Source organism: Notothenia rossii, assembly GCF_949606895.1.
Source record: "Notothenia rossii genome assembly, chromosome: 6".
NCBI classification, from domain to species: Eukaryota; Metazoa; Chordata; class Actinopteri; order Perciformes; family Nototheniidae; genus Notothenia; species Notothenia rossii.
The window spans coordinates 70,875,853-70,946,766 of NC_136909.1; the positions used below are offsets into that span (position 1 = coordinate 70,875,853).

General features: G+C 40.4%; 4 protein-coding genes across 7 annotated transcripts; 3 read left to right on the forward strand and 1 right to left on the reverse strand.

Moving 5' to 3' along the window:
• The first annotated feature begins 2,081 nt into the window (after positions 1-2,081).
• On the forward strand, positions 2,082-19,686 carry thbs2a (thrombospondin 2a). 2 transcript variants are annotated; one of them, XM_079689544.1, is made up of 23 exons: positions 2,082-2,320; positions 2,661-2,732; positions 3,004-3,557; positions 4,026-4,110; positions 6,252-6,451; positions 7,907-8,047; positions 8,133-8,226; positions 8,589-8,759; positions 9,735-9,911; positions 10,227-10,400; positions 11,363-11,490; positions 11,600-11,752; positions 12,887-13,105; positions 13,192-13,299; positions 13,385-13,544; positions 13,646-13,764; positions 13,845-14,079; positions 15,305-15,532; positions 15,635-15,906; positions 16,469-16,566; positions 16,738-16,877; positions 17,803-17,833; positions 18,167-19,686. In XM_079689544.1, the coding sequence occupies exons 2-23, from the start codon at positions 2,666-2,668 to the stop codon at positions 18,168-18,170; spliced, it is 3,558 nt and encodes a 1,185-aa protein (XP_079545670.1). In that variant the 5' UTR covers positions 2,082-2,320; positions 2,661-2,665; the 3' UTR covers positions 18,171-19,686. The 2 variants fall into 2 exon arrangements, with proteins under 2 accessions (XP_079545670.1, XP_079545671.1); XM_079689545.1 differs by lacking the exon at positions 17,803-17,833.
• Positions 19,687-31,462: 11,776 nt separating this feature from the next.
• agpat4 (1-acylglycerol-3-phosphate O-acyltransferase 4 (lysophosphatidic acid acyltransferase, delta)) lies at positions 31,463-39,545 on the forward strand. The gene is made up of 9 exons (XM_079687484.1): positions 31,463-31,724; positions 32,448-32,629; positions 32,831-33,000; positions 33,084-33,245; positions 33,337-33,490; positions 33,763-33,865; positions 33,952-34,027; positions 38,415-38,613; positions 39,067-39,545. The coding sequence occupies exons 2-9, from the start codon at positions 32,452-32,454 to the stop codon at positions 39,156-39,158; spliced, it is 1,134 nt and encodes a 377-aa protein (XP_079543610.1). The 5' UTR covers positions 31,463-31,724; positions 32,448-32,451; the 3' UTR covers positions 39,159-39,545.
• A 1,160-nt stretch (positions 39,546-40,705) lies between these two features.
• Positions 40,706-60,561, reverse strand: map3k4 (mitogen-activated protein kinase kinase kinase 4). Of its 3 annotated transcripts, none has more exons than XM_079687481.1 (27): positions 60,311-60,560; positions 54,875-55,065; positions 53,341-54,767; positions 51,703-51,963; positions 51,145-51,297; positions 50,855-51,012; positions 50,582-50,698; positions 50,370-50,469; positions 50,132-50,215; positions 49,763-50,032; positions 49,527-49,676; positions 49,032-49,193; positions 48,755-48,888; positions 47,891-47,969; positions 47,696-47,774; positions 46,897-46,990; positions 46,449-46,571; positions 45,025-45,125; positions 44,860-44,940; positions 44,504-44,695; positions 44,332-44,402; positions 44,131-44,247; positions 43,885-44,044; positions 43,321-43,443; positions 42,942-43,048; positions 42,070-42,249; positions 40,706-41,573 (listed from the first exon to the last, which is right to left on the reverse strand). In XM_079687481.1, exons 1-27 carry the CDS (start codon positions 60,340-60,342, stop codon positions 41,553-41,555), a joined length of 4,767 nt encoding a protein of 1,588 aa, XP_079543607.1. In that variant the 5' UTR covers positions 60,343-60,560; the 3' UTR covers positions 40,706-41,552. The 3 variants fall into 3 exon arrangements, with proteins under 3 accessions (XP_079543607.1, XP_079543608.1, XP_079543609.1); XM_079687482.1 differs by lacking the exon at positions 60,311-60,560 and adding an exon at positions 60,045-60,203; XM_079687483.1 differs by lacking the exon at positions 46,449-46,571 and having other exon boundaries at positions 60,311-60,561.
• A 1,632-nt stretch (positions 60,562-62,193) lies between these two features.
• Positions 62,194-70,304, forward strand: kcnk1b (potassium channel, subfamily K, member 1b). The gene is made up of 3 exons (XM_079687936.1): positions 62,194-63,585; positions 64,852-65,247; positions 67,368-70,304. Exons 1-3 carry the CDS (start codon positions 63,231-63,233, stop codon positions 67,622-67,624), a joined length of 1,008 nt encoding a protein of 335 aa, XP_079544062.1. The 5' UTR covers positions 62,194-63,230; the 3' UTR covers positions 67,625-70,304.
• Positions 70,305-70,914: the final 610 nt, after the last annotated feature.

Here is a 70,914-nt window from a genome sequence, read left to right on the forward strand (position 1 = left end):
CATTGCCATCACCACAAACAATCTTACTAGTGGTTTCTAACAGGTAAACTATAGTTAGTGAAAAGCCTATAGTAAATGAGTAATAACGGCAGTAACATCTGAGGAAAAATTATACTTCCCTCCAGATATTAGAATGCATACATTTACATCATGTTGCAATTGTCATGCAAAGAGAGCGGTCATTCCATTTGGGAGATATTACAATGATATTTTACAATGCCAGATAATCCGGCCAAATTTGTTTCATTGGAATTACTCAATGTTTGGCGTGATTAAATGAACAATTTGAAGTAAATCTTAACTTAAAAGACCATTTCTATGCAACTTCTTAATTTTGGTCATTCCCAGGACTATTGCATTTTACAGAGGACGCAAGAATTTCAATGTAATATGTGTCACTCTCTCCAGTTCTCATACTTTAAACATTTCAGGTGCCAGATTTCCTTTTTGGACTGTGCTCCTGAGTCACACTCTACCCATTCCTTGTTAAAAAAACACTTAAACCTCCTTGGTGAAGTCACAGCTTGGAGAAGAGAGTTGGAAACTATCATTGTTTATCAACCTTAACTGACATCCATCACCTTCATTGCATGACTCCTCCTGATCGCTGGTGTTTGTTGCACTTAAAGAGTTGTCCATAGTTTTGTGTGGATCTCTGCTGCCCACTAGGTAAGCATCCAAATGACCCAGAACTTTTTGGAAAATATTTTCTTAACCTTTTCGGTAAAGCCTCATATCTTAGATGTCATATGTAGGTGATGGCAGTTTGCCATAACCATAACCAGATATTGATGTATTGCAAGTTTGACTTACACAATGCAGTTTTAAAAAATGAAAATGATCAGTGGCATCATGATAATAATTAATTGAATAATGGTCATTTTATTTAAAGAATGTCCGGCTTATACTAATGCTTTAAAAACTAGAAAGACTAGCTCTATATTTAAAAAGCCAATGGAGACTTTTCCTTCCATAACTGACATTATAAGTTGATAATTAATGAGTTAAAAGGGAAAATATTCAACAGATTAAATCACGTCTTGAGAAACTACAACTGACAGCCGCACACTACCGCTTGTAATGAGCATAAGTCTGTGGAGCATTTTAACTTTTTCCACCCCTGACAGTTTAAATCTGATGTTCTCTGGCCACTGCAGAGGGCTTTTCTCATCAGCGTACATTGTCTTATTTTTGTATGTCTGACTTAATGTTCACTACTGTTTCTAATTTATGTCAGGTTATGAATTTATGTTGTTGAAATGAAATTGTCCAATTTGGTAAGAAACTGTCTGTTCTCCAGCCTGTTTTTTCCTTTAAATGGAATGCAGGTTTCCAATTGACGCAAAGCAGCCCTTAGACGTATCCTATTGGTACACAAAGGCCTACCCATGTACATCCAGAGCTATGATCCCTCCACAGGGCTCCAGGAATTAGATGTTGTATCAGCTTTTCTTTTCCCTGACACCACAGAAGAAAGCTTTGGCAAAAACCTATCAGTCTCCAAGCACTGGAAGCATCCAAAGTGGAAGCATCCAAGGTTTCTATCGTATTAGAGGTCATTTTCTTGATCTTGTTTTGTTTTATTACATTGCAGATTTAATTGGAATTTTCTATAACTATTTTTTTGTCAAAATGTCTTTAAGCACAACTCCAAAAATGTTATTTAAAGATTGAATTATTTCTATAACCTATGAGATTCAAGAAAGTGGGGTTAAAGTCTCTGTTTTATACCATATCATTATTCTGCTGTTATGAATTGTTTTGTTTTTTAAGATCACCCAGAGCAACATACTGAAAACATTTTTGTTGTTAGTTTTTTTAATCACTACAAATAACATTGTGTCTTTAGTGTGTAACAGTCCAAATCTCCCTTCCCCAATTAAAGTGAATTAGCTGTCGACATAGAGGGAAGGTGGGTGTGATAGGGAGGAGATGGTGGACATCACGCCGTGAGAAATTATGGGTTGTTCACCCCTCATACCAGCCTCTATGAGCGCGCGCGGATATGAAAATTACGCCATCGGAAGATAATTATGTAACTCGGTCTCTTAACAACCGGCTGCAAACGGTTCATACCCAGAGCAGTTTGACTGACAGGCTCTCTGCATGCCTCTATATAAGAGGAGGGAGGTGGATGCTCTAGTCACTGTTGTGCCTTTAGTCCTGCAGACTGTGGATGTTTAGAACCAACGTGGACTTAACCCTTTTTACGCACGAGGTTTACAGGAGTTACCACTTCTTATTCCTTTTGTCATCGGCTTTTTCATTTGACTTTTGTCGGATATCTGACGGACTGAAACATAACGTCTGTATTCGTCAGGTAAGTTAAATGGACGGCAATTTTGTCGTTTAACTTTATTAAGTGGATTGATGGTTTACAGTCAAGGGGCAGTTGAACAGCGCTAAGTAATTCATTAGGCTGCTTGTTGGGTGAAAACACTTTAAGGAAAGTTAAAGAGTTTCCAGATGCTGTAAACGGTAGATTGCAGTTAAATATCCGGGATTTTGTTTATACTTCTATTGTATCTATTTCACTATTTTTTTTAAATATTCACTGAGAGGCTCAAAGGCAAACCCAACATTTCAAATGGACCCAAGGTGTCGCCACAAAAACCATAAAAACGAATAACAATATCAAAATATTTCTGTTTCTTTTGAAGGAGATATGATACTCAGGAGGTGTCTCTTCTTGCTGCTCTTATCATTTAATTTCCTCCACGCTTTACCTCAAGGTAAGTGGAACAATTGTAACTGTGACTGCAATGCTGACTTTCAATAGGAAGTTATTATTATGATGTTGTTTAAGTTATGACCTAACTCAATGCTAGTATAACTAACTTAAGGTGCAACCCTACATTCCAGTGACGTTTTTAAGATTATTTGAATAGTTTTCAATGTTTATGCCTTATGCCATTTTCTCTTATTTTCAAGACAGTATTTTATCAATAAGTATTATCTTTCCATAAACAGTCCCTATGCATTTATTTTTGGTCTAACTTGTAGATGGTGAGCAGGAGGATGAGACCTTATTCGACTTGTTTGAAATCACCCACATTTCTCGCAAGACCCTGGGGGCCAAACAGTTTCGGGGCCAAGACTCAGAAGCCCCAGCTTTCCGCTTTATCCGCTTCGACCACCTGCCCCCAGTGAGCCCCCCCATACTAAAACAAATACTACGTCAGATTCAAAACAATGAGGGCTTTGTGTTTGTGGCTAGCATCCGCCAAGACCGCGCCTCAAGGGGCACCCTGATTGGTTTGGAGACCTCTGATGGCAGGCGGCAGTTTGAGATTGTGTCCAACGGACGTGCCAACACTCTGGACCTGGTGTACTGGGTGGACGGCTCCCAGAACGTGGTTTCGTTTGAGGATGTGGACCTTTCTGACTCACAGTGGAAGAATATCACACTTCATGTTCATGGGGAAAATGCAAACCTCTTTGTTGGCTGCAGCCTGGTAGACAGCTTCATCCTGGATGAGCCTTTCTACGAGCACCTGCAGGCTGAGGGAAGCCTCATGTATGTTGCCAAGGGATCCACCCGGGAGAACCACTTCAGGGTAAGACTTTGGCTTATTTGCTGCTAGGATTTCCTAGCATCTGGAAACTTAATTCTTACTTCAGTCTTTTTGTGACTTTTCTGGCTGGATTGCAGAAGTTTAACGGCCCGAGAATATTGTGTTACCTTTCATAAATTACAAGAAACTGTGGTCTTAACAAAGCCTGTAATAAAAGCTCATTTTAAACAACAGTTTCCAGAAGAAGAGACATGCATATTCCCTCTTTAAAGTGTGGCAGAGTGGCTCAATGTTGCCTTGGTCTTCTTGTCTGTAAAAGACTCCAGATTTAGACTCTAAATTACCCCTGTCTGTAAAATTGAGGGTGACAAGGTCAAGAGAGAAAGTGTTTCTCTTTTCCCAATGCATGCTTGAACAGTAGTAAGTGGATATTCAAAAGGGACATACTGTATGTAATTCCTAAAATATGCCAAAATATGCAATAGAGACACATATTTTCTTTCCAAACAGGGCCTCCTGCAGAATGTGCGTTTTATCTTTGACACCACAGTGGAAGACATCCTGCTGAGCAGAGACTGCGAGATCCTCAAACAAGGTAAGAGTGGATTTTTTGTGTTGTTTTCTTTAGTTTAAACCACTGTCATCCAAAAGTTCCTGCCAAACTCATGCAGTGAGAACCATTTCTATTTGTGAGGTTTTCATAAGCCAAATGATGAGTCAAAAATAATTATATTTCCTAAGTGTTTGAAGCCCAATACCTTGCAGATGTGATCGGGAAACTCTTTCACATGCAATCCTCCAGAGCATGGTATCTGTGTTTTGTTAAGCATAAACGAAAGCAACTTGCCAGACAAAACAGTTTAGCAAACTCAGAGCCTCTCTTTGTTCAAAAGTTTTTTTTCTTTTCTTTTTCTTTCTAAAGTGGATCAAGAAAGTTGCAGCTTTGATATGCGGCAGGATCTCCCACTATTACTTTGTGTTTACAGAAACAACAGTGTCGATGCAGTGGCTTGATGTCGATCAGTGTGTGCGGTGAAAAAAAGGAGATACAGATGCTCACATTTATTTCCATTGGTATTGGACTTGGGATAATGCCTGAGAAAGAAAAGAGAAAGTGAATGCTATACTGCAGAGCAGGGTGCTTCCATTTCCAGCTGCACACACACACAAACACACATACACACAATGAAGTCATGAATTGGCTGATTAGGTAGCTTTTCTCAGCTGAAGCTTTGCTCGCATGAGGAACAGTACCTCATGATCATCACACACAGAGAGACTGTAACAAAAAAGGATACAGATATCCCAGTTAATATGTACATAATCATCATTTTCAACAAAGCTAAAGGGTCCCAAGAGCTGGAAACAGTGTCTTTAGTTTGCTGTGACAAAGCAAATCAATATGTGGTCGGCATGTTTGTGCGTGACAGAGCTGTTGCATTTTAGATGCCACAAGCTGTGTTGAAAGAGTTTTTGTTTTTTAACAAAAGTCACCAAGGCTTGGAAGTTTTCTGCATACTGGCTGGTACCAGTCAAGGTTCTGCCCTGGCAGCAATTCTAATGCCAAAAGTCACATAACCCACACTCATAAAAACTGTCATGTTGGACATTAATGAGCAGTATTAAAACTACACAAGCTCTCGCCCCTTTTTTTGATATTCTTTCCTCGATCTACCTTGAGGAAAAAAATAAAATGTCTATCAGGGAGAGAAGAATGTTTAAATGCTTTCACAGACAAGCTTGCGCACGTTCACACACACACAGCGTGAAGCCCTCCTGAGATTTGAATGAATCTAGCAGACTGAAAGGGAAAGAAAACATAGCACTGGCTACAGTGGGACATCATTGAGCAATTTGGACGACTACTTGATTTAGAGTCCCCTGGTCTGCTATTAATCTTCGGCAATTTACATTGTAAGATCCAAACCAGTTGCAGATATGTGCTGTGCTTTGGCTGACTGACAGGCATTCCATGGAGCTTTGATATGTGTCTTGTGTGTTTGTTTTCAGCATCACACAGCAATAAAGCTCCTCGCTGAAGATAAGTGGTTTGAGATACAAATTAGGAAAATAAATTAAGAGAGTTTAAAAGACAGATACTCATAATTTCATATGGTTTAGTGTATTCCCGCCCTACAAAAGATTCCCTGTTTTCTCTTTGATTTGTATTTTCGCCTGTCAGATTTGCAGATTGTCTGCTTCAACTCGAGGGATTTCACACACTTTGGAGATGAGGGTATTTCTAGTGCCTGTGCTACGGATCAGCTGTAAGAAAAAGACCCTGAGCTTCACAGGCTGCTTGTAAACCCATCTGTGTGGTCACTTGGTCTGTTAAGTTCATATAGGAAGTGTCCACTTCTATAAAAGGTCCATAGGATTTATAACGGTGTGGTTTCTCCTCACTTCTCGAATACCAATATTTTCAATCCCCTCCCACAGCCAACCCTTGCTGTCATCTCTGGTGGACAGATTTACCGTCAGTGTTTCAGACAGATCCATTTGTCAAATCAAACCCACGCTGAGTGAACATCTGTTTTGGAGAACAAAACCAAACAATGTAATTACTGCATTGTTGTGATCTTTTTACCGGATACAAAAAAAACGGAAATCACTCCGTTCCCTAAACAAAGTCCTTGTGTTTCAATCATCAGACCCCTCAAGTGTGTTTCCCATCACCAATGTTTGTCCTTCATTTGTATCTTCGTTGTCTTGATGTCTCTATTTTGCCCCCTCCAGATGATGCTAATATTGTGAGCGAGAGCACAGAAATTGTAGATGTGAGTCCTTCCATCACCACAAACATTATCGGTCAGAAGACAGACGATGTGGGCGCAGATATGTGCGAGCGCTCCTGCGAGGAACTTAGCACCATGTTCCAGGAGCTCAATGGCCTGCGAGTTGTCGTCAGCAACCTTATTGATGGCTTGCAAAAAGTGGTAAGTAGTCAAAGTGACATAGTGTAAATTATTGTGTTTGTGTTAGACAAGCTACTGCCTGTATCCCTCTGCTTTACATGCCAATTTCAGTGCTGAATGGGAAAATCACTCAAATCTGTTTTTGTGTGAGGAAGGAAAATTTCACTAAATAATTGACATTTTAGGGAAACAAATTATACAATCCTCGCTGTGGTAGCCAGGAAGTAAGAAGTTTGAATTAGGTTACTAGGTTACCTCCATTGGTTTGAAAGCAAACAGAAAGTAGCTGCAGGACTGTTTATAGAGTGGCCTGTGGTGGCTGAACCCGTGTGACTCCTGCTATCTGTGGCAGCGTTAGTCAGAAAGATTTTATGACATGTTACATGTGGATATAGGAAGTGTTCCCCTGGCAGCGATGGGTTCCAGTCTAATGTCTGGCTGTGTTTAAACAGCCCATGTGTTTCCTCTGGGAGTCTCCCAGCAATAAGAGAGTCCAAGCATGAACCTTGGGAGAAAGAAAAATGTGGCTGGGATGAGAAGGGTCCCTGAGGCTCTTCCAGATCGAGTGGTGTCTTAGATTCTAGTGCTGCATGCTGCTGCCTCCTTTTTCCAACGGGAGGATGCTCACACACACCTTTGGCAATCGTTTATCGACTGACAGTTCCCAAGTGTTCAGGAGTCCAGCCAGAGATCCCCTGGTCTCCAACTAGGCTGGAGGTTACAATACGGACAACTAAGCAGCACATTTAATGTGCTGTTTTCCTTGAAACATAGAGAAATAAAGACATGTAGTTTGCCATTTTGAGTAATGCAAATCACATTTGAGTTAAAAATGTTCTCATTAATAAAATGTAGTAACTTTTTCGTGTAGATTACCTCTTTGGGTTATTACATTTTTTTTATTTCTGGTCTTTGAGCTTTGTTTCCCTATTGAGGCCATCTTAAAGAAAGATGTCTCATAATCATATGAAGTTGTCGACCTGAACTCTGATTATGAACTGGAGAGGAATATATGTTGGAGGAATAGGTTAATTAAAAGGGCTACATGCCGCTACATCAGAATCAGAATTAGAATCGGTTGTATTACCAAGTAGGTTGATACATACGAGGAATTAGCTTTGGTATATATAGTGCATACAAAAACACAGAAAGAAGAATATGTAGCAAAATAAAAATAGGACTGTTGGAAAGGGCATGGAAACATGGAAAATGATGTTCATGCTTTAACTGGTTTTCAACACAAGTGATGTGTTAAACTCTTTAAGTGAGAAACACTATTTCTACTGGGAAATTATGCACTATTACCCTTTCCACCTGGTGAAAAGTAACCTCACATGTGCTCTCATGATGGAATCAGCTTGTCAGCAGGTGTATGCCTCTTTATGGAATGCAGCATACATCTGTCATGAGTGTGCCCTTATCGTTTATGACTGATCTCCTCTCTGACTGCAAATATGTCTGTCTTTGTATGTTAAGACAGAGGAGAACACAGTCATGAAGGAGGCCCTTGGGAAGATGAAGAAGCCAAAAGAGAAAAACATGTGCTGGCAGGATGGCCGCCTCTTCGATGATAAGGAAGACTGGGTTGTAGACAGCTGCACCAAATGTACCTGCCAGGTAGTGCCAAGTCATGTGGAAATATGGACAGATTCACCGTGGATGTCAATGATCCTGATATATGTATTTCATTCATTCATGGCAGGAGTCCAAAATTGTGTGTCACCAAATCACATGCCCCCCAGTGGCCTGTGCCAGCCCGTCATTTATCGATGGAGAGTGCTGCCCAGTGTGTTTGCGTAAGTATTCAGATCCTCCCAGTATATAAACACAATTAAGTTTTATGCGTGAATGCTATTTGAAATTAATGGTTCAATATGGCGTAAAAACAATAGTCCACACATATAAAGTTTGACCACAATAGTGTTGCAGCCAGTTGGTTTATATGAGCGACCCACATATTTATGGGACAAAATACAAGTCACTCAGTGTGGCTGCTGTGGGATTTTCAGATGACGTCATGCGATAAACAGGCTCACATAAATAATAAAAACAATGCAGTCATGATCCTTTGATGGTCATTTTGTAGTTCTGTTTAAACATCGAGGAGAGGGGGAGTGTTTGAGAAAGAAAGTTGACTTTGTGCTTTTGCTTGTTCCAGCGATAGACAGTGAGGATGGCTGGTCTCCCTGGTCAGAGTGGACGGAGTGCACAGTCACCTGCGGGATAGGAACTCAGCAGAGGGGTCGGTCATGTGATGCAACCAGCAACCCCTGCAGCGGATCTTCTATTCAGACCCGCAAGTGTAGCCTGAGCAGATGTGACAGCCGTGGTAAGGACGTTGTTGAAACTCTTCTGCCACTCAGTTCTCATTTAAACACTTGAGATGTATTAGCAACCTAAGGTGCATTAGTGTTACTTGATCAAAGTATGCTACCTTTGCCCAAATTAATATTTAAGACAAATAACAGTATGTGATGTGGGAGGGGGAAATATGCTGGAACTGTGAAAACATACTGCACTATTTCACTTTTTTCCCTATTTTTCTTTTTGTATTTACTATTCACTATTTACTTGCACTATATTTTTCTGTTTATCTGTTTTATTGTGTTGCACTGTTGGAGGAGCCTGTGACCTAAGACTTTCATCGTCATAACTACACTGTAGCTATGTTCGTATGACCAATAAAAGCCTTGAACCTTGAACATATTATGATAGGATCCCTAAAAGTGCAAAATACCAATTGAACGCCTCTGTTTCTTTTTCAATCTGTCGAAAAAGGATCCAGTGAATCCCAGTTAAGCCCTGGAGCTCATGATATGGTTACTGGGTGTAGCCACTCAAATTAAATTCCAAATAAATCACTGAGTGTTCCACAGCGCTGTGACTCACCACTGCTTGCAAAAATTATTAATATGAATTAATTTGATCATTAAATGGACAGTACTACATGAAAGTGGAAGCCCAAACATACGGCTTTTCATAAATTGTAGGATTTGCATGTGTTATTACTTGCAGCTTACATTACACTGCATCTGTGTGAGTGACTGAAACAGTCTAACCACTGGAGGTAAGTTTACCCACAATGACATAAATACTGGCGCAGGCATCAAAGAACATCTTTGAAAGTGAGCCATCGTCGCCAGCATCACATATTGTTTACTTAAAGAAAATGTGGTGGCCATTTTCTTTGCTTTCTGCAAATTATACACGTCTGTAACTATTTGACTGAGTGGAAATCTAGAGGATAATATGTGACATGTGTTTTGTTGATCTCTGAATGAGATGTTTGATGTTTGATACCCAGTTCGTCAGGACGGAGGGTGGAGTTTGTGGTCCCCATGGTCGTCCTGCTCAGTGACCTGTGGAGAAGGACAGATCACCAGGATACGACACTGCAACGCTCCCATGCCACAACTGGGGGGTACAGAGTGTGAGGGGAATGGTAGAGAGACTCAGCGCTGCACTGCAGAGCCCTGTCCCAGTGAGTGTTTTAGCATGTTAACTCAAAAGCAGCATCTTCATTACAGCAGCATCCGTGTAAAAGAACCAGACTTTTCTTGACCCTTTTGGCTCCCCCGAGGCAACGTTCCCCCTGTGTTGTGGACTGGATTCCTGTCTGTCGTTCAGAAAATGTTGACTCAAATCAGCTCTGTATGTTTTCTCTTGTAGTATTAAGTTCCACGCTTCAGACTCTCTGGCTGCTTTTTTATAAAGAAAATGGCAAAAATATGTGTAGAATGAAATACTTGATGGCAAAAAAATGCACTCCTTATCATATATTTCCTTATCTTTTTAGTTGATGGTGGTTGGGGTCCTTGGTCTCCATGGGCAACCTGTTCTTCAACATGCGGAGGAGGGATCAAAAGTCGGGCGCGTGTGTGCAATAGTCCTCAACCTCAGTATGGTGGCAAGAAATGTATCGGGGAGGCTGAGGACAGTGACAGCTGTAACAAAAAACCCTGTCCTGTTGGTGAGCAGCGGTCATCTACATTAGCCACGCCATCTTTTCGCTCTAGGGATGTCAATTTCTGTCATTTATTATTTTACTGACTTACTATACCTGCATAACACCACCATGTTTGCTAATTGTGCTGCTAAGCTAAGTTAACATGCTAACACAGTAAACGTTCATGCTGTACAGGGTGATCATTATACATGCTAAACACCACCATATTAGTATGCTATGCAACTGTCATTATGCACTCTTTAGCTTTAAGCTAAAAGCAACACTGGCCTAAGTAGCATAGCTAACATGTCTGTAGACTGTTGAACTTGTCTTGATACTTTAAGATTATATTTCTGACAGATAACATGAAAAAAAAAATAAAACTATTTCTTGCAGAGTAGCTAAAGCCAGCACTGTTTTTGAAAGAAATGTTATTAAATGTATTTTTTAACTTAAAGGTGGGGCAGGTAATTCTGGAGAAACCAGTTAGAGTGCGCTAGAATTTGAAAATACACAGCCGGAAAAAATCTGCCACTCCCTTACAGAGCCCCTACTCCAACACACGAACACGCACATGACCCAATGAGGGCACGAGATAAGTTTGTGCACAGATGGAAGGCTGACAGGCAGGTAGGCCTTCCAGTTATTTTACCCGGGCCGGCTAAAATGATTGGTCGTGCTTTTTAGAGTACTACGGCTTCCACAGATGAATTTTTTTAATAGATGTTTTTGTCAAAGCACTTAAGATATTCATTGCTATCGGGATGTTAAGAGCATCTGATGGAATATAACAAAAAGTGTATCTCGAGCCGGTTTCTCAAACTCACCTACCCCACCTTTAAGTATCGATATTAAATAAATTATAAGTATCAATTTGAGTTAAAATCTCATTTTAAAGTTGAATCATTTGGAGGCACACTATTCAGATATATCCAACAATGTTTAATTCAATTTCCCTTGTTTGTGCCCATCTAAATGTTTTGCAGATGGCTGTCTGTCTAACCCTTGTTTTGGGGGAGTGGATTGCAACAGCTCTCCAGATGGATCCTGGGAGTGTGGCCCATGCCCTGCTGGTTTCCGTGGAAATGGTACCCACTGTGAAGATATCAATGAAGTAAAAACTCCTGTTTTCCTCATGTGCATGAACCAGACATGTATTTAATACTTCATTTATGTAATTATTTGTCTGAATTTCACTGATTCTTTTCATTCCCCTCTTACAGTGCGACATGGTCTCTGATGTTTGTTACAAAGCGAGTGGAATGCAGCGCTGCGTCAACACCAACCCAGGTTTTCACTGCCTGCCCTGTCCGAAGCGCTACAAGGGCACCCAGCCTTTTGGTATGGGTGTGGAGGCTGCAAAGAAGAACAAACAAGTGAGTGAATGTTATTCACATTCAGTGCCAATAACAAACTATTGATTGGTTGCTATTCAAACAGGGGTAGAATTTGAAGTGAGAACAAAATGAAGTAAAGAGAAGAAACATGTGGGCCTTTAGCTCCAGGCTAGGTTTTCAAAAGCAGCTGTGTGGATTTTTGTATGTCAGATCCAAATTCATGAATGATAGAAGAAGAACTTTGTGTGATTTACAAGCCTAGTTTTTTCTCTGAGGGTGTTTATACTTTGTTGGAAGGGAAGCCACTCCAGCTTGACCCAGTATCAGCGGGCAGAAGGAGCTGGAGGACATTTGGGAAACTTAAGAACAAACATATGTTACACATTTCTGTTACCTTAACTGCAAGATCAGAGGTAGATTGAAACTGTATTTGTTACTGTAGATGCTGAACAGATCAGTGCTTTTATTAAAGCAAAACAATGGGAAGCTTTTCTTGACTTTGGCTCCCCTCACTAGATCTTCAAAACAAGTTAGATTCCATCGCTGTCATAGCTGCTAAGTTTTGAGCGGCATTACGAGTAATACGACATGTCATAAAAGTCACACTAATTACTTGATTGGAACACCCTTTTCTTCTCCTTTGTGATCATTGTGTTCATAAACTCCTGAGCTACTCTGACTGACCCTTGCATAAATCTCTCTTGGACCATTATGTTCGTCTTTGGCCTTTGCAGCTGCTTGTCTTGGATATGATGCCCCAATGTTGTTAATCGATTTGGGAAAACAGGAATTGTCTCATTGCTTGGATTAAGGGGGTTCCATTTCACAGTTTTGATCAAAGGCCTGTCCTGCTGTCACTCTCTGCTCTATGAGCTCATGGAGTGGCATCCAGACTGCCTTCATGCTCATCCTCTGGTAATGAGTGGCAGCTGTGAATACCTTGTGCTGCAATAAAGCGGCAACAGTGGGTCATAGTGGATAATGCATTAAATGGGATTTCATAAAATCAACTGTGCCCAGAAAAGCCACGCACTGTGGCCAAAATCTCTCTTTTAGATTCAGATAAGCCCTTTCTTTGAAGTAGCTTCCAAAAAGAAACCTTAAGGAAGTAGTAGTAAGATAAGTACTCTTGACTTCAACATGTCATCGATAACCTGCCGTGTTTTTCTTCAGATGTGTGAGCCAGAGAACCCATGCAAGGACAAAACCCACAACTGTCACAAATATGCCGAATGCATCTACATCAGCCACTTCAGTGACCCTATGTACAAGTGTGAGTGCAGGACTGGTTACGCTGGAGACGGCTTCATTTGTGGAGAAGACTCAGATTTGGATGGCTGGCCCAATCAGAACCTTGTGTGTGGTGCCAACGCCACCTATCACTGCAAGAAGGTATGTTCTTGTACTCCATTACCTTACTTGGTGTAGCCATTGCTGAAGTTATTATAAATTATGGTATCTGTGTCTTATTATTTTAGGATAACTGCCCTAGCCTTCCCAACTCTGGACAAGAAGACTTTGACAAAGACGGTCAAGGAGATGCTTGTGACAAGGATGACGACAATGATGGAATTCTCGACGAAAGGGTACAAGAGTTTTTGGCACATTTTCTATTAACACATTCATGATAATAAAAGTATTCCCTAACAACTACTGTTATTTCCCCCACAGGACAACTGCCCCTTACTTTACAATCCTCGCCAGTTTGACTTTGACAAGGATGAAGTTGGCGACCGCTGCGACAATTGTCCTTATGAGCACAACCCTGCTCAAATAGACACCGACCACAACGGAGAAGGGGATGCCTGTGCAATAGACATTGATGGAGATGGTAAAATAGCCAAACTTTAATAGATCAAATCAGTCCATCTAAGGCAGCCTATTATTATATTTGTACCTTAAATTCTCAATAAAACTTCCCTTTTTCCTCAGAAATTCTGAATGAGGCCGACAACTGTCCCTATGTGTACAATACTGAACAGAAGGACACTGACATGGATGGAGTTGGTGACCAGTGTGACAACTGTCCATTGTTACACAACCCCGACCAGGTGACATACCATACTGCATGATAATGGCACGTTACAGTAAGTGTAGGAAGTGTTAACCTCTGTCTGTTTTCATCCAACAGACCGACGTGGACAATGACTTGGTTGGAGATCAGTGTGACAATAACCAGGACATCGATGAGGACGGCCATCAGAACAACCTGGACAACTGTCCCTATGTGGCCAACGCCAACCAGGTGGACCATGACAAGGACGGCAAAGGAGACGCATGTGACTATGATGATGATGATGACGGTATACCTGACGACAAGGACAACTGCAGACTGACACCCAACGAAGATCAGGTGGACTCTGATGGTGAGGATTTAACATTTAAAGTGTTAAAAGGGAGACATCTCCGCTGGCAATATCTCCATATGAAGCAACTCATATTGTCTTCCTTACGGGGACAATAAAGTATATCGTATCGTATCGTATAACTCAAAATATTCAAGATTGATTAATAGCACTTCAGGTCATCGGAAAATGTAGATTTTGTGGTTAACTGCCTCTTTAAAATGTTCCCCGACTTAAGTTACCTCCAGCCATATTATTTTGCTGCGTACTATTTTAAGACTAGGGAACTTCATCAACTTATTTGTTGCTTACTTAAACAATATTTATTTAAAGCTGACATCAAGATACATTTTGACATAAAGGGGTTAGCAGTTTATTGACCAAATAATCTCAACTCAAAGTCTCCTTAGTGGAAGTTGAAGCTTCAGCTGCACTCAGACTTTCACTCATTACTCTCTGACTCCATCACATTTAACTCAGCCTGCCGTCCCACAGATGTTTTCACAGTCAGCAATTAGCTCAACTGCAGCAGGTGTGAAATATGGTGGCTGTGGAAAAAGTCAACGGTCGGCTTGGCACAATTGATGTCATTCTGCATGACTTCAGTGAGCCGCCCAGCAGGGCACACGCCAGGCTGTGAAGTTTTTATTTCCCTCAGGCTTTGCTAGTGATTATTCCACAGTGCCCAATTTAAGCAGGGTTACCTGGAGTTTGTACAGCTGTCTGTAACCGAAAACAGACCGCGAAGGAGGAAGGCCCCGGACACTGACTCTTTCACAGCTCGTCAGATAGTGTTTATTTGATAGGATCGTTTTGGCCCATGTGCAATAACAAAGCTGATGACAGAAAGCAGCTAGCTACTTCCACACTGTGGCCTTCATTAGCCTCTGGTGTCCTTTCCACTGTTTGGTCCTGGCCTTTAATAGACTCATATGTCAGTGGAAGTTATTCCAAGTATCAGTGGAAGTTGTCACAGCATGAACAGATGGCTGATTTGCCTTATTAGACTTGGCCTAGGTATTAAAGTCAGATTCCTGGGAGGAATCGTTTTTTCCCCCATTCATTTTTATATTGACTTGGAGGAGCTGCTTAGTACTCAGAGAAGAGGGAATGTTGTTATGATACTCACATGCTGCCATAGAGATTTTCCCATCTCTGGAGAAATAGGAAAACATGTCATATAAATCTCACATGTCTACATTTAATTGGGTCAAACTAATTTATTTGATCTCTTTTTCTTGAGCAGGCGATGGGAGAGGAGATGCCTGCAAAGATGACTTTGACAACGACAGTATTCCAGATATTCTTGATGTGTGTCCGGAGAACAATGCCATCAGTATCACAGACTTCAGAAAGTTCCAGATGGTCCACTTGGATCCTAAGGGAACCACTCAGATCGATCCCAACTGGGTGGTCAGACATCAGGGCAAAGAGCTAGTCCAGACTGCCAACTCTGACCCAGGCATCGCAGTCGGTGAGCAGCTTGCATATTTTTACTCCATTAGTTTATGCTCTTTGAACCTCTGTTTGACTTCACAGCTGTAATATTTGGCACGTTTCTGTCACACCATCATAGGTTTTGATGAGTTCAGTGCTGTGGACTTCAGCGGAACGATGTACGTGAACACGGACAGAGATGATGACTATGCAGGTTTTGTGTTCGGCTACCAGTCGAGTGGGCGCTTCTATGTCGTGATGTGGAAGCAGATCACGCAGACTTACTGGGAGGACAAGCCCTCGAAGGCCTTCGGCATCTCCGGTGTTTCACTCAAAGTGGTCAACTCCACCACTGGCACAGGAGAAAACCTCAGGAATGCTTTGTGGCACACGGGCAACACTGCTGGACAGGTGGGCTTCAGGCTTGATGATCTTTAGTTTATTTTAAAGGTCCCCTATTATACTCTTTTTCAACAGTATATTATAGCTCTCAGATATATACAAAACATGTCTCTGAAGTATTTGGCTCGAAATACCAAACAGGTCATGCATTGTAGCATCCCATAAAACCCTGTGTTTCAGCCCTAAATGGAAATGAACAGCCAAACCCCACGCCCATTTACAAAGGGTTTTTTTTTTTTTAAAACACAAGGGTGCCCTAGGAGGAGATTCAGGTGATAATGTGGGGGGGGGGGGGGGTTCCTTGGTTGGTTATTGGCTAATGGTTACACAAGCAAAAGAATCGTTATGAAATCACAAAGTTGCCCAAATCTGATCAGCTCCTTTTCAGACAGGTTTTTATATAAATGGATCCGGACAAATAGAGAGAGAATCTTTTTTCATGAAACTTTCGAATCTCTTTACACAGAGGGAACACATATTTATGTATAAAATACATGAGAGGTGGATTTTGCATAATAGGTGACCTCAAAAGGGTGAAGCTGTATTAAATGCTGTTAACTATTTGACATAGGTGCGGACTCTGTGGCATGACCCCAAAAACATTGGCTGGAAGGATTACACTGCCTACAGGTGGCATCTCATCCACAGGCCAAAGACTGGTTTTATAAGGTAAGAAACAAAGTTGACCATAAAAGGAATATTATATTATGTAATAATATGTATTATTGTATTGTATTCTGTTAAAAATCTCTCTAATGCAGTTTGTTGTAAATACTGTCCACTAGTAATCATTGTAATCTCAACTCATTAAGAAGATAATGTCTGACCTGTATTCTGCAGGGTTGTGGTCTATGAAGGTAAACAGATCATGGCTGACTCAGGACCAGTTTATGACAAGACGTTTGCCGGAGGAAGGTTAGGCTTGTTTGTCTTCTCACAAGAACTGGTGTTCTTCTCCGACCTCAAGTATGATTGCAGAGGTTAGTACAAATGCTTTGATTACTTTAAAGTTCTAACTATAAACAGTTCTGTTTTGTTATAGAAATAATGACGTGTGTGTATATGTGCGTGCATGTGTAATGGCACATTTCAAAAACAGCAACTCGGAAAAACATTATATGACACTTTAACTTGTCTGCTTAGCCTCAGGAGCCAGGTTAAAGCATCACGGGATACATATTCCAAAAACTTCCCAAACATTTGACCATAGTTTATTTTGCTAAAAGTATTTTAAAAATCAAAGTAAAAGCTTGTCAAAGTAAAAGCAATATTTTTACCATATGTAGAAACCAATATAGCTTTTCTGCAACATAAATGATTCGCAATTGTATGAATTCATATCCCAAGAATGACTGATTTTGTTTCAACTGTTAGATCAAAATAGTTTGTAATGAATAGCATTGAAGGTTCACAATTCGATTAAATCTGGTTTGAACTGATTCATAATTATTAATACCTTGTAAAAAAATTAACAATTTTATGGGTTTGGGAAGTAAAACATTGCTGTCACTGGGGCAGGAGAAGTTATTCTTCCAACAAACACAGACATACAAACAGACATAGTATTTAGCTAGGTAACACTTCAAATATAAATACTGTCTTATTATGGATTTGACTAAAATAAATGTAGTGTTTAGTGCTGTAAGTTTATTTAACCATCATTTAAATTCTGTGGACAACACTTAGGTGTTTATTGTACAAATAGTTGTTGAAGGGTTTAGTCTGGGGATTTATGTGTGTGAGGTGTGTACTGTATGTATTTGTATGTAAGTGGACACGCAAATGTTCCAAATACGTCAACCTGTATACACCTCAAAGATCAGACACTGCGGGAGAAAACCCTCTCCATCTGTGAATGATTCTGGGTAAAGTATTTAAACCTTCAACATCTTTTTCAAACCTCAGATGAGTCGGAGTGGCCAACAGTGTTCACAAGGTAACAATGAGAGGGCTTACGTGTTGTGTGTTGGCTGAAATTGAATGGTCACGCTATGTTCCTGCCTGTCAGCTTGCCTATGTACAATGCCCCAGATGCATTGTGAAAGACCTTGCGTGTTGGTGCAAGGATCTTCTGTTGAGTGCTAAACACTGGAAAAATGAGCCCACAGCCTTTTCACAATCACGGCCACAGATATTAAAGTCACGCTTTTATTTTTGACGCACACAGTGCACATGTTGTTGCTGCTCCCTGGTACTTTGACTGTGTGAACCTCCTTGAGTGTCCCAGTTTTGATTAGTAATGGAAGCTGTTTTCTCAATCTTTCCACAGATAACTGAATCAAGTCTGATAGAAAAAAGCGTCAGGAGGCAAAAGACAAGAATTCCTCAAAGTAAACATCACGTCATCGCCAAATCCATTGCAGCCTGAATGAGACTTTCCATACTTCTCCATGCTTTGCCTTGAACCGGGGAAAGCATGGCTGTTGACTTGTACATTTCTGAAGCTGGGAAAGAAGAACTGGTGGGATTCGACACGTTTTTTTGTGGTTGAAAAAAAGCAGATTATCAAATTATACCTATGTCTACATTTAATAGGGTTTATTGTACAACCACTTACACGCTGTTAATGCTTTCCTTCAGTTTGTAATAACTTGTGACTCTGCCGTTTTCTATCTTTAATACATTTTTGTCTGTTTGGTGTTACGAGGCTCATTCATGGCTAATCAAACAGTTTATACAAACATAAACTGTAACCAAAGCATAACATTCCTATTTATCCATTCTTTTCATCCTGAATGTTTTTTCTTTTTACAGAAAATGATTTAAATAAGCCATTTTAGTAAATGCCAAAGATGTTTATAATAAGTCTGTATTATATTTCCTTTTTGTAAATTATTTATGCTCTGCTTGTTTTGTTTGTTGGCATTTTTTGCTAGAGTTTGTAAATAATTATTTATTTGTTTACACTGACAAAACGCATAATTGAATATCACAATCACAAGATAACACCAAATAGTATTGCAAGATTTGTAGTATTGTCATGCATTTCCTTCACTTGTTAGTTTTTCAAATGTTTCACATCAACTGTAGCATAAGGCTTTGGAGAGGATAAACATCAGCTGCATTTCAGTAATCACACACATACTGTGTTTATGTGTTTGATATTCGCTGCCAGAGGAAGTTCATTCTGGTTACACGTGTGTTTCAAAAAGCTACTGTTTGTTTTCTTGGCTGTACAGGAAGGGCTTCGTCGTCCTCAGTGATATATTTCTTTTGTACACGTGGAACATTTTTCAGCACTCCTACACGTCTATAGGAACTTAAAATAGTCCATCTTCAAAAAATGGCACGGTAGCTTTTCCTCTACGATATTGAAACACAATATGTCATACTAAAAAAAAGAAAGCACATCCCGGTTTCAGTGGAATGGTATTGAAATGAAATGCAGTTTAATTGCCTGATTCCTAAGTACTGCCTGAGAGACATGTCACATATAACAGCTGAGAGTCATGAAAGATATTCTATACAAATGCCTTTTTCATTTTTATGTTAGTCACAAATCTCACTTATGAATGTTTTGAAGCTTTACAAGTGTTGTTGGAAATGGAATCCAGATGAAGGTCTCTAAAAACAAAGTTTGACTGTGTAGTGTGTACAGCCGTGTTGTTGTAAGTCTGTGTAACAGCCGTGCCCTTCCACATTTGGGTTCCTTCTTGTTCATTTTGTTGAGAGTTTGCAATGCACAAAATGTTAATGTTTTTTTTGTATACTTGTGTTGTTAGATATACATTTTCTAATAACTTCAGTGTAAGAGTGTTCTGTTTTCATAAATAAATCTCTTGTACACCATTTGGATTGAAAATTATTCTATTATGATTACTCACATAATAAAGACATATTGCTGCTTACCCAACATTAAACATACAGTATAAAATAAAGCTGGTCACAGTTTAAAGGATACGGCTGGTTTTCATTTAAAAAAATGTATTGTCAACAAATCCATAAAAAAGACCAAATCCAACACTTTGTTTAGGACTTCCCTAAGTATTTTGTCAGCAGAGGTCTTTGAGATAATGTACCCAGGGTTTTCTGAATTGACAGTTGAAAGAGATAATTTGTCTGTTTGTTTTTTTGTTGCATCAGTCCATCTGTCTCAGTGCGGAAACTAGTGGACGGAATGATGGAAATGATGGAGAAGCCAGGAAAGAAAATTCGTTATTGAGGAAAACTGGGAGTCCAAAGCTTGCTCTCGTAGCTCTGTGGGAGAGATATTTAGATTGAGGCTCTAGGAATTGTCCATGTGGCACACACCAAAGTCGGGCTGGTCTGAAGCCCAGAGCACGTTCCAGGGTGGTTCACACACTGTGCCAGAGGATGTCAATGTAGGACACACTAAACCAGCCTTTTCTGCTGAGGTAAGGATTCGACAACAGTAAAGCACTTATAAAGGAGAAAGCACACTGGTTGCAATTGACTAATAGAGCATCAAGCAATCTTCACTTTCACTAGTGGTGGATATGAAAGCAAGAATGCAACGTGAGCGTGTTCTTGGAGGTAACCTTTGGATATTGAGCTTGGTGATAAGAACTGTATTTAATCATTTTAGCCTTTATCTCTCTTGTCACTCTTCTCTTTCCAAGCACATGCCTTGGGATAGCTTTTTCTCCCAGTATGATAAGGCAGGCCCAAACATGTGTCTTAGATATTACCATAAAACAACCTGTTCAGTAGAGATTAATAGGAAAGTTTGACCCTGCCAGCAACAGGACTTGTAGTATAACTTTGATTAGAATCAGAATCAGAAATCTTTTATATGTCCTGCAACGAGGAAATGTACATGATTACAACAGCAGATCATTTTAAAATGGCTAAGTATGCACCTGTTATTAATTAAACAGTAAGTAAAAAACTTCAACAAAATAGCAGATACTATGTACACCATGGTAAAAAAAAAAGATGAAGCAGTATATTTGTTTTTAAGAAAAGTGACAAAAAACTAATAGGAAATAATACAAATAATGAAATTGCAGCAGGGTATACTGCACTTGTATGTATATTGCACAAAGTGTTATATTTTCAGACAATTTTAGTGTACATCAGAGTACAGGTGGGAAGTAGTGGAGTACAAAATACTTTGTTACTTTACTTAAGTACATTTTTCTGGTAACAGTACTTTACTCCACTACTTGTTTTTCTGACGACTTTTTACTTTTACTTCTTACATTTTCAAAACAGGTTTGTTAGTTTAGTTTTAATCTGCGTTTCATTACATTTATTAGAGCACTTTTCCGATTGGTCAAAGTGCTTTACATGACATTATTACACATATCAGACATGTAAAAGTGAGTACAGCGAAATAAGGTGAAGTGTCTTGCCCAAGGACACAAAGTAATGGGTACTTTTTACTTTAGTGCATTTCGAAGCTCACACTTCTTTATTTTTACTTGAGTAAAGAAGTGCAGTCAGTACTTCTACTTTTACCAGAGTATTTTTAAACACGAGTATCTGTACTTCTACTTGAGTAAAGGATGTGTGTACTTTTGCCATATCTGCATCAGATGTATTCCAGGTTCTTAGAAGGGGTTAAGTATCAGGGACAGGGGGAGAGGACTTCAGAGTGTGTTTGGGCAGAGGCTGTGTCACTAGGGTGTCTCAGAAAATGTCAATTCTCCAGCCGTAACTGCCTGTAAATCTTCAGTGTCAGACATCAGTTTGAACCACTTCCATAAAGTTGGCTGATTTACAAAACGTTTTTAAAGACTCTCTGTGAATAGGCTTCTCTTTCAAAATAGTACTATAACCATGTGCCGAAACCACAGCTATGCATTAACAGAAACATGCTTTTCATCAAAAAGCAACAGTGGCTTTGACTCCCGGGACGATTTGTTCTGCTTCCCAAAATCAAAAGTAAAATCAACATTTAGTGTTCCCACTGGCTCCTTTAGGTTGCTGCTGAACAAAGTGCCTAAGATGCTGCCAAGGGCAAGTGTGCTAGCAAAGAAGTGGGTCTGTCACTTGAAATAAAGTAAGTCATTTGTTTCAAGGCATGAGTTCTGCCAGTCACTGGAAAACGACCCATGGTTCTTCTCTCTGCCAACCTCGGGGGTGCACACTCATTGCTCCCAGAATGCCGAGGTGCCAGAAGAGCTGATGTCCTGCAGCACAGGGGCTCCAAGCTGTCTGCATGGACCCAGCCCTTTGACATTACTCATGGCTTTGAGATGCTTTATTTCAGATGCTTTAAATGACTGACATCAGAGTGGTAGAGCAGTCAAAAAAAGGAGAGAATTTTCAAGTGGAAAAGAGAAAGTTTTCCCATGCAGCAGTAATTACACGTTTGCACATTTGCTCAAATACAGGCTCACTCTTGAGGGAAACAATACGAAACTCCAGTTTTCACAGAAAGTATGTTTCCAAAAAACGTCCAGGGTGTCAGAGCGAGGCTTGTTTCCACTTAGGTTTTGATGGCACCGGTGTGAAACTGGGAACAGATGCATCGGGTCTCATTAAATCAGGTTGTGAAGTCTTGGCCTTGCAGTAACCTTGCACAAAAACAAAGCCAGACAGTGCCGATAGGTGCAGGCTCTGATTTATCGGACTTGAAAAAATAAACTCGGATCAAATACAGCCTTCATATCTTTTGGAAAGTTGGGTCAATCAAGATAGTCCTTACTTTCCTTTGCTTTGAGATAAATCACATGTCTTGTGTTTCAAATGGTGTATCCAAGAATGCAAGAATCCATGAAATAGTTATATTTGGGAAGCTTTGTTGGCTGTGCATGGTGATTCTGGGGCTAAATCAACACAACAGGAGGTAATGTGTCACCAAAGAAGCTTTAATATTGGGCCTGGCCAACTATTTCTATTTCTTAATAGGCCCTTAAATCCTACTAAAGACATCCACTATCCAGGTCACAGAGAGGTAAAACTGAACAATTTGGAATGGAAAAATAATCTGACATCACTTGGTTTGCCATGCACAGCCTAACACGCCGTGTTTCAAATCCAAAAGTTTGTGACAGACTGAAAAAGTGCAGCTGCAGACCAGAGAGGCCATGCTCAGTGATGGCTGCAGGGGGCATGTAGAAGAGTGTCAGAGCTGTTGGCACATAAAGACCTTTCAAACTGTCCAAACATCATGTTACACTTCACCTGAAACATCAACGCCAAACCTGCATCTTGCTGAATCGTCACAAATAAATCAATATTGAATTTAACCGAACACACTAGTTAGCACTTATAATCAGTGTACGATATGATTGCATGTTTCAAGTTTCTTTTAATGTATTTGTCAACAATTGTATTTTTTTCTATTAATTATTGTAACTGGTGTTTACAGTTAATGAATGCTTTATGGCACAGTGTTATTTATTAGCACGATTAAAAACATGGACAAATTCTTACATTTATTACAAATCATTCACATGTGGTTTAACACAGCTTTTGAATGTTTTCATAAACTCATGAAGACATGAGAAGTTTTAAGGTTAATTGTTGACTGTTAAAATAATAGCACATTTGATTATCTCAATGTCGACTTATTAAAAATATTTTTTTCAGAGTTTTCAGCTTCATCTCACGGCATCAGTGGATAACATCTGCTCGCAGGAAGTATTTATAATACAAATTAATCATAATGTAAAATATCTAAAGTATAACTACTTTGTATTTTATATTCGTTGTTTTCAAGATTACATCTTTTTGTATACTGTCATGTTCAGTATCTCTTCATACACCAAGAACATGGTGAGTTTATAACACTTATTATAACCTTTTTTCAATAAGATATACAAACAAAAATCCAACAGTAAACACATTGACCCTTATCTTATAAAGAAAACCAATCGAAGTTTCCAAAGCTCATTTACATGACAAATGCACATTACCAATAAGTAAATCATTATATCCGGTTAAACCTACAAGTTGTATTCAACTAACTTAGTGAACCTGAGGGATCATCACGGAAGGAGATGAAGGTAGAACTGCATCTGCTCTTTAGAAGCATGACTACAATGCTACAAGCTCCCCTCCCTTTTTTCACCAGTGGAAACAAGCGATCACCATATCCTTTTACATCTCCGATGGCTTTTTCAGCCATGTTGCGCTCTGCTGTAATGGAACATACCCTCGTGAAAATACACATGGCAAGCTGTTTGAAGATATCAGCCATTCTCTCCATTCTTTCTTTATTTGTCACTTTCCCATTACAGAACTGCTGAAGAATCCAAGCTTTCCACTCTTTGTGCCAAATATTGTAGAGAAGCAAATTAAATATCTTACATTTTACCTTATTCTTTTTAACTAAAACCTAGATCTGTGGTTGTCTTGTTTGCTTTGATTTCATCTTACAATTGCAAAGAAAATTATTTATATTTGGCGTATATAAGCGTTGCAATCTTATTCTGAAGGAACGTTTTTTATTTAAATAAGGCTGAATTTCAATGATACCTTTTACAGTAAGGAAATTAGGCATTATTGATTTTGAGGGCGGGTCTGCTGCTTCTGCATACGTTCTATAACCATAATTTCAGCGCTGAAAGAAATGCAAAATAAAAACGTCTGGGACTTTAAAGGTAGGGTAGGTAATTCACTTCAGAAACACTTTTTGTTATATTCAATGGAATGCTCTTAACATCCCGATAGCAGTGAATAAATGAAATGCTTTGACAATAAATATATACAAATATTTCATGGCCTACCTGCCTGTCAGCCTTCCATCTCGTACACAAACTTATCTCGTGACCTCATTGGTCATGTGCACGTTCGTATGTGTTGGAGGAGGGGCTCTGTAAGGAAGTCTGAAGGAAGGGGCAGATTTTTTTCGGTTGTGTACTTTCAAATTCTAGCGCACTCGAGCTGGTTTCTCCATTCTTACCTACCTTTAATCAGTTTGGGCTTTAAGTGATAAGAACCAAGACAGCCATTAAACTGACCTTATCTTTTTCCATGTGTCCTCAACAGACTTGCATTTGCTATGCCAACCCTTCAGCTTACTGTGTGTTGATTAATTGAGTAAGAAAATGTAGGAAATTGTTGCATTTCTCAACATGGTCTTTGTCTGCTCCAATTCTTCGCACAGGCTCACCAACATTGGTCAATAAAAGATTGGACACATTTTTCCTGGTCTGATGAGTCTCGATTTCTGCTGCGACATTCATGGATCAGGATCAGAGTTTGTCGTAAACAACATGAATCCTGCCTTGTCTCAGCGGTTCAGGCTGGTGGTGGTGGTGTCATGGCGTGGGGGATATTTTCTTGGCATACTTAGTACCAATCGAGCATAGTTTAAAATCCAGCCTGCCTGAGTATAGTTTCTGACCATGTCCATCCTTACATGACAACAGTGTGACATGACACTGAGTTCACTGTACTCAAATGGCCTCCACAGTCACCAGATCTAAATCCTATAGAGCACCTTATGGATGTGGTGGAACGAGAGATTCGCATCATGGATCTGCATGCAACCAATCTGCAGCAACTTCGTGATGCTATCATGTCAATATGGACATTACAGATATATATATATTCCCACTTCTATCAGAGGGTTGTTGACTGCACATGTTCAGAAGCTGTTGGCATGTCTTAAACAATGTCAGAATGTGTGCGATGATAAAGCTGTTTGGAAAAAACATGAAGGTCTTGTTATGCTTGTCGGAGCAGTTGAAATGGCACTGTTGACTTCAGTCATTTGTCATAAAACTGACAGAAATCTACGGGGCACTTTATCTGGTATTATTATTAAGTATTAACCTTGTTCACTGCCGCATGTATCACATTCTACACAGACACGATGAGAATGAAATATTACAAGTATAATTCCTTTTGAATTACACTAAAATCACAAACTACCTCTCACATTGACTATGGTTCTGCACATATGACCTCATGTTGAATCACGTACTCATTCCTTAGCATTCAAATCCCCATTGTGACATCTGTCAGGAGGCCGGAGTAAAGGTTGAATAAGAGGACTTGTGATGGCCAAACCACGAAGCATCCTAATCTTCTTCACCGTGGCGATGGCATTACATCAAATACTTCACTCAGGCCAATGCTTTTTGGCACCTGGGTCAGGACTCATGCGAGGGCCCCAGAGTGCCGCAGAGCAGGTGTCTCCAGAAAGCCCCCTCGGTGTTTCCCTGACAGTCGGACGTGTCGGGGGGCCACAGGTATTCTGCCTGAGGAGCGAAGTCCTGGGGGAAACAGACAGTGTAAACATCAGGATCTCATTACTGGCTGCACATACACACTGTGTCATACATTTAAGGCCCAGGGCTATGTTGTCACTTTTTCTGATGAGAACTTTTTTCCTATATGTCCTACATGCATGCATTCAGAAAATCTGAGCACATTATCTCCTTTCATGACATTCCACCATGCAGTCATTCAAAAAGGACTTAATCAGATTTAGCGCCTTCTTTACTAAAGCCTGCTCAAAACTTAAATGAATGCAGCAGGTCAGAGTTCTTCCTGATTTATTCAGACCATTTGCACTAATGTAGTCGGTCACATTTTTCCAGCCAGAATAATAACAGATTTAGCTGACTGTGCTGTCTGCTCAAATCATTTGCCTCAGGCTTGTTGTGCAGCTGCATTTTGAGTTCCAAACATGGCTATAATCTCTCCCTCAATCTTTTGAAGCAGATTTTACTGCTGTTACTGAGTTGGACATTGTACGAAACTGAATAAATTCATTTTATTTTTATATTCGGGATTGTGGGAAACGGAATTTTGATCCCTCTTTCTGTACACACAAACTGAAAGATTGACAATAAAGTTGCCTTTGACTTTGTTTTATGAGGAACATAGGCTAAACATCTCACATTGAAACCCACATAGTTAGCCATTAGCTTAACGAGTTGTGTGGAGGGGTTGAATGAGTGTTCATTTGTTTTGGGGTAAAAAAGAATCACAGCAAGTCACAGCCTACTGACGCACTAATAGCTCATGAATCACACTTATGCAGTGATTTTACTTAATCCTCGGTGCATTCTTTATTCAGCATGCTCATCCAAATTGCCCCTGTGTTGCTCGGCCAAAAGTATACTTCTTCCTGGCTGAGAGCTGTTGGCTTTGGCCCCTGCTTCAACCTGATGACAAAAAACATTTCAGCTGCTGCCACTGTTTTTTTAAAAGAGAAACTGATAAATTTCCAGGAACAAGCATTTGTGAGTGACAATTGGTCTCGGACTTCTTAGGGGATAACATATTTTTGCTAGTCTAGCGCGGATGTTTTGGTGCCGAGTGTGCAAACTTTCCCACACCGAAGAAAGTTGCAGTCCAGCTTGATTACATCTGGACTTTAGTTTGATCTAGCAAGGAAGCTTTTTTAAATTATTTTTTATAGCCTCTCTGCTTGATTTACTGGTGGACGATAAATAAGAGTAGGGGGGATGTCATGCAACAAATGTCCGGAGCTGCACTCCAACTCACGCCATTACTCTTATATGGTATCAAATTGCCTGCTGTACCAGGGCAACTTGAACAGAAACACATAACTCACTTAATGAAAGCTGACATTTCTTGGAAAGGGGTAACTTCTTGTGGTGAGGTGCCCCCCACCCACATCTTTGAATCCAGTAACCTCATATCAACGGCACTTTTCCACTAAAGAGCCAGGGAAATGTAAATGAGACACTCTCCTCCCTGGCTACCCACATTGGTCGGAGGCTCACTGATGGTTAGTCATTTCTCTTCAACAACCAATTCCAAGATGTATGTTTGCACTGTGATTTACATTTTCCATTTAGCGCATGCTCGCATGTACTTGCCTCTTGCACAGTGGGCTATATCCTGCAGTGGTTCAGCTGATACAGTTATTTTAAGAAAGATATTAAATGGTTATTTCAGTTTATATTTATCATGCAATTATTCATTAATTCCTTAACCCATGTCTCATAACATAATGGTTAAAGTCCCCCACCTCCTATGAGACTCAAAGCTGATGTGGGATATTTTAAAAGATAAATAACGTCAGAAATGCAGAACGCATTTCAAACATCATCTCAAGCGTCATTTGTTATATCAGATTTACTGCTCTGTTTTCTCTGCAAACATGAGGGCTCTTAAAGCCAAAAGAAGATAACATACTGTGATTTAAGGCTCGAGCTAACTGCATAAACATAACCTTTGATACGCTGTAGCTGTGAGCTGAGTACAAGGTAGCAACATTTGGTTTATTTTGTTTGTTTATTTCATTTATTGTCAGACTTACTTTTGAACTTTCTTTTTTATATGACTGTCTTTCTTTTTTGGGATGCTGTTTATAAAAAAAAACATTATTTCATAATAAAACTAGTGCCAGGTTAAAGATCCTTTGACATGTTACATCTTCTAAAGCAGGGGTGGGGAACCTTTTTTGTCTCAAGGGCCATTTCAATTTTTACAATATCCTCAGAGGGCCATACAAATTATTGACCTCTCCTTAAAAAAACTAAAATCACAGCCCATTCATTTTGCCTTTCTTTCATACTGTGCAAAGAAAAAGCAACCTCTTAATCCAGATATCTTACCATGACTCACGTGCACGGTTGTGGCATGATCACCAAAACAGAAAGATATTGGACACAAGATGTGTGCAACTGCAAATGTATTGTATGGGGGGGGACCTAACCTCCTCTAGGGGGGTCCGGGGGGCATGCTCCCCCAGGAAGATTTTTTTTAAAAGTTGAAGTTAAAAGCATCAATCTGGTGCACTTTAAGAGCAACATTAGGAGATCTATGGATACATCTCTCAACATCCATATGAAACAGAACTGTAAGCAGATATTTATTTTTTCTTTATGGATATTTTACAAATCACTCCTTTCAAACTGTATTCTTGTTTATTAATAACAACTTTTTTTTACTGTCATATAGTATTTTATACTTGTTTACTTTATTCTCTTATTTTTTTTATAACTATAATGATAATATAAAGATATGCCTTTACCTCACTGGTTGTAGAAAAAGCTTCTTATATTTGTTAGCATAGCTAGCTAACCAGATGCTAATAACAACAAAGTTATTGACTGTATGATCAGTATGACAGATGAACAGATCGCCACTGGGCTTACAACTAAGACACAGCCACGCAAAAACAGCGGCATGTGTACGGCTCCTTATGGGCTGTCTATATGGCGCTGCTTATGGGTACTGCCATTTTTGGAAGTGCCGGAGTGGCGTTCTGGTGCTCTCCGTCAGAACTGCACCCCTATCAGACGAGACATATACCACGTGATGACACGTTAGGCTCGTGTTGTGTTCAAGGACCCTGATCTTGGCTAGGAAAAACAGGCACTCACTTGTTTAATTTTTTTGCGGTCTAGATTTCTCTAATTTTTTTCTTTTTTGCGTGTGTTTATAAGTTATCTCGAAGGCCGTACCAAATTGTCTCGCAGGCCGTATACAGCCCGGGGGCCTGAGGTTCCCCACCCCTGTTCTAAAGTCTACAAAAAGATAAGAAAAAAAGGGTGGGTTTATGTAGTTTTTTCTCTAAACTTGAACTACAATGTGCCGAAAGATTATAATGTTATATTTGTTATTACGTGAACAAAAATCTTCCTGCCTAAAAACGTGTTGTAAAGCAACTAAGTACATTTACTCAAGTACAATTTTTTGCTACTTTGTACTTCTGCTTCACTACAATTCAAAGGTAAATCGTGTACTTTTACCCCACTACATTTATTTAATACCGTTAGTTACTTTGCAGATTTGGATTAATGATGTAAAATATAAATAACACTCAAATAAGACTTTAGTTACACCTGGAGTAACATTCACTTGTGCTACTCGATACTGAACACATTATCTTATGTCTTAAGAGAAAGTAAGAGCTTTTAGTCCACATAACGACTAAAGAATGTAACCTGCTTGAATAAATTACATTTAAAGGGTTTCTTTGTATACTTATCACAACAAACTTGCTCATAGTAAACTTTATTGCACAAAAAGTTAATCCTTCAATTGTCTCCAACTTTAATTAAATCAAGTAATTAAGATTAACAACCCATGCTTCGTGTAATATCGTTATTAAGCTTAACTTAATAAAACACTTACTCTTGGCTAATCTAAATGGCTAATTATTTGTCAAGTGTGTGCATGAAAGTCAGTTGGACATACATCAGTGTTGACTTTTCCTACCTTGTAAAGGTGAAATGGAAAAATAGCAACCACATGTATTCACATTTATTGTAATTCTTCCAGCTGAAAGTGCTTCATCACTTTTGAGGCTGTAAAGTGACTTGCACATATACTTACTGAACATTATTCCCATGAGCCCCTTTATACTCTTGTCTTTTGGATTTGAACATATAGGGGTTCCTGAGCTACTTTACTGTATGTTTGGACCTCTGTCGAGAGGCATGTCCTCTCTTCAAGGTTATTTGGTCATAAAGGACATGAGGGCTAAAGCAGTATGGGACCTGTAAAAAGAGAGCTTCTCAGCGGCCCCTTAAGGTGGAACGGCCACGGGGCCCCACCTCCTTTCAGGGGTATCTGAGTTACATGGGGGGGGAAATCAAATACTGTTTGCTTTGCATTGGAGGTTGAATAGATAATTTAACACAACAACAACAAAACAGTAACATGTTAAACTGATCTGTTACAGTATGTGGCACAGGGAAATGTTTTCTGTTTTTCTCATCAAAGAGAGTGTTCAATGTATCTGTATTTCCCTCTGGAGTTGGCAAGAGGAAATTGTTTGACATTGTTTTGTGGTCAAATTAAACTATTAAACACTTACATTGAATGTCTGGGGCTCAACAAGATTAATGATGTGTCCACATATCTTACTATCAGTTGAGTAATGGTAGTTACTTCTGGAATAGGAAAAGGGGTGATATGTATACCTATATATATTTGTGTAACCTATATAAAACTGATTGGTGTCTGAGTGCTTGACTCAGTTAATTGACTGCCTTTAATTTGGAGATCACTGTTCCTTTATCAATGTTTCCTTGCACATGCAATGAGTTACCAGCAGGGGGTACTGTCCGCCAACACAGCACTGCTTAACAGTCTTGCACAGAGTCTCCGATATAATGGCGATATATAATTTATATATAAAAAAAAGGCTTTTAACCATGAGCATAAACTTTATACAGTCTATGGTTGAACTGACAAGCGACTTTAATGCTTTGGTGACAGTTACCTATGAATTACTTAATAATAGACTACTTTGTTGTTACTATTATGAAAAAAACACCACTGCGCCAGTGTCGCTCCCAGTGTGACAGCCTCACGCTTTTCATGCTAGCAAATAAAGGCATCGAAGAGAAAGAAAAACTCAAAAAAGGTCTCCCTTTGTCTCACATTGTGGTACACAGAGTAATATCATCAGCATCGATAACACATTTCGAGATGATGTGGCCTAGTTTTACGATAGTTTATGTTAAAAGGATTACCTGGGCCAAAATGCAAAACTTGGGCCACAAATTGCACTGACTATCCCTAGTTGAATGAACGCTGTAGTTAAAATGTAAACTTTGTTGTGTTATATCTTCACCATAGTAACAGATAGGATACGTTGACCAACTATTTTTTTCCCCACTATGTTTGGTTTTATCTCGCAGAGAATAGACGATCTTTGCAGCACCCGAAGGATTCTGCAGAGCTCTCTCTACACTGGGTCCAGCCAGGCAGGGGCGGACTGCGACTAAAAATCAGCCCGGGAAACTCGACCGGCCGACCGGCCCAACTCGGTACCACTAGTCTATTGTCAACGGGAGGGTGGGGGCTATTGAATTGTCCGACTGGGCCAGGCGTGGCTTCTTTCAGATGGGTGTGGTAATTTATGAGAGGTTTTATTTCTAAAGTTGTTGCTCAATGAACCTTGACTCAAAGGAGAATAAGTGTTGGTCCGAGAGGTATGGTTGAAGGTCTCTGAGGAAGGCAGCCCCGTGATCAAGGTAAATGTCAAGTGTCACAGAATAATTTAAGGTGTGTGTCTGTTTGTTATAGGCCTAGGTGAGTAATAACTTGACTTTTTCCAAACGCACGTCTGTTGAAATAACCCATGTGCTTGTTTGCATTTTACTGCTTGCTCAGATTTATTTCCATCTAATGACCCCCTTCTTGTAGAGTAAATTCAGCTTGAAGATTGTAAATGTTACTGGATTATTGCTAGTTACTCTGCATAGCCTGTGTTTAGTCAAAGTCAACTGTATTGAACCATCATAAACAATTGATGGCAAATAATGATAGTCCTTTGTGTGGAAATGGGAAATGTGACCTTCTTATGACCTTCAATATGATTGGCCTGACCCTAAAACACAGCATGATTATACGTTCATACTGCCTTGACTTTAAGGAAATGATAACAACACAACAATTATTAGAAATAGTCTATATTAAATTGCAACGTATCCCTGAAAAGGTCACTGTCAAAAATACTTTTTCTCCCCTGTCATTGGCTGTTCATGGACAGTCCAGCTCAAAGGCTCCATTGAGCAACTGCAACGAGGCAGTCCAGTGAAAGGAGTCCTTTATCTCAGTGGGTGTAGTGCTGCTGCTTTCACAGCCCACAGCAATATCGGCTGATCTCTGAATGATGAAATGTTTAATATGAGGTTGGGTGTGTCACATGAATAGGTCATTGCTTTTTTAATGCTTAAAGTTGTGCAACTTTACAGAAAAATGGGCCTCATTCAACTGCTGAAATCACAGTTCCTGATTCACCTCATCTTCTACTATGTGTTCCTGGCCAGCGGCCTCATTGTCAACCTGTTGCAGCTCTGTACTCTCCCTCTGTGGCTGGTCAGTAAGAAGCTGGCCCGCAAGATCAACATCAGACTGTGCTACTGCATCAGCAGCCGTGAGTATTGTTATGCTCTCTGACACATAAATGATGACTTTAGTCTGCTGACTGCTACAGCTTTTATTCTTTTCGGTGGTTAAATGGTTGCAACGATTTCAACTGCAATCTGCAGGATAATTTTCAAAAATGTAAAGAAACAGACAATCTTTGCTCACATACAGTAACCTAAACTTGTTTTATGTCATCGTTGATTGTCAGAGATGGTAGTGGCCCTGGAGTGGTGGTCTGGGACTGAATGCACGCTCTACACAGATCCAAAGAGTTATCCACTGTATGGAAATGAGAATGCAATTGCGGTTCTGAATCACTGTTCTGAAATCGACTTCCTGTGTGGCTGGACATTTTGTGAAAGATTTGGAGTACTTGGGGTAAGAGAAATATTTTGACCTCATCATTTTGTTTCATTATTTCAGTGGTATCCTTCAGTACCTTTACATTCTTCTTATTCCAGAGCTCAAAAGTGTTAGCCAAACAAGAGTTGAGGTATTTACCTATTATTGGCTGGATGTGGTACTTCCTGGAGATCGTTTTCTGCAAGAGGAAGTGGGAAGAGGACCGGAGGACAGTGGCTGAAAGTCTTCAGAACCTCCATGATTACCCGGAAAAATTTTGGGTAAGTTTTCGGACTGTGGAAATGTTTATGTCAATTTAACAGAGATATTTTGAATTAGGCCATTAATAACAATTTATCTTCCCGGGGCTAGTTCTTGCTTTTCTGTGAAGGAACACGCTTTACCCCAAAGAAGCACGAGGTCAGCATGCAGGTGGCCGAGAGCAAAGGTTTACCCAAACTGAAGTATCATCTTCTACCCAGGACCAAAGGATTCTGGGTAACTGTTCAGAACCTCAGAGGAACTGGTTAGTGTCCATCATTGAGGAAGTGTAAAGTTAGAGATGCGACAATAAGTTGATGGGCAGGAAAATAATTTTGATAATTGATTAATTGTTCATTTCATTTTTCAATACATTAAATCAATAAATGAATGCGATGATTGAACAATAATTTGTTACAGAATCAGTTTCCACTAATAAATACCAAATACTGTTGGTGAATGCTTTAAGAGGGAAAGCCTGAGGGATTTGCAATTCAGATGAGTCGTACAGTAAACAATGTGTATTGTCTCTTGTAGCTGCAGCTGTGTACGATTGCACACTGAACTTCAGAAACAAAGAAGCGCCAACCTTACTTGATCTTCTTAACGGAAAGAAATATCACGCAGACTTATATGTGAGGTACAAATAAATGTTTTTGCTACATATAATTTCCCATTTACTGGTGTTATTTATTGGACATATCTGACTTCCCTTCTTCCTTGCAGGAGGATCCCTCTGGAGTTGATCCCAGAAGATGAGGCAGAGTGTGCTGCGTGGCTCCACAAACTCTACCAGGAGAAGGTAAGAGTGTTTTAAACATTGCAGTTAAGCCTAAGAGCCTTGAGTTTTGACAATTTTAAGTCTTTTAAAAGTATGTGTTTTTTTTTATAAATGTTTACATGGACTGCCCCCCTCCCCTCCCTTAGGGGAATTCATCCACAAAAAACTCACTGGACGCTGCACTAGGTCAGAAACTAGAGGAGACTGTGAAGTCCATCGTAGACGGACCACTTTTGGACAAAATGTACTTTCCATTAAAGGCAGCTCATTGTGGAATAGCCTCCCAACTGAGATACGGGATTGTCCCACTCTCAATAGTTTCAAAGGTCAACTCAAAGAATGGTTGAGAAACAACCAGACGTGCAATCACCGCTAAATGAACTTTAACACAGAGGTATCTCCTCTTGCACTCAGTGGCGGTGCCAGAGTATTTTTCTTGGGTAATCTATGGTATGGCTAACCCATACAGTGGTGGGGCTCAAGTCAGTATTTGCGATGTAATTACATACACGCTATATCGCCCCCCTTGACAGTAAAACGCCACGCGTGAGGTTTAGATTATTTCCCTGTCTCAATCCAAATTGAACTGTATGAAATGAAAAGGCGCATTTGTCTTGTAGTAAATATAATCTATTACTACACAACATATTTAAAAAAAATGAATGCCATTTTTGTTTTTTGTTACTTTGTTCTGAAAGCTGAACCTGCTGCTCCTCACAGAGAGAAGAGGCTGTGTGAATTACTTTACATTGTGGATAAGAGTGGATAGCGCCCATTGTTCTGTGTGTCAAAATTAAAGACAGCCCACACACCTATCAATCATCAAACCGTGGGGTCTTATTTCATTACATGTTGATTTCTATCAACACGTAATGTTGTATCACGCCGTTATCGTGATTCTGATTGGCCAGAAGACATTATCAAAGATGTTTTATTGAGAAGACGATCACTACGTGACAAACGTTTTCAAAACCGTTTCTGGTCTTCGGTATTTCCAGACAAGTGGCTACTGAAATCAATCTGCTGTCTGTGCAATTTACTCCGCGCGAGTTGGCGGACTTTATTTTGCTTACTTTGACATCATTTTTCATGGTGGGGCTAAGGTGGGGCTAAGCCATTTCTTGGCATGGCTGTAGCCTACCCCAGCCACACCCTGGCGCCGCCACTGCTTGCACTTTATGCATCTCTTGTATCATCTCTTGCACTTAATATGTCGCTGCTGCTATAGTGTACTGCCATGTGGTAAATGCTTGTGTGCAGTGGCGTGCACAGACATGTATAGGGGCAGGTGCTCAAGAGAAAAAAAAAGGGCACCTTCTGAGTCGTCGTGGCGACGTGCGGGCGCCGAAATTGTGTGCTCCGAAATTGTGCGCTCCGAAATTGTGCGCTCCTAAATTGTGCGCGAAAATTTGCCGGATAATGGCGGATTTTGTTAGTTTCTTTTCGGTTTTTGGTTACTTTACTTCGGTTTTAGGGTTAGGGTTAGGTTAGGGTTATGTTATTTAATTCTTAGTTTTCCCTGATTTTACTTATTTATTATCAAAAAATTAATTATTTTAACATTTATTTTTATTATTCTCAATGACCTAGTCGGGTCCAATCGAAGCTAGGGGGGGAACGAAACCCCCCCCCCCCCCCCCGGGATTGACGCCCCTGGTGGAACCGCCGGCTAGTGTGAGATTTATTAAAGGCACATCTTGTATGTCGTAATTGCATATATATTTATTTCAATAACCATAAGCTGTCTGATGCAGATGTTTATAATATTCAACAGGTTGGTTTCTGGTAAATTATTGCAACAATTTAAATAAGCAACAACAGAACAAACAAAGATTGCAGTGCCACATTGTGCATGCATGCTTTAGTGTCTATGAAATAAATAACTGACTAAATAATTACTTGAGTGAGCATTGATTGATTGACTAAATACTTTGTTAACAAGTTACTTTTAAGACCTTTTTAATACCTCAGAAATAAATAAAATGAAATGAAAAAATGGCATTACTGCATCAAAAGTAATCAACAAACCACTATAAAAACTGGTCAAACATTGGCCAAATTTTCAAATAATATAAGAAAGCCATCTACAAGCTCACAATGCCACGCAATGCGAGATCTGCTATTTTCAAAAAAGCACAACGAGACTACAAGCTCACAATGCCACGCAATGCGAGATCTGCTATTTAAAAAAAGTGCACAACGAGACTAAATGGATTGATGCAAGAAAATAAGTGAAGTTATAGTTTAGTTTGGCATCTGATTTAGGGGATTAAACAATACACTCGTTGTATTTGTTACCTGGTGGTTACTTACTTGGTCGTCACTAGGGCACTTTTAATCGTGTTGCTGCGTGCTGCTGCACCACACACCCGCCGTGGCCTGTCTGACTGACTGTCTGCTCTGCGCGCTGCGCGTTCACGTTGAAAGCAGGGAAGGGATGGGCTGCAGCCAGTGCACGTACGGGAGTGCCGCGGGGCACGTGTGTGGGTGTCTGACAAAATTACAACGCGCATTTGGGGCATTGTTGTATATATTAGAAGCTTTTAATCCAGAATTGATCGATGTTACCATGAGCCACATACAGTACACTGTAAAAAAAAAAAAAAAAAACTAAAAAACGAACTTTCAAACGGGCACATTGCTGTCCAGAGGGCAAAACGGGCAGGTGCTCAAGCACTACCTAGAGCAGGGGTCACCAACCTTTTTCAATCAATCAATCAATCAATGTTTATTTATATAGCCCAATATCACAAATGTTACATTTGTCTCAGTGGACTTCACAGTTTGTACAGAATATCAGTATGACAATACGACACCCTCTGTCCTTAGACCCTCACATCGTACAAGGAAAAACTTCCAGAGAAAACCCCACAGTTTAAAGGGAAAAATGGGAGAAACCTCAGGGAGAGCAACAGAGGAGGGATCCCTCTCCCAGGACGGACAGACGTGCAATAGATGCCGTGTATAAATTGTCACCGAGGGCTACTTCAAGGGTACTGAGTAATACGAAGGGCTACTTGTTTGATACAAACTTCCTGAATAACATAATTGCGGTTCACCTTTAATGATAATATTATTATTAATAATAATCAGAATACATATTAATTTACTGTATGTGAAGGACTGTCTGATCACATGTTAATGTTAATTATTCCTCACAATAATTATTAACAATGATTTACCATTGCTATAGCAACCCCATTGTTTTGTTATGAAAATGCATCTATATTTATACACATTCTCGCGAGATCTATCAGGGGTCGTTGTAATGCTGCGTTCACACCGGACGCGACTTCGCTCTAATCGCTTGAGTTTCACCGCTGCTGCCAGCTGTGTTTACTCGCATCATTCAAACAAGACGCGCTGGCTCGGGAGCTACAACTACAACAAAATGAACATATTTTACCGTGATTAAATTGTAATACACGTTTCTAAATGATGCCGAAGTAACAACATACTGATACCGTTTAGTAAAAACCATGAATTAATGCTTGACAAGTCTGCAGACAAGACGGCAGGCGAAAAACCTTTTAAAATGCTTGTTTTCTGAATGGAGATTGGGTCGACCAGGCTAAGCTAACGTTGTATATGCTCATTCCACACTCATAACAACGGCCTACAGACATAAATAAACCAGCGACTGTATTCGCAATGACACAGACAGTCTGTGGTTTGTACTTGTTTAACTTTTGTCCAGTTTCTGAAAAGATATGAGGAGCTGTGACCTCTGTTTGCTAACTGCTAACAGCTAACTGCTGATGTTTTCTGGTTGAACGTCAGTGGCAGACTGAGATCCTCACCACTGCTGTGTGTGTGTGTGTGTGTGTGTGTGTGTGTGTGTGTGTGTGTGTGTGTGTGTGTGTGTGTGTGTGTGTGTGTGTGTGTGTGTGTGTGTGTGTGTGTGTGTGTGTGTGTGTGTGTGTGATGAGGCCCATGATCGTAGCTGCTCATGCTAGCTTGTCTCAGCTAAAGGTGGAACGGTGATTTGGTGCGTGGAGTTCAACTCTGAACTTATCTGGGGTCAGAGTTCAATTTCACGCACCAAATCTCCATTTCACTTACATATGTACATACAAAATGTGTGCTTTTAAAATGTTGTATTCAATATTGTCATTTTAAAAATTAAAAATGTATTCAATCATTTTTTTAGACGGAGCTCCATGGTGAGTTGTGCTATTTTTAGAACATGCACGCGGGCGACCAATTTCCCCCCTGCGGGCGACTTAGTGCCTGCGGGCACCGCGTTGGCTACCCCTGGTCTAGATCATTATGTAATCTGGCTAAAGTGTTAAATTTTCTGATAACATTTTGGCTACTCCTTATCTGTAGAGAAACTGATAGCTATGTGATAATGTTCTTTTATTTTGGACTTTGATATTGAGCTGTGTTTGCATCAACGTGTCAACAGGATAGCTTTCAGGAACACTACACAGAGAAAGGATGTTTCCCCGGGCCCACAGTGACCCATCAATGCCGACCCTGGGCTTTGATCAACTGGATTCTCTGGGCCTGCATGCTCCTCTACCCCCTCGGTCTGCTTCTGGTTCAACTGGTCAGCTCTGGATCCATACTGACCATTTTAGTCTCTATAACCGTCGCCTGTGCAGGTTGGTTTCATGCATTCAATGGAAAGTCATCCTGAAATGGGTATAAATGTCCTTTCCTCAATTTAACCAGCTCCTTCTTGTCCAAACGTTCCATAAAGCAGCAGATTTAACAACTCAAATGTAAGTCCCCTTTTTTGGAAACTATGATGTATCACTCTTGTGTGTCCCTCATAGCATTCAGGCATGTGCTCACACAGCAACGTGAATCAAAGTCCTTCTGAATAGGCCCACTGAGATGTTAATTGAGTCATGATACCTTAACAGAATGAGTTCACGAGGAAGGAACATGTTCGTGTCCACAGTACATTCACGTTTGTGGTTCAGGGTAAAATGACAAATTGTGTTTTCTTGAAAGAGACCAGCCCATCTTAAACATCAATACATTTATTAAAAAAACTGTCTTTTTCTCAAAGCTTTTTCAAAATGTGCACTCACTGCATCGTTTCTCCACAGCTTCCCTGGGAGTTCGCTGGATGATTGGCCAGACTGAGACTAAAAGAGGCTCAAGCTATGGGAATAAGGAAGTTCCTTCAAAGAACAACTAAAGACTCCTGGCGTGATCTGCGCTGCTTCTTTGCACAGCTCATCTGAGTGTTTGAACAACGCTTCGAAAGGACAAGTCCAACAAATGCAAACCTGCCCGAAGGCACAATGAGGTCAGGTCAGGACTCAAAGCTTTGCTGCTGAAGCTCAAGATCATGAAAACTGGACCCGGGGGGCGAACTTCTTTTGGTAAACTTGGTGATAGGAATATGAGGCGAGAACACAGTCAAAAGCAGGAAACTCAAACTGTAATTTTGATTAAACCAAGAATGGAATGGACTACTCTCTTTGATAGTAATTTAAAGCAGAAATCACATTTTAATGTTAGAACATTTTGACATTTCAATTTGTCTAAAAACACATTGCTTTATTAAAAGGGTTCTTACGCATGTGTCTATTGTCTCTGTTCATTTTAATTTTTCCTTAGTTTTTTTTATTGATTGATTTTCTTTTTTAGCAACCAGAGCCTATAATGTAGAGAAAGACTTAACATAACTGGGTCCTCTGAATGATCTATACAGCAGCCAGAAGAGTGATAGTTTATGTATTTTGAAAATTAGAATATTTGAAAGCTAGAAGCTTTAAAATAGATTCTGATTCATTTTAGCTGATTATACTCAGGCATCTGCAGGGTGAAATAATAATGACGCACGAGTTATCAACTGACTTACTGGTCACTCCCGTTTGGCTTGAGAAGGAAATCTATGTTTTTGCAATGTTGCTCAACAAAAACACTCCTCAGAGAGACAACTGAGCTACAATGAATCACTTCATGACAGAAAACAAGGGAGGCATTCACTTGGACAGTTAACCAGCCTCGGTCACTAAAGACTAAACAAACTTTAATCTTAAAATATATCAAAGATGTTTGCAAACCCTCAAATATCTGACAACAGCATTCGACTATTTGACATTGATCACTGCGTGAAACAGAAGATCGTCTGCACCTTTTCCTAAAGCTATGAAGCAATGATAGAAAAAGCAGTCATACCGGCATTGATACGTGCCAACATGTGCTGCTCATCCTCATCACCAGCATTAAACAACTTACACATATTCCATATTAGTTGTTGGACATTCATTCGAAAAAGAATGAAAATAGTGAACCCTGCTTTTTTTTCGGAACAGCTACAACTAGTGAACAGTAAATCAAATAATCAATCAGTGCATCGCTACCACAAACATGATAGTAAATAATACTTACTTTATTCAGATCCATAGATCTATGAATACCGGCATCCATTGCACAAGCAAATAACTCGTTGTAATTTTGTTCTATAAATGCTGTAAAAATAAAGTTTATTATTTTGGTCCAGCTAATCTCTGCACCCTCTTATTTAAGGAAATGTTTTCACACCCCATTTACCCAAAGGTTATTATTATAGAAGGATTTTAAAAGCTCTATAATTGATTAGTAAAATATATATTTACCAAATCTAAAGCACAATTGATAGGTTTTTAGATATGTCAACTCGAAATTAAACTACCTAGCCATTTGATAGCATTGTAATTATAAATAGCATTTTCAAGGTAGAAGAACACAAACACATTTCATTAAAAAAACAAAACGATTGGTTTATTAATATTGTTTGTACATAGCAAACACTGTAAGAGCAGCAGAGGACCAGAAGGTGTGTGTGTGTGTCGGTGTGTGTGTGTGGATGTGTTGTGTTCAGCAGCAGGGCGGGTTTTCCTCTTCGTTGGCTTCGCTCCGGTCACATGAACAGTGGCGAGCATTTGACTTGAACATTGCTCCAACTTGACATTTACTCCTCAGCAAAGGCAAAGAATAATACATTAAAAAATCCTTCCGAGTGCCAAATGACAAGAGATAAATTAATTAGAATATTTGGATGGTGTTCATTTCATCAAAGGTAAACCAGTGTCTCCTTCCTTTCAGCGAGGCTTACCACACATTCTTCCGCCTCTAGGAAAAACAAGATTCCTCCCTCCTCTTCTTAACTACCCCTTGGGTAAACAGTTTGAAAGTGCCATAGATTTGTCCCCCCCACCCATCCCCTCCCTATTTAAAAACAAAAAATGTATTCCTCAATGCCTTTTGAGAGGTCTCTTCACCAGTGAGAACAACAAATGTGGCAATAGTTACTTTACAATATTGTTTATACAAGAATTAAAGCCAATCCTATTCTTACAGTATGTACAATCCCAACCTTGCCCCTCCCCCCGAGACCATGTGTGGATAATGACACAGCGACGCTATCCTCCATAGGTCCAGTTGTCTTCTGAAATGATATTGTATTAGTTCCTCAGTTTAACTCCATGTGCCTTCAGCTGTCAGTTCCTCTTCTCCGCGTCCAGTTCTTTTTTTCTTTTCCAGACAGCGTGTACAGTAGTGCCGTCATTTGTAAACGTGGAAGCTGCAGAAGAGGGTCCATTCACTCTTCATCCGTACAAACCTAAAACAGACAAGAGATGCTGTAATGGGAGCTTTTTGGATGAACTGTTTTCCAAAACAATATCTTAAATGGAAGCGTTTTCACTTTAAAAGGGCTCCTATTATACCATTTTTAGATGCTTGCTATTGTAAACACACACCATATTTCTCCCGAAACACGCCGCACATTGTTTCTGATACAGCAACGTTTCTGATAGGGGACCATAGGGACGTGGGCGGGACCTTGCCGGGAGTTCAACGTAAAGCCAGCCCACATTTTAGTAATGTCGTCATGACCGCAGTAAATCTGGATCAGCTCCGTTGAACGCCCGATTTTTAGAGATGTGGGTACGTAGGAAAAGAGAAAGGTTTGTGTTTTCTGATCCTTTCTGTGTCTCCACACCGGGGACACATTTTATATATAAAAGACATCTAAAAGTGCACTTTGCATAATAGTTGACCTTTAAACATCAGTTCTGCTCTGTTCATTTAAGCCATTTTCTATAGCAGTGTCTCACCTTGACAAACGGGTGATCTAGCAGCATGCTAGCGGTCCATCGCCGTTTGGGTTCGCTCTCCAGACAGTGACCGAGGAAGTCTTTTCCCTCTGTGCTCAGCTTCTCCGGGATGGGGGGTTTGTGGCCCATGCCCACTTTGTACATGATCTGGAAGTTGTGCTCATACTCGTGCCAGGGCCTCTGCAGGTTGATATAAAAAGATTAGAACATAACATCATTTCCTTGTGGGTTTATTTTATTCTGTTTTTAGTAAAGGGAATTTCCTGAAGTAGTAAGAAAGGAGGACATTTACATTTAAGACCTATAGTAATAGATCCAAAATGTGTCTTTGACAAGCTTAACTAGCAGGTTTGGTAGCTTTTAGACGGCTATTTTTATCCAAAAATCCTCAACGGTTTTTCAACTTAGGGAGCGGCAGTTTTGCTAGAGGGCTAACAGCTCTGTGGATTGTGTCAGACAGCATCTCGCAATCAAAACATTTTAATTTAAAATGTTACATTTCACTTAACTCGACTGAAATACAATCCTTTCATGTGGACGCAACAGCTGATCAGCAATGCATCTTTTGTTTTCCATTATAATAATTATAACAGAGCAACAATAAACTCAATAAAAGTATTTCAGCCCTTCTTACTTAGCATACTTTATTTGCAGCATAGAAAACATCCTCAATAGGATCCAAGCTTTTTGAAATGTAGAGGATTTGTGCTTTTAAATTCAATAGCTTTATCAGCATGACCATAATTACATACAGTATTACTAAAGCTCTGTGTAATTGCAACATCCATACACAAATACATATTTGAAACCAATGCTAAATTCTTAACATAAGCAACAACATGTTTTTTGTTTTTTTCCCCATCACTCCTTACCTTTCCAGTCACCATCTCAATGAGAACGCAGCCCAAACTCCAGATGTCTGCTGCTCGACCGTGACCTTCGCCCTTTGCTCTGGTGATGACCTCAGGTGCCATGTATGCTAATTAAGACACAAAGAGTTATTAAACATTATGATTTATTTATCAGTGATAAAATAATATGCAGGGTTCAGATATATATTTCTATATAATTACATGATATCAATGGGGGAAAACATTGGGACATTTTATGTAAAAACGTATACCAAACAAATTAAACACAAAGGCGTATCAATGATATGATGTGGGTGGACATGGTAAAAGGGGAGAAAGTTAAAGATCAAGCCACAGTGACCCCTGGTGGTGGCAACCAGACACAAACATAATTTCTTACCTGCTGTTCCCAGAGTGCTGTTCACCTCCCCTGGCATGGTGTGAGTGTTGTTCCTCAACTTGACGGAACAGCCAAAGTCACCGAGCTTAATCAGGCCAGACGATGTCAAAAATATGTTGGCTCCTGGTATGATAAGAAAAGACAAAGTACATTTGGGTTAGAACATTCTCAGATCTATCAAAACTTTCTGCACTTCCAGAATCTGATTATGATCTGCTTTATTGTGAATTATTCACATATAATTAATTTGCTTTTGGTGTATTGGTGCATACTACTGTATAGAAACTGTAAGGAAATTAAATTAAATAAAACAGGAAAAATATACACATTTCATCAAATTATAGTAAATAGGAAAAATACTTTAAAAATATGTACAATATATCAGAATTAAAATAAATAAGATGGTCCAAGGAATGTGCAAAGTTTTACAGTATGAAGTTTAAAAAGAATATGCAATGTTCGGAGATGTAGTCCCAAAGACGTGCATTAATGTAGCGCATGTTAACGTTGTGCTGTGTGTGAAAAAGAAAAAAGAAAGAATGAAAAAGAGCATTTGACACTGACCCTTGATGTCCCGGTGGACGATGCCGTGTTCATGGAGCACGTTGATGGCTGTGATGGTCTGTTTGCTGTAGAGCCTGATTACGTGCTCCTGCAGCCCCAGTCTGGACACTTCCTCCAGCGTGCCCTCGTCACAGTACTCCATGAAGATGTACATCTCCTCCTGCAGGTGAGAGCATTACAACTTAGACCAAACTCCTTCAGTATACACCATGTGATGCTTCACAGAGATTAACATGTGCCTCTTACCCGGTGGAGCTCCACTCCGAAGTATCGCACCAGGTTTGGGTGTTTAATGCCTTCAAATATTTTCAGCTCATCTGCCGTCTCCTTGATTGTTTTGTGATCGTTTGGCTGGAAACGGATCTGGTTGAAAAAAAAAAAACAACTTTTAGAAATACCTGCAGATCTACTGATTATTTAAAAACCCTATTAATTAATGTTGCATACCTCCTTCATGGCCATCAGTTCACCGCTGTCCACGTTGATGCAGGTGTACACCTTCCCATACTGGCCCTCACCTGTTGCACACACAAACATTACATCATTGTCTGTGTGAGTGAAGACATAACACGCATCACAGGAAAAACTGATAAAAGGAAAAATCAGTAGTCAGCCGTACCTATTTTGTTGCCCCTCTGCCACTTGAACGTCACCTTCCTGAGTCCAACGTGCATGACATTATCGTAGGACTTCGGTGTGTGACATACTTGGCCGATAATGTTGCGCTGCTTCATCACACTGTAGCGCTTGTCCTCAAACTTTCGGATTGAGCGACGGACGGCCTCCATGGGGCTTTGCCGTGCGGCAGTGTCTGAGATTGGATACGGGGAACAAGATTTATTATTTTCATGTTGGAAAACATTCCCCATTAGGGTTAGTTTATTTATGTATTTCAGATACAAGGGCAATTCAAAGGGCTTCATATAGGCATTAACACATAATAGTGGCTAATGCATCTTCACTCTAGAGTCTCACCTTTGGACTGGCTGATAAAGGTGCGGAGCTCCCAGCTTCGCCGAGCAGCGCTGTTAGGGTCTGCCTTAGGATAGGTGGGTTCTGGGTAAATGACAGGAGAAAATTCAGCCGAAAGTAGGATTACTATGCACAATGTGGATCAATGCATAGCACTGATGCACCCACCTTCTCTGTCCTCTGTGGGGCTGGAGTGGCGGCTCAGAGATTTGAAATGCAACTCCGCTGCCACCGACGACAAACGGTCGTTCTCGTGGTAACTGGATCCCCTGCAGGAACATGAAAGAAACTGATGCAATACAGTGCTTCCATCAAAACCCCAGTCTGGGACCTTCACTGTTTAATGGCCAAATTAAGGATCAACGCAGAGTGCAATCCCTTCTGCCAAGATTGCACTTTATTTTTCATCATCTCAAAATGCCAAGCACTTAGAGAGTCGTTTACGTTTAATTAACTGTGGAAAATTAAAGAAATACAAGCGGCTGCTTTCTAAAAGCATCTTAATGATATGAGCCACTTTGACTTGAAAAGGGTGAGGGATCATCTTCCACTTGAGATGCTTTTGAGTAAAATATTCCTGGACTGAAAATTACATAAATACTGTAAATTGTATAAACAATCTCACCAATGAAATATTAAATAATTCCACGCAGGTTAGTCAGTATCAGGGAAACTAAATACAGATCAAATCTTCTGAACTTTCAAGAGATTAAGCCGAGTATGTTGTTGGAAGCCCATTAGCAGTCAGCATGCATCGGTCATTGCACAGCCTGAAAGGTTAGATCTCTAGAGAGCATGTTCTGATTTCATACACACACAGAAATAAGCCAGAAATATAATTGCAGCGAATCACCAGCATCAAAGCAGGACTGATGTTAATAGCACTAAAAAGCAGAGTGTCATAGCCCGCTCGTTTCATTGGAAGTACCGCGTTCTTTTTTCCCATTTTCACACCATGCACAACAATCGCATCCTCCTCATTTAACTCATAACAAAACTTGTGTAATGCTATTTGTCTGATTCTGTGACATTTAACAGAGCTTTTAAAAGCTACATTAGCACTTGGAAATACTGCTTATAATGTCCATTCTCAGGATTTTCTGATGAATTTTCTTTTGTAAAATCAATGCCGTGCCTTTTATTATGGATATTATCATAGCATATCATCTTCTCGAACTTAATTTAAGCTGTAGTAAGTCTATTAGTGATTTAAATGATTAGCACGGCCATGCTGGAAAGGCGCATCAGTGCATAAAATAACTAAAATAACATTTCAGGGATCGTAAAGGGAAATACTGCATTAAAAAACTAAAGGGGAATGGTTTGTTGTCCAAATATACTATTCGTTGAAACTTAAACTAACACTAAAACTACAAAAGATCAATGCAATTTCAAATGCATCTCTCTTTAGGATCAATATCATACACACAGTGTTTCATTATTGCTATATTTTGAAATACACTGTTGAATTTGAAGCAATCTCCTTCTTCAATTTTCAGAAGGCCTTTGTTTTTGTGTCTGGCTGTTTTTGGACAGCGGTTTCTAGCAGGTGACTTGGGGGGGGGGGGGGGGGGGGGGGGTAGCAAGGCTACCTGACGTCACCGGGGCTGCTGCTGGGTGCTTTGGTCTGGCTCTGTTCCCCCGGGCCCTGAGGGACGGGGCGGGGGCCGTTGGGGAACAGCTGGTTCCGGAGGTCGCAGGGGAGACTTCGAGAGCTGTGTGGTGAAAAAACAAACTGAGGATCTCTGCCTTGGGAGGAAAGGTGGGTTGAGTGGGATGTGGGACATGTTTGTGTGTGACTGGGTGGCTGGTTGGACTACATACGCACACACTCGCTCAGAAAGTACACAAATAAAAAATAAAAACCACCACTGACTTACAGAAAACACAAAAGCTCACATCAAACACAAGCTCATCAACTACAGCGCAAAAACATGAGTATGCATACAAAGCAAATGGGATGAAGCACAATGAGCCATGCAGGAAAGAGCACAGTTAGCAGACAGATTATTGTATAAGTATGTAACTGCAGGCACCTACCTGAAACCTTCAGCATTAGGGATAAACAGATTGGGGTTCGGTGGGTCACTATGGCAGCGAGGGACCTTTACAGGACGAGGACTATTCCTGGGAGCTGAAAAGAAAAACCCCAAATCCCTAATTTAGTCACTCCACCAACAAAAGGAAACCTAGTTCAAAGTTTGAGCGATATCTACAATGAAACACAGAACAAAAAAATATCATTAACTTTGCTGTAGAAAGCACTCGTGTGTTTATAACTGCATACATAGAGTAGTCAGGTGGATATCTTAACGTTTAAAAGTCACTGTATGGTGTTGCTTTTAACTCCATCCAGTTCACAGAAAGACATTCAGTTCTGAAAAAACTGTTCTACCTAAATTATTTTTCAATAAACACTACTTTTGTGTATTACTTATATTTAAATTTGTTTTTAAATGGTAGTAGGATTTCCATTCTGCAGATGATCTGGTTTTTAGTCTGTCTTTGTTTAGTGAACAAATATCTCTTTACAATATAAACCTGCTTCTCGGTTATCATTTTCACACTCGCCTAGGGAAACCACAGTTTTCTACTTTGACCACAGAGCAGCAGCATTGAGTTGCTTATATGAGTCTCATTAATCATTGAGGGTTTTCAGACATTTCAGATTACACAAAGCTTCTTTGCTATGTAAACTGAATTAGTATTACATTTCCGTTGTGTTCCTGCTTTGTGTAACAGCCTGGTTGTAAACCTTCTACAGAATATCAACAGATATAAATCCTAAACTCCAGATATGAGAATCACTAATAGTTTGAATGACAGAGGAGACTCTTACCAATGTACAGGCCGGTGACTGGGCTATGAGGTTTTCCAATCACATGTCCAATACATTCATTCATCAAAGCTTGTAAATTCTGCAAAAAGACATGTGAATTCACAATTGACAGGTTAAAAAAGACATGATGTTTAAAGCAAGCTCGTGGTGATTCTTTCTTGGGAATGACAAAGGGAAGAAAACAGGCATCATTACCAGGAAGTCATCCTCTGGCAATGCTGATATAAAGGCAGGTTCGATAGCCTGAAGAAAATCAAAACCCTGAGTCGCCCACCTGCAGGTCACACATAAGAGTCAATCAGCATGTTCCAAAGCTTCACACTGTACTGTTTCCAACCAAATTCACTTTGAAGATCATACACAAATATTTCATAACAAATTGAGAAGTATAAAAGTTGACTGTGCTTGAACATAGTTTGATTTATGATGTAAGAGGTTTCAGTGTCCTCATCTTGTTCTTATAATGAGTTCCTTGTGTGCTCCTCTATGGGAACACTAGTTCATATGTTGGAATATTTAACAAATATGACAACTGACTTATGCTCACAATAAGTGTGCCTATTTTTGTTTGCGTATCTCTGCTCGATATTTATAAAAACAAGCCAGAGAAAATAATACCTCTAATGTGTGCAAAACACGACCGTTGCAATTGTTTTCCATGAAAAAAACTTCCCTCTATTATCAGAGCACAATGTTGCCATGGCCACTTGTTATAGCTCAAAGCCAAAGCTCTTGAAGAAGAGAGCTTACACAAATGTGCATTTAATATAATAAAAGATACAGCAAGGCAAATAAGGTCTTTATAAACACCCCACTTATCTTCAGTGAATCACACTTTGAGAATACATCTTAAGCTTTCCTCAATGTTAGTCTGCAGTTTGATTAGGCTGATGGGAATCAATGTTAACTTCTATTATCCAAGCTTATTTTCAATGATAGGATAGCTTATTTATAATAGGGCTTCGAAAAGCATCCCTGAGCAACATATTCAAACAGGGCAAAAACAAAAACAGAAGTAAATTACTTCAAATTCATAATTGATGGAAAGTAAGGCCTTACCTGGGCTTGGTGCCCCTGCCACTCTCACATTTGGTCAGGACATAGGTCATCCATTTGCGGGCGAAAGTAATGTAGCGTTCCCCGATCCTCTGCCTGAACTCCCCTGACATCAGGCGCACCACCTCCTTGTGGTACTGTAAATAACAAAAAAGCAAACAAAGTTATAGGAGGAATAACTGCCCATTACTACAATAACAAGCTTAGTGAGTGAGAGAAGTGGACGAGACTGTGCAGAAGGAACACATTATATATGTAGCATCCAAAGCATTACAGTCACCTCAAAGGCAAAATTGTAGCCCTGTATCATGGCCTCCCTGTAGTACTGATGCAGAGTGGCCGACTCCGACTCCTCCACCTCGGCCTCAAACTCAGTTGTGAACATGTATTCCACCCGGTCGATGGAAGTGCTGATCTTAATGCAAAGCTGTAGTGCCTCATTCTTTGATGAGAGAGAGAAAAATTGATGTTTGTTATTATGTATAGAACCGTTTCAGTAGAACACCTTAAAGTCAGAGCTACGAGTGGATGCATTCAAAACTGATTACACAAGAGAGAACGGATGTGTGGTATTGTGGCTCTGAATGAACTAGATATGAGAGTTGAGTGATTTCCTTTTTGAGAATAACTTCTAAATTCCGGCCTGGTGTGTCTATTTTCACGCGTGAAATGTAGGGTAATAAGACAGCGTATGTAGTGAAAAGTATGACATCAACATGCAGCTGTTTTTACAACAACACAAAATACTACACATACTGTGCGGCTAATGAAGTACCTTGAGCTCCTCCAGTGCACTGGCGATGAGCGGCTGACTCGATGTTTGCTCTCGGCTAAGAGTGAGCACTTCCTCCATGGATTGCTGAAAGGCTTTTCGCTGGGCCACCAGATGAGCTGACTGCATCACTATCAAGAGCATGCTATCCACCTGAAATCACATTTGACCAATGGGAGAGTTGTAAACAAGAGGAATACACACACACGCACATTTAAACATAAGAACATGTCCCATACCTTCATGGCTCTTAGTGTGTCTACAGTTTCCACCTGGGGGACCAGTTTGAGCAGCTCTCGGTCCCACTGAGCCCAGTCTGAGTCGGTATTCGAGTCCCCGGCTCCGTGTTTACTCATGAGCAGGTAGGCCTCATCCTCTGCAATTTCATCGGGCTCTGTGGAGCAGTCTTTGCCAGCCGCGGCGTTGAGAAGCTGCAGGATGAGAGGCCTCTGGTCCATCAAGCCACAGGGGACAAAAACCTGCAGCTCCTCCAAGCCTGGAACCTGAACCTGGATATATAAAAAGAAGGTTATACAGGTTCATAAATGACCTGAGGACAGAGAGGTTTGATTGAAAAATGTGTTAAATTAATTCAAACACAAAGGCACCTTGACATAGTTTCCCTTCTTCAGTGCATCCAGGAGACAGGTCACCCCGTTAGTGATACTGAAAACTGCAGCAACTTCTAAATCCTGCACATAGAGAATCAAACAAAGTGTGTGTCAGAACACAAAGTTCCAGTTCTTTGGTGAGCAGAGAAAACAGGGTCACAGATAAACTGCCAGTTCAGCACTGTTATGGCTTTCTATTTCTGGGGAGATACAATTCTTTGCTGCTGTCTCTCACCTTGCGAAGCATTTTGGCAAAGCCCAGAGCCTTGGACGCCCGCTCCCTGGCCTCGTGGAACAGCTCTTTGAGGGACCGACTGGTCTCGATTACTGACCGCCTTGAAGAATCAGAATGTTTAAAGATTGTCAAAGTTGTTGTCTCCACTGGGACAGTAAAGATATGAACACTGACTAAAGCAGAATTTGAAAAAGACAAATGATCCCTCTTACCTAATCTCATCTGAGGCGGTGCTGTCATCTGCACATTCCCAGAATTCATTGCCACTCTTTTGTAGGCCGGCATCAAGGAACTCTCCAGTGGATTTAAGCAGCATCCCAGCAATATCACTGCAAAGAGGAGAATATTCTCAGTTTTACAATAATCATCTTCATTAACACTCTTAAAAAGGACAGATGCCCATATAAGCATTGAAACAGGTTACACTTGCTGTAATCACTCCTCTTTAACTTCAATCCAATTTAGTTTGCAGGTAAGTAACTGACCAGAAAAGCTTCCCAGACTGGGCCTCCCCTCCACGGATGTAAGGAGTGATGACCTTGGTGAAGTTCCACTCCTCCTCCAACAGGTTCTTTAAGCTGTGAGAGGCCTGAGGCAGCTGCTGCAACATCTGGATCCAACTGTGCATGTAGTCAAAGTAGACCTACAAAAACAACGACCTTTTTTAGATCACCACAACCTATATTTCAATATTGCATACAACGAGACTGTCTCTCTGAAGAGGAACCACATTTAAATGCTGTAACTAGAAGTAGAGAAAGGAGAGGAGTCTGACCTCGAGCATCTTGTGAAGGTCCTCTTCAAACTCATCAATATTGGCATTAGTCTGCAAGCCCTGAGCATCAGTCACCACGCCACGCAGCATGAACTGATAATACTGCTTCATCAGAAGACCACCTTTAAGGACCTCCTTACACTCACGCACCAACTGCAAAGCACAACAAATACTTGATTAGCATTTATATATGATATAATTCCTCCTATTAGTTCTGGCAAGTAACATTTTAACAACAATTACTTCAATATTTTTAGTTTGAGACTAAATGTACTATGATTAACCATTTATGTGATAATCTATATAGAGGTATTACACAACTTTCTAATAGACTTGGGAAAGTAGTAACAAATTATTCAACTAAATAGGAATCTTGCATCCCTATAGAAATGACACATACGTACGTTTAGGCTACTAGGTTAAACAACAGTGCCATAATACTGGTCCCTTTCTTTAAGCAAAATAGCAGCAATGGAACTAAATATGTATATCTGTGTTCAGTCATACAGCATGAGTGGGGCAACCTGCTTAGAAGAGCCACTTATAACAGCTGCTTGCCTGTTTGATGCTGAGCAGTGAGGGCTCTCCAGCAGGCCTCTGTTCAAGTCGCAGTTTAAGGCATTCATGAATGACGTTGAGAAGGACCCTGCACAGCACAAGGAACGCTGGCCGGAAGGAGGGGAGGTCCATGTCCAGCAGATCTTCCCAGGACACCTGGTCGGCTCCGAGCTCTGGGTCAGCCGGGCCGCTGCAGGACTCATGGCGCGACAGCTCCGGCAGGTAGTCACTGTACAGCATGGGGTCGGGGAAGTCTGCAAACTGAGGGAGGAAGATCAGGTAAAGTTCATTCAACATGTGTTATACTACAGCACCATGGCTGACCATATGAACAGAGTTGGCCTCGTGAATTTGTAAACTTTTATTGGATTTTGCATGCTAATAAATGATATTGAGACTTTGTGTTGCTTTATGCATCCTTGTCGCTCAATCTCAAACATGCATCTGCAAACATTTGAGATGCATCTCTATTGGGTTGCACAATAAAGCTTAAATTGATAAAAAATATGACCATCTGATCTGTGAAAATAAGCATAATCTCAATAAATTCACATTCCTAGTACCTTCTTAGCTGAAAGCAAGTATTTAAAAAACAAACTCCTCAACAGCTCATAAAGTGGTAACAACATTTCCAACACGCAGATGAGCTGATTATCGTTTGCAATAAACTCAATTTCTAATAATCATCTCCTTTTACAGCTCTCTTTGTCTTTCACTAGCTCGTGTTTGCACACCCTCTGTTTATAGCCTGGCTTCTGGTAAGCTCCAAATGCTGTTTCCTCAAGTGCCTAATTAAATTACTAACATGTACACTGTGAACATTACAATTAACTGTTTGACTGCGTTCACTCTCCACTAATACAGCAGGTCAAGACTGCTTTGAAACAGATCTTCATCCCATGATAACTGGAATATGGCACAAATAGTATTCATTACATACATTAGCACAAATGTAGGAGCATTATATCTTGTGTTTCATCACACATACTTCTGATGTGTATTCTTGAATTGTTATTCGACAATTCAGTGACTACTCCCTATATCAATGCTGCTCTGAAACCCCATATTCTAGTGTTCCTTTGCTTGGAAATTGAGAGAGGAAAATTGCATCTAGTCTGACTGTAAAGCATTACCTGATGCTTCAGGCTGATTATTGCTTTTAAAAACCTGAAAAAGAATAAAGTCAATGATGTTGTGTCTCGTTTTGTCCGAAAGGAAATAATCCAACTGCCAATGTAAAACATATCTTAAATATAGAACTTCGACCATCGAGTGTCTCTATTCTTGATTGATCTGTTGAATAGTATATTGTATTGATCTATATATTTGTTTAAACATTTTTTTAAAAGGCCATCACAATGTCTGAAGGTGCAAGGTGACATTTTAAAATTGGCTTTTTGGTTTGAAAAAATCCAAAGATAACTTACTTCAATTTAAATTAGGCGGATCCTCCATTTTTTTTAAACTGGTCAAAAGGCTGCATTTTGATGTATATTTAATCCTACTTTTTAAGGTTTCATTTGTAATAGTTAATTTGGACGTCTCCCTGTGTGTGTTCATTTGTGTCGGCACACTGAAAAAGTGAAGTCCACTCATACTTAGAACAGCACTTATTTGCAGTTAAGAATTGATGTTCACCTCCAGTGCAGGCGTGTGCTGGAGCAGCGCCGCTCTGGACCTCTGAAGAGAGCGGTCCATCAGCTTGTGCAGTCTGAGGATCAGTTTACGCAGTCCCATCTGTTTCAGAGCTTTATCCACAAACGGCCTGTAGATGGCTGTAGGGCAGAATACTCCTCCTGCAATCATTTCTGCCCTTCCTGCTGTAGCAGTTGGGAGAAACTCCTCTTCTGACAACAACCGGGCAAATTTAGGAGTCAGGGTGGGAGACAACTCCTCCTCTGATACACTTTCCAGAAGCCCCTCATCATCCTCAGCCTCCCTGTCCTCTCCATCGCTTTCAGCTGTAAAAGTGGCTGTCGAATCGTTCTCCTCATCCTCCTCATTCTCCTCTTCTTCGTTGCCCCGGGAGCAGCGAGGTGAAGGAATCTCAAAGACAGGCCACCCGATACGGGATAAATCATGGAGGCCGAGCACAGTGGCCATAACGCGCAGCTTCTGGTTGAGGTCCTGGGTGATATTGAGCCACAGACAGAGCGCCTGCACCCTGCCCTGGAAGTCTCTCGCTGCATACTTCTCATAGTCCTTCTGCAGGGCCTGCAAAGACGGATACAAAGCTTCCACAGATTCCAGCAGCTCAATAACACGCTTGACCTGCTCGAACGCGAGCCGCTGGCGCTGAAGGTGATCCCTGCAATCTGTGCCGGAGCCCAGAGGCTCCGCTGCATTCATTGCAGGTGAAGGGAAAGCGTTAAAGCCCCAGGGGTCTACTCCACAGTGGTTGGTCTCTGCGAGGGCAGGCTCCCTCTCCTCTCCACAGACTAGATCTGGGAGAGTCTGATAGTCCTCATGAATATTTTGAGACCCTAAACACTGTGCCCCTCTAAGGCTGGCATAGTTTACCTTAAAGTGCTGCACCTCATTGATGATGTCCGGTATGGCCTGGCGGGCAGTGAAAAGAAAAAGGTCTTGGTCGCCGGTGGAGCGTCGTGCATGCCAAGCCTGCAGCTCCAACCAAATGACCTCGTTGTTGTGACCCATGAAAGCCATGTTCTCCAGGCCCCTTTGCTCCTTCTCCTTCCTCTTGGAGGACATAGATGTAAGCTTGAGAAGCAACCGCAGAGTTTCAAAGAACTTGAGGCGGTCGGCAGGACAGTCTGTCCTGGAGGTCTGACGGTGGGTCCGGACTATGTGGGGCATAGACACAGGAAGTTTGCAGCTGCTGCAGCCCAAGCTCAAGTAATGCTTCCTGGGATCCATGTTGAGGGTGCTGAAAGGGCTTGGCTTTGAGAGTGGATCCAGCATGAAGGAGCCTTCAAAAGTCTTCTTGTGATCCCTCTCTGTGGAGCGCTGGGTTGCCCTCTGTTTCTTGCCCTGCTTGTAGCTGTGCTCCTCAGGGGGCACAGCTACTGCTGGCTTGGGATTCTCGACGGGTGGAGTGACTTCCACTGGAATAAACAGAAAATCCCCCCTCGGAGTCAGTACAATTCATGTAAAAAAGGAAAAACATTGTTTAAAAGGATTTCCATTCAGTCAAATAGACTTATTAACTTACCCTTGTTGGGAGAGCGACCTGCAGTCCTCGGCTGGATGTTTCGTTGATGTTTGCCAGACATGCGTTTCATCTGGCGGGAGGTATAAGGAGGCGTTGTGCCGTACATAACTTCTTCTTCCTCGCTGGGAGAATCCCAGGTATCATCCACCGCCGAGATCTGTCTGGATTCATCTCCCACTGGTTTGGCCGGCCTGTCGACATTTAATGACACATTTTTTACTGAAGAAAACATTTGCATCTTTACAATCATCTGCAACAAAAAGATATGTATAGCCAGCCAATGAGCTTTGGCCTTACGTAACTATTTCAGTCATATCATAATGAAACCAAATAAATGTGTGTGCAAGGTCAAACACAGTGGTTGTTTGGACCCATAACAGAGTGTGCAGCAAATCTCCTTTAACGCCACGGCAAACAGGTTCCTAAACTGCAACTAGACTGAATGTCTGCTTCTACATCAGACTGACGACGTCTGTCCTCTGGAGCCTGACTTTCTCCTGTGGTCATGCACAGCAGAAACACTCTGTGCAAGACCACAGGCGTGCAGAAACAGGATAATAATCTGTGGCTTCACTACTGGCCCCCTCTCTTGTTCTAAGTAAACATATTGGCTCAACCAGAGGGAGAAATAGTAACCCTCATCAACACTTTCTGCTTTGTCATCATAAATGCTGCACAAGCCAAGATTTAACGGAGCACTGAGACTCACTCACCCTAAGTGTGGAGTAGTTGTTAGATTGATGCAAACACAGTGCTTATGCAAAACAGAAAGTCTCTTTCATGTGTTTAACGTTAATGTTGAGCAACAATTAAGTGAGAACATAATGGTTTCTTGAAATCATTCTTCTTGTGAATTTCAGAAAATGTAAGGCAGAATGCATTGCATCAAATTGTGCAGAAAATAAACATTGCAATAACTTGAATCACTTCCTTCAGGGAAAAGAGGAAAAAAAGAAAAGAAAAGTAGAGAGTGGAGCAGCGCGCCTTTCTAGATTACAATGTCAGAGCTTTGTTCCCTAATGCCTTCCTGAGGGGTTTTTAACAGGATTAGAGAGAAAGGTTGGAAGGTCTGACCCCCGCCAACAAAAACAAAAAGAGAAGGAACAGGGGGTATGAAAACAGGCGTTATAAACGCTGGTCGCCATGTGTCCCTCCATTGATCATCTGACTGAAAGGCATACCCCAACACGCGCCTGCCTGCGTCTGTGCACACTGAGTTGAAAGGGGCACACTCTCGCTGTGGAAGTGTGTGTGTGTAAGTGTGTGTGTGTGTGTGTAAGTGTGTGTGTGTGTGTCTGTGTTAAGGAAGGGGGGTTAATCTGGAAATGACTTGCTTAAGCTTTTCAAAGAGCCGCATAAAGAGAGAGATAGACCCGACTTCTATTGCCCATCTGCCCCGCTGCAAAACCTGTCCCACACACTCCCCTGGGAGCAGCAGTGGAACGAGGCAGACAGACACCTGCTGCAAATCCTGCAAATATATAAGCTGAAAGAATCCAGATCAAGACTTCCTGAATGAAACAGAAGAATAAAATCAATCGCACCACCATTTTACCACAGCAGTAGTCTTGCAATTACAGAATAACTCCTGCATGAAAGAACACTGGTGCCTTTATAAGTGCATTGTCTGGGAAACTGTGAAGAGGCTTGTTCTGCAGGAGCTGGACACGACCGTGATCTTTTCAGTATGCAGGCGCAAGAACGGCACAGCAAGCAATTAGTGTGTTGCAATAAGCTTTTAGCATAACAACAGCAGACAATTTGCTGTGCTTTTGCAATGCCAAAAATGAGACAGCTATCAGGAAACTGCATAAAGAGAGCAGCAAATGCCCTCAAACTCTTCTAATGCGCTTATCACAAATATGATCACAATGTGGGTACATTTGTAAACATTCAAAGCATGCACCGGTGCGTGGGGTGTCTGAAGACAGAAATAGCGCACGCATTTGAGTGGGAAAGAGACCAGGTTTTAAAAAAAGACACTTCCCTACGCAGAACAGCATGACTAAATCACTCAGGAATGACAGCGGAACCAATGACGCCACCACTGCAGGTTGTTTGTTTGGTTGCCATGAGACGCTGCAGAAAAGGACTGACCAAATTCCTCTTCTGAATTATTTGCTTTCTTCCTAGAGCCTACTCGAAGGCCTCACAGGGAAAGTTACAGGCCTGCATACCCTGCAGTTAACCGATGCAGCACTATGGCCCACAAGCTGTCCCTGCCTGGCAGCAACTAGTGAATTACCACTGCAGATGGCGTCTGGCTGCTCTCAATGGCTCATCTGATGGCTCATTGGGGCTCCAATAAAGGCCAGTGGAATGCTAGAGCCTCTAGGCAGAAACACTGAGTGCATAATAAACAGCACAAAATTGAGAGTCTTTTCTATATAGCGACTGAAGCAGTGATACGAAGGGCTGCCAGAGTCAGGGGGGCCTGACCTTTGACACCAACCATCCACACCATTGTACCAGGAAGGGGCACCCTATTGTATAGTTGTGACGCGTGGCCCGTGAGGCCCACAGCTGAATAGCACACAGCTGGTTGGTGAGCACACTTGCTCACAATGCCTAAACTAAAGGGGATTTTTCAGAGAGGAAAAGGAGGAGAAAGGGGGCCGGGGTTTTGTAAGAGCACACTCTCTATCAATTAGGTCATGGCATGACTGTTGCTGGCTAGGCTAAATCCAGATTTTGTTTACCCACCCCACTCTAGAAAGAATGTGTCAACTGGCTACTAATTTCAACCTATGGTTAACTAGTAAGGGTAGAGAATATAAAACGTGTGCACATGCAAATCTCAATGGAACTAGGCTCATACTTACAACAGTATGCATCTCTGAGCTCTGCCTATCCCAAACAAACAGGCAATGTGCGCCATAGGCTGAAAGAATTCAGAAACAAAGCACACAACGTACTTGACCCCACCCTTCTCTGGAACAGTGCGACATTGCCAGAACGTGGACCACCCGACCTGTCTTACTGATGACTGTGCAACAGATGAGCTTGCTTCTGCAAGAAGTGATACTAAATGCAAAAAGTCACTTTATTCTAATAGAATTGTGTACTTAAAAATCTTTAAAGCTTTAAAATCCCTTCACACCAGGAAATGCCTGTATACTAAGAAAAGTCATAGATCATACTGTAGCAGTGGAGGTGCATGCCATTAACCACAACAAGTCACATGATGTAAATAAATCTAGATGTAGACACTGATTGCAGACTACGGGCTGCAGCATGAGGTAAATGGTGTAATCACATGTTTTTCACCTAATGCCACTTGCCTCATATATTCAGTGCAGACAGTAGTCTGCTCCACCTAGAACATTTAAATCTGACACTGTACAGTCATAAGCAACGCCTTTGTCAGTTTCAACTTGCATTCAACTGTCTTGCAGTTAAGCACATCATACATTTCAAATTAAATGAACCATCACTTTTCCTTTCCTGTCTTCTATCATGATGATTTCACTCCTGCAGCGTATTAACAAGAACAACTGCCATAGTTTTAGAAGTTACAAAGTACCGATTGTTTAAAAAGAAATGGCAGACGAGGGTGGCAGCATGTGGGAGCAGCACACATTTCTCTAAATCAGGTGTGGGCAGAGACAGGATGCAGTTAGGAAATACTAGAGGACGTTCCATCTGTATACAGCCTGTGCTCCTGGCAAACGCAGGCAGTAATGAGTTCTACCCATGAGCGTCTCCGGGGCTCCAGTCAGCTATCCACTGTGCACTGTTCACCACATCCTGAAATCTCTGGAATGCATGTTAGCCACAATGTCTTCAGACTGACTTTGGGAACAAGTCATTATTGACAAAGAACCTCTGTACTTGGTAATGATAGCGCTAAATAGCCAAACAAGTAAATAACAAATCTTTCTCAGAATAGCTGATATATAATTATGGTATATTTCTGATGTATGTAAAAAAGGACCTGTCTCGTAAAAGTACCAAAACAAAACCTATTGATTTCATATTGTAATGTAAGCTACATTGTTCACAATGGTGCAAGTTGTGTATGTTTCTAATCCAGATACTATAGAAATGGTAACACAAACAGATTGTCAGGCAGATCCAAATGCAGGCCCACTGACAGGATATGCTATCTAGTAAAAACACACCTAAAGCCCTTCAGTGTATGCTTTACCTCTCACCCTAAACTTTGTAAACACATGCAGCTGGATACAAACAGGATCGTTAATATCTTGTTATCATCTCAACTTGCTTCCAGCAATGGCAATACTCAGTATTTGTCTTTATGTAACAAAGCCGGACAGCTAGGATCCGTATTGCACAATCATGCAAGCTGTTTGTGTGTCCACCGAGTGGTCACAACAAGGGTGCAAGGGAATAACAACTGGCTGATACACAATCAATACTGAAATAGTAGTCAAAACACAAGATATTTTCTCAAGACCAAAGCAGATGAAAGAGCTGATCCAATGTGAAAAATGCTTTCAAAGTCAGTCGCTCTACAGACAGACTACTGCATGTATGGAAAATAGAGGAGAGGGGAAGACATAACAGCAGAATCCTGAGGGTCTGTCGCCAGAAGTCAGGGACAAACACTGCGATTAGAAGACGTGCACATATGACAAAAACATCTTATGACCGTCTGTGTGTATGCATTCCCCTGCGAGGTTGCATAAGTATCGTTCAGTAACCTTGTCATCTGAGCACTAGAAATGCATACATCATGATGAAACATTTGCTGCTGCACATACATTTGCAACAGATTGTCAACAAAGTTATAAACCACAACAAGAAACAATTACAATGATTTTTTACATAATGCATTAAGTGTATAATGCACACAGTCCACAAGCCCATATCATGATTCAGCAGATGACCGCGAGACAACAACACGAACGACAAGTCGAGCTAGATGATTAACAATAACAGTGGAGCCACATGCTAGCTAAAGAAAGCGAAGTTTAAGCTTCGGTGTTTTATTAAAATGCATGGTCTGGCATACTCAAATCATGAATAACACACTTTGTATTCAACCTTACGAGTCCGCATTGTTAAGTATTTAGTTACAGGTAGATCAGTTTCTGTTGGGGAACTTGCGGCTGAACAATAAAGTGACAAGCGACAGCTAATAGTGGATGTTAGCTAGCTTATTCTCTGGCATGTTGCACAGCGGTTGGTAATTGTTCGTAAATGTTACCTTATCATTTGGTGAGCATTGTTCCTTTCTCTCTAGCAACAGAAAATCGGACGACAAGATAATATCTGCAGCAAAGTTAGCCTAAAAATGTTGCTCCAAAAAGTTTGCAACTCCAGTGTTGCAAATGCAGTAACTGCACGCCTACCACTATTTGACAGGAAGTCGATTTCTAGGAGATGCGCAAGCGCCGCCATAGTGTTACGTTCTCTCCCTATTTGGCAAGTGCGAGGTCCTGATGGTGTAGTCTGTTCAACAAATTCGCATACCTGCTGGGCTTGTTGCGATCCGGAGGCTCCATAGAAAAGCAGTGGCTTCTTGTTCCTAGCCGTGCATGGACTAAACCATGTCTAAGTGATATCAGACAGACTTTGCACCGTTAAATCTCTGCAAGAGAGGCGGATTGTGTCTCTTTTGAACACTTTCTATCCGCCGGCACAGTTGACTCTCGCTTGTGCGTATGCCGTCGCCATCTTTCCAACGCTCATTGAGGAGGAGCGCCACAGTTTTGCATTACTACGGCAACCCGGATAGGTCATTACGGCCATAGCTGTGCAAGGCCCCACTGCTAGGTTTTAACCTCAAAGTACATCAGTCAAATCAGTTTTCATTTCATCACCTCATGACAAAATATGATGAATTAACATAGTACAAAGTACTTGTTTTAGAGCAGTGGAAAATGCAATATGCTTCAAATGACTGCTGGGAATAATTTAAATAATTATTAATGAAAACCATTAGTTGTCAGTGAAAGAATGGGGAAACTGATTCCAGATGGCATTACCCCATCACCAGAGAGTAGTGCCTTAGATAATAATAATAAAGTAGGCTACTAGGGACCCAAAATGTGATATGATGTCAGTCAGGGTCCCATTGTCATATCCTGCAACACCGTGACGAATGAAGAATTTCTCAGAAGAAGCAAATGTAACCAGCGACCCATTGCCCTATGTATCTGTTTGGGCCCATTAATCCCCTCTTTTCTCACCTGCAGTGAATTATATGCAGTATTCCTGTAATGCTGTACCATTGCAGCAGCCCATGCATTCTGGGGGTTCTGGGGCCCCCTGGTGGACTTGTGGCAGTTGTCCACTTGGTTAGTCAAACGTAATGAGGCTACTAATAAAATGTCTATATTCAAGTCATAAATGTTACAGTTGATCTTTACATGTTAGTTCATAAATATTATTTGGTGAATTGTACCTAAAATCAAGTGTTGGCCACAAATACCTAAAAACAAAAAAAGTTAATTGAAAATGTTTTCAATGGTAACTCACAATCCAGAAATTCCAAATAGTGTATTCATATTCATAATTAGTGTGGATGTACAATTAAAGTATTAATTTATAATAAGGTCATTTATACAAATTAAATACTCAAATGAATATTGTTCCCATAGCGTATACTGTATAGGTTTTCGTCACACTTCATCGCAAGGCAAGAAGCAAACTTGCTGCGATTAAAAAGAAGAAACATCTCATTTTCAATTTAAAATGGCAGCCCATTCAAAGATAAAAAAGTAATATCACAATAACAATTCAACATTACATAAAAACTGCATTTATGAAATGACGTTTCTACAGAAGTCACAGTAGAATCATTTCCAGTACAAGTATTATTACAGTTCGAAAACACTCTTTTTCAAGTACATGTCTTGCATTCAAAAGCTTACATAAGTTGAAGTTGGCCTACTAAAGATTTTGCAGTGAAATACACCTACATCTATAATGCAGAATGGTCATTTGTATATGATCAATTTTTGTGATTTTATGCGCAGGAACAGGAGACAATTTTACAAAAGAAATATTCATCAACATTATGCAAAATAAATGTTGTACTTGTTAGTGTGTGGTATAGCCAGCAGGAGAGCGTTGGTTTATAAAGTTATTTTGGTAGCACCTGTTTGAATAGTGTACACAAAAAAAATAAAATCATAAAAAATCTTTCCAAGGTGTTCTTTTTCAAACTAAATGTTGTAGTATAACCCATTTTTTTTATTTTCGTAGCACTGCACTGTACAATACTGAGGTTATTGAATATGGTACACAATAAATACTTTTAAAGCATTTTATGTTGACGGTATCAAAGGGTAGTCATTGAATATTTGTGTGTGTCTTTCGGTGCTGCACTTTGTGGACTGTCCCTGCTCACTTGTCTCTCCTCCGACTGCAGACAGACAACAATGCAAGTTGTTCAGCTCGGCTCGTTTTGATGAAAATTCAGTTGTTGCTCCTCGCCGTCTCCCTCACTACGGTTATTAAAAGACGCCGTCGTCGTTTTAACAACAATATGTTTATGAATTATGGATCCATCAAGTTCAAATACGTCAATATGTTTCTAACTTAACCGAGCTCAGTTCTTACTGAAGCCACCTGTCTCTACAACCCAGCATGCCTCTAAACTTGCTTTATATCTACGTATCGGGGCGTATCATTTTACATTATGCTAATCACTTTCTTTAGTTACAAAACAAAAGCTGATGAGACGGTGACAATGGCTGGACGTTAACGATGGCTTTAAATAGACACCGAAAGACGTCAAAAGACTACCTGGGAGGAGAGGAACGGAAACTCTTACGTCACACGCCCGGCCTTTGTCGTCGCCGCCACATCACTTGATGCATTCAGGGTCAATAAAAGCTTGTAAATAGGAAAACTACACGCAGGAACCTTTTAATACGTGTTTCTTTTTCTTAAATAGACTAAACAAACAAATTAACGGTACATAAACAGAATTGCGGATTTGTATTTATTATTTTATGAATCAGTCCCAGTACGATGTGTTTGCATGTCTTTAAAAAAAAAAGATGATGATGATGATGAAACCTTACGTGGCCTATTTTTGTTCGTGCTTTTATACAAGCATTATCTCACATCTATTTGTCTATTCAAGCCATCCAAAACAATCTTACGTTGCAAGTGCAATCGCATGGAGGAGTTTCTATAGTAAAATACTCTTATTCTCATCCAATGACACTAATATGTCCGACGGCACCTGAACGCTTCAGAACCCACAGCAGGTTTCGTGGAGGGGGAGAGGATCCTCATTTGAGCTTTGTCTATATAACAACATCCCTCTCTCGAGGATAGCTCTTTATTAAGGTAATATAACGCGCCAGGCCACTACATTGATAACGTTAGTTTCGTAATATACTTATATACAACGGTAACGTTACCCCGAGGTACAACAATGCTCCAGTCTCTTGCTAGCAATTCATGTGTGCGGTTGATACAGAGTCATAAATCGACATGGTATTTTGTGTCTCTAGTCTTGGGGTATGTCCTTTATCTCGTATTCGGTGCTGTGGTCTTTTCTTCGGTTGAGTTGCCTTACGAAGACCTCCTGCGCCAGGAGCTGAGAACCATTAAAAAACAGTTCCTCCAAGAAAACGAGTGTCTATCCGAGGATCGTCTGGAGAGGTTTCTAAAGAAAGCCCTGGATGCCAGTAATTATGGGGTCTCCATCCTCAATAACGCCTCAGATAACTGGAACTGGGACTTCACCTCTGCGCTGTTTTTCGCGAGCACCGTGCTGTCCACCACAGGTAAGTGTTGGTCCCCGAGGAAAGTGCATGTGATGCTGCAGCCGACCAGGCGAGCAGAGCAACATATCATTTGTTTACAACCAACATTTAGTCTGAAGTGGGCCAATGTTTTGGCTAAAAATCGTTTTCTGGGGGGCTCTAATGAACCCAAACCACTGCTAGGCCACACAAACATGTCCTTCTGAATGTAATTAAGCTGGTATCGAAACTAAAAATGTGTCCCTAGGAATATATAACATAAATTAGCAAATTGCTACTATTTTTGTATTAAAAAAACATTTTTAATACATACTATACTATATTTGTATACAATTTTTGGCACAGTAAACACTGCCTTGCCTCTTGACAACATTAAATGAGCTGCCCTCTTGCACAGTATGTTGCTGTATTGCAGACAGAGGCAAGCCTTCATCCAGTGTGAGGGACAGGAGCATAGTATACCTGTTTTCTATGTCAACATCATCACCTAACTCATGCATTACATGTTCTAGTTTAGGTCAAGCTTTTAAACAAATAGTTTGTCATTTACACATATTTTGCATGGCACTGTGCATAGATGTTTTTCTGTTATCTAGCAATGCTCAAAAAAATGACAGCAGACGTCAGGGAGGATACCTGAAGAACTTTAGTCTGAGCGCAGTTGCAGTTATCTGGGAGGTTTCAACATACACGATTTTGGTGATAACCTCTACTAAAGCCTTTCCTGTATACGTCTCAACACATTCTGATGACGGCTAAACAGAGACTTGACAGATATGTAGGTCAGATAGAGCTCTGTCTTTTTCTGAATGTCTTAAACATTTTGTTTTTATTAATCGCAATGTCCCATTCCGAATAGGTTTGCTATTCATTTTGTCCCACCAACTGTGATGAATCAAACATGTGGACTGTTGTGGAATACTTTCTAATACCTTTGTTTCTCAACAGTTACAACAGATAGATTACTCACAAAACACACACACCATGAAAACACCACTTTTACACTCTTGTTTGTTCCACTTCACAAGAACATGTTGGTTTTTTCTTCAACACAATCCTATTCTCAAAGATCATCCTCTATCTACCTGTAACTGCTTTAAGAGAGCCTACATCTTGGGTATTGCCGGTTACTGTGTTTAGTTCCCTAATTGTATTTAACTTCCTGTTCTGGATGTTCAGGAACATAGTCAGATAAGTTTAAATAAACCAGAAACAACATGCAGTTTTGTGAGATGGAGTGAAGATGTTTACACCCATTTATTTCCTGTGTGCTTTCTTTCCCTGCAGGTTACGGTCACACAGCCCCACTGTCAAGCGGCGGGAAGGCATTCTGCATTATCTACTCAGTGATTGGCATCCCCTTCACCCTCCTCTTCCTCACTGCTGTGGTGCAAAGGATCATGGTGTTCAGCACGCGCAGGCCCATCATGTACTTCCACAGGCACTGGGGCGTGTCCAAGCCTCTGGTGGCCATCGTCCATGCCACCGTCCTCGCCACCACGGCCGTCTCTTGCTTCTTCCTCATCCCCGCCGCCATCTTCTCAGCGCTGGAGGACAACTGGAACTTCCTGGAGTCCTTCTACTTCTGCTTTATTTCCCTCAGCACCATCGGCCTGGGAGACTACGTACCTGGAGAGGCCACCAATCAGAAGTTCAGGGAACTCTACAAAGTGGGCATCACTGGTGAGTGGACATTATTCTTTGTAATTCCATGGAAAAGACATGGCATCAAGTCCATTTGAATCCTTATAAAGGTGTTTGTCATGGTTCTTTGTGAACCATTTTGAACATTGTCATATCGTTGTCAAATCATATATACTGCGAGCCAATATATTAGGACAACTTGCACACAGCAGAGCCTGTGTTAGTGTCTGCACGTCGAATTACATTTCTCATAAACACTTCCTGTTGCAAAGAGAATATATTGCTTTCTCTGTTTGTACTGGAAGAAACAGGAAGCATCAAGCAAATCAAACCCTTATACAGATGTAGATATAGAATGTGCATAACACTGTACGATATATGATAGTGTGATTAATTAATGTGATAAATAGTTCCTCAGTTTCAGAATAAATGATTTACGGTGAAGGTGTGTAAGAGTATCACATATGGACTGTTTTATGATGGTGAACTTTGATCTGGGTGTGACACAACCAGATCTTTACTAGTGCTTTACTGTAAATGTGTGGTAAAGAATTTGTTATTTTATATATTCAATATGGTAAACACATGTCTAAGAATAACAGATACACAGATAGGATTCAGGTATAATTGGTACCCTTTTTGTAAATTCATATACTGGTCGATAAGAATTAGGTGAAGCAAGACTAGCAGGTCCCTGTTTCAGATCTAGATGGTAGTACATATTATAGTGGTGGCTTTATCTCAGTTTGACCTGAGATGATATAACATACATTTTACAGCACTTTACAGCTTTGCTATTGCTATTTTTAGGCTATACTATTGATTTAAAATAGGCCGCTATTAATCTAAACTAAAGACTTTTTTAGCAAATGTAAGTTTTTTAACTGTGGTATGCTGCTGATAAAGCAACATTTTGACAGCCTTTTTGCATTTTCCATCCCGTCTTAATACCTTTAGTTCAGCAAGTTTAGAAAACAGAATGCAGTGACAGAGAAAAACTTAGCCTGGCCTAATGGAGAGCAGCAAGGCATTGATTGCATTTTCTGCATGATTGTTCAGCTTCCTTTTAGCAGCACTGTCAAAGCTATTAATGCCCAGAATAAAAGTCAAATTCAATTTCAACCCATGCACTCTTCACAGGCTGTGGGTGTACAGCATGAATGATGAATGCTGCTGTAGTGAGCTGTCGCCTGCATGTGTGTGGGAGGTTTGTACACACCACCATTGAGACGTTATTTAGCAGGAACAGAGAGGAAGCTCTGACGCAATGTATTCGTTTGCAAAAATACCACCAGACACATTTGTACTACTTCCTCTGTGACGAACAACGGAAGTGACATCGCTATCTGCAAAACCTTTTGGAGCTATGATTTTGCATGATGATTAGCACTTCCATTGCTTTTGTGTTTTGCATGTAAGGTATAGCTTGATTCTGTGTACATATGTCCTGCCTTCTTAATAAAGCCCAATCTTAAGACTATTGCTTGAATGCAAATATATAGTAAAACCTTTCACTGGTGCTGTAAAAAAGGTGCTTTTACAATAGTCGTTTTACAATAAAACCGTTTAAACACCGACTTAAACACGCCTTGGGATGCTAGGGATTTTCACGGGGGATTTCCCCCCTGTTTGCCTGTTTGAAGGGGAAGCCAGTCAGTGAAATATTCTGCTGCAGGCACTGATCAACACATACTTAAACAGTGATTGTCTAAAACTCTTTTTTTCCTCTTACCATTCAACAAAGCACACACTCCATTTATGGTAACATGTTAGGCTAGCCACTGCCCTCTTGTGTCAGCGAATGTAAACAACAGGTATTTGGACAATAGTGAAACATTCATTAGTTGTGTTTTTCCTAATACAATGGCATAGAGAAATGATAAAATACTTTAAACTGGATAAATACAACCACAGTAGCCATAGCACCACTAAAGAAGGTAAAACCTATATTAATACAAAAGTATAAATAGTTTGAACTCCCATAGAAACCTCACTGTTAAGATCTCAAAAACATCTTAAATCTAAGTGTTTCTTGTCAGGGTAATGAAAAGATATGTGTTTATTCTTGTTTTCTTTTTATATGGTGGTATTTAATAAAACTACTTACTGCAGCTATACCATTTTTTTAAATCCCCTGCCTGTGCTTTTTGTGTCATCAGTGTACCTGATCCTGGGTCTGATTGTCATGCTGGTGGTGCTGGAGACCTTCTGCGAGCTGCAGCAGCTGAAGCAGCTGAGGAAAATCTTCTACCTGAAGAAGGACAAGCCCCAGGACCACCTCGCCATCTTGGAGCACGACCACCTGTCCTTCACCACCGTGTCCAACAGAGCCACCGTCTACAACGAGGGCAAAACACAGCCGTTTGTTAGCGGGCCGAGTCTGGTGTCTCCCAACGACGATCCCATGATCCAGTAAACAACAATCTGTTGAAGGATGACAATGTGACAGTAGGGGCTAATTCACGCAACACTATAGACAAGTATTAGTATATCATAACTGAAGGCACCATGCAAAGCTCAGTCCTGCTAACTTTAGTATTAAAACAAATAGATACTATTCCGATCAAGCAAACAATCTTCTTCATCAACCCACAATACTGACAATATAGTGCTCAAATGTATGCACATCAATAAGGGAGAAAATGTGTAGTTTAAAACTATCAATAATAGCCTTCTGCTGTATTTATGACTCACTAGAGATGAGCTCCTTCATGATCCGTGCTATTTATTTCATATTTAGGTATTTAGTAATTGGTCTCTTAACCCTAGCTGGAATATAGGACAGTTCTCTGTAGTGTCTCGCATATTAAAACCTAAACATGTATGTATCCTATAAGTAGAGATGCTTGACAGGTATGTAGAATGTAGATATTCAGGTTAATGTTTTAAGATGTACAGTATGTCACCATTGAGAATGACGACACCTGTTAAAGCTGAGCCAAGCAGTAACCAACACTCAAGAACAATGCAAGTTATTAATAATTAAGTTCAGGATTTACTAAAAGGAATTTTGACTGCAAGAAACAGTTAATGCTGCACATGCTTCATTTGATTCCTTTTCCATTGGATCGGCTCCTATTGATTTCTTTAAAGGTTAGTGAAAGTTTCAGGGTCCTGTTTTCCATTGCTTGAAGTGCGTCACAGTGTTGATCGAAAGAGAGCTAGCAGTGATCCTGAACAAAGCTTCTGAAAGAACAGACAATACATTTTACGAACCATAGGTTCGCTGAGCTCTTGAGAAGATATCCTGAAAAACATTACCTTTTAGAATAGAAAGTTTCCAAGAAAAACAGCCTTTGATTAAAAGAACTGCTAGCAGGAACATATTTACTCTGCATAAAACAACAAAGTTGTTTGGTAGCAACTTTGGCTCATCTTCACAGAGGTGTTGACTTTTCTTTTTGGACTTGACGTTGTCACACATCTCATTGTGAGGAATAGTTTTTACCTGCAGATATGTATATTTGCTCGACATGTTGAAGTGATTTTCGTAGTTGTCCATGTGTGACAATAAGCACTATAATTTATTGATTTGTCCGGATGGCTTAATGTGTGCTGGACAGTGTGAAAGGGAAAGTAGAGGTTAGCGAGGCTTAAAAAGGGAACGACAGAGTGCTGGCTGACCCCACGCTTTTCACTGTGGATAAACGCAGCTCAGATTGCACAGGCAGAGGTACAGATACAAATAACAGTTTGGTATTACTGGGAGTGAAAAGGGACAAGGTTCCAAAGATGTAATCAAGATATTTTTAATGGAAAAACAATGGTACTTTTGATGATCTTTAAAGACTTGATATTTTCTCTGAGCTTAAAAAAAAGAGCTATCAGTCTAACAGAAACTATTTTACTGTATTAACATAATTTGAATGTATATTTTTGACATGAGGAAGGTTTACAACATTTTAGAAGTAACTAATGAAAGTAATTATTCACCATAAAAGGTGCATTTGGGAAACTCAAAGAGCAAGAGTGCGGCTAAATCAACCACATCAGTTTTTATCTGCTCATCAACCAAGGATAACTTTCCATAGTTGGAAATGAAATATATACACATGCACATTTTGTATGACATTTGTATCGCACTCCTTCAAAAAAGCCTCTGCATCTGCAGGGAAAAGGTGTGACATGTACATTATTTCACGCCTTTATCCATCCTGTAATATTCTGTTTGCCGCAAATAAACACCCACTAGCATGCTGCTACCAGACTTTCTACATGCAGTTATTATGAATTTTAACTATGTCTCAGTCTCCGTGTGGAACTGATGTTCTGACCTCATGTTTCTTTGCTACAACGCCACATCAAGACAGTCGCAGCCTTTTATGAAGAAGTCTTGAATGTAACGTTTTTTTAAGCCGTTTGCTACAGTGAGATTGAAAGCCTGCAGATTCACGCCTCGCTGCTCTGATCTGTTAGTTTAGCGCTGTTATTTGAAACGGTCCAGGTGAGCTGTGGCAAGGTGTCATGACCGCTTTGAATCACCCGAGTTACTCACTGATCTTTAATATTGTATTTTCTACATCAGTGGGATTTTAGTTGCTTTTTCCACCGGTATGGGCCTTGGTGTGAACTGTGAAGCATTCTAACGAAATGAAAATGTCTGCTTAAAAAAGGGAAAACTTGTTTTTCTGCCATGCTATATGGTTTCTCTTTTACTGTAACATTTTTCACTGTTTTGAAGAAACATTACATAGATTGATGTCAAGGATTTTAACCTTCTGTTTTCGGCAGTGTTTGTCACGCACATACAGTTGGTCTTGAGAGTGAGAGCTGAAAAGAAAATCCGTTCAGGGAGAACACATTGTGTCAAGAATTACAAATGGAAGCACACACTGACATTATTTATTCAAGCTGACAAAAGTAACCTGTTTGGAAAAATTTAAATCCCATGTTTCTGTACATATCTCTGCAGTTGTCGTGGTGAATACTGTAAATTCATCAGCTCCGGAAAGTATTTTAGTGTTTATTCCAATAATGGTAAACAATATTTCAATGGTGCACCTAGGTTTTCTGTAAAAAAATCATTTTAGCAAGAAGTGAATCCATGAACTGTAAAATATCACTGTGTCTTAAATAAAGTGTTGGTTTGTTATTAAGTGATCTGACTCTGTTGTTATTTATCTTTGCCCTCTGATTATTTGATCTAGTCTTCGATGTACATAAATGGATAATTTCGTGGGTATTGTGTGTATCTATGTCCCCGCCAACACAGCAACATGTTTATATGTTGAATTAAACTAAATGTATACAATTAAGAGTGAACATCACCAAGCTTTTTTACACACAAAACCACTTGGGTAAAAAGAAGAGCAGAACAAATGGCAATGAATGTGACGATCTGCAGGGTGTTGGAGAGCCTTTTAAAGAGACAATATGGTTAATTGTTGCTACTTTAAACACTGTTTTAGTATTTCATCTCGTCTTTGAATATGAAATGGAGGTGTGGAGTCCATAATTGTATCTATCATAGAAAAGCTGTTAATTGAAGTTGGAGATGAAAAAAAGGCTCACAGATATCCCTGCCAGTGATTAACAGGAAGTGCTTTCTTCTTTGAGCATAATGAGTAATGATTTGCAAATCAAACCCATTATATGTGGCACTTGATAAAAGAGGGGACATCGTTTGAAGGTGTACAATAATTTATTATGACAAACTCTTTTAGACTAACACAGCTCTAAGATGTGCAGTATATATAACTGGTTTCG

What these genes read in the sequence shown, in the direction of transcription:
- thbs2a (XM_079689544.1), top strand. Translation starts at nt 2,666, where the DNA reads ATGATACTCAGGAGGTGTCTCTTCTTGCTGCTCTTATCATTTAATTTC. An exon ending in TGACCCAGGCATCGCAGTCG is followed by an intron (nt 15,533 to 15,634) that starts GTGAGCAGCTTG and finishes ACACCATCATAG; the next exon opens with GTTTTGATGAGTTCAGTGCT. An exon ending in CGGGCAACACTGCTGGACAG is followed by an intron (nt 15,907 to 16,468) that starts GTGGGCTTCAGG and finishes TATTTGACATAG; the next exon opens with GTGCGGACTCTGTGGCATGA.
- kcnk1b (XM_079687936.1), top strand. Translation starts at nt 63,231, where the DNA reads ATGCTCCAGTCTCTTGCTAGCAATTCATGTGTGCGGTTGATACAGAGT. An exon ending in CACCGTGCTGTCCACCACAG is followed by an intron (nt 63,586 to 64,851) that starts GTAAGTGTTGGT and finishes CTTTCCCTGCAG; the next exon opens with GTTACGGTCACACAGCCCCA. An exon ending in CTACAAAGTGGGCATCACTG is followed by an intron (nt 65,248 to 67,367) that starts GTGAGTGGACAT and finishes TTGTGTCATCAG; the next exon opens with TGTACCTGATCCTGGGTCTG.
- map3k4 (XM_079687481.1), bottom strand. Translation starts at nt 60,342, where the DNA reads ATGGAGCCTCCGGATCGCAACAAGCCCAGCAG. An exon ending in ACCTTCACAAGATGCTCGAG is followed by an intron (nt 51,013 to 51,144) that starts GTCAGACTCCTC and finishes TTGTTTTTGTAG; the next exon opens with GTCTACTTTGACTACATGCA. An exon ending in AGCAGCCCCGGTGACGTCAG is followed by an intron (nt 45,126 to 46,448) that starts GTAGCCTTGCTA and finishes ATGTTCCTGCAG; the next exon opens with GGGATCCAGTTACCACGAGA.
- agpat4 (XM_079687484.1), top strand. Translation starts at nt 32,452, where the DNA reads ATGGGCCTCATTCAACTGCTGAAATCACAGTTCCTGATTCACCTCATC. An exon ending in ATTACCCGGAAAAATTTTGG is followed by an intron (nt 33,246 to 33,336) that starts GTAAGTTTTCGG and finishes TCCCGGGGCTAG; the next exon opens with TTCTTGCTTTTCTGTGAAGG. An exon ending in ACAAACTCTACCAGGAGAAG is followed by an intron (nt 34,028 to 38,414) that starts GTAAGAGTGTTT and finishes ACGTGTCAACAG; the next exon opens with GATAGCTTTCAGGAACACTA.